The following is a 72089-nucleotide window of genomic DNA, read 5'->3' on the forward strand; positions in this document are numbered from 1 at the left end:
TCCCGTGAAGGCTGGTGAGAATGTCCCTTAGTCCTATCGTGCTAAGGGACTGCAGGAATTGTTTTCTGCCCCCCTTTTCGAGCATCTTTCTTGGCCACTGGAATTGGCGTATCTTGTAATGGGAACGGTGGCTGCATGACGTTGTTCTGCATCATGAAATTGATAACTGTTTGTAGGTCCGCCAATTTGTTTGTCATTCCCTTCATCTCGCTATCCCTCCGCAGGCATCTATCTTTCCATACCTGGAGGTCGTCCTCGTTTTAATACCCGCTTTGGTCTGATTTCTTTGGTACGTCGCCCTCTTGGCCGGCGCCTTTCTCTCCGGGATTCTAATCCCGAGTTTCTTCATTGCAATTATCCTCATCTACGTTGGGATCAAAGTGCTTACCACTCCCAGTAGGGATGTCGTCCCCAACTTTCTCTTTCTGTCCGTCGTTGGCATCTATTCTTCTTTCTTTCCCACAGACGACGCCAAATTGTGTGTGTCAATTTCTAACCACACTGTCAAACAGGTACTCAGCTGGAGAACACTGACAGAATAGATTAAGCCTGAATGACCTATCACAGAAAGAAGAGATTCCGACGGTGGTTCGTCCACCCGGGGGCACTCTGACGATGAAGTCAGTTATCTCTCAAAGTTAGAAAAAGTGCTTAACTCACTATTTAGAATACAAAAAGCGTACCTTACACCCACGATGGTGTCTCTCTTTTATAGCCAATATTGACCTTATCCTAATAGAAGCCTAGCCTCAATGGACTCTGGCTCAATGCTAATCCTGGACTCCCAGTTAGATTGGGATAAACTCTCTAAGAGTCTTATCTTTATCCAAACTGAAGCCCTCTTTTATTCTAGGACTCTTGTCCCTTATCTGCTTATCTCGAATTCCAGTATCGTCGCAAATGACCTCGACCTAGCCGAGATTATCTCGGCGTCATGACCAGAACACGTGGCACCTCGGCTTTGGTGCCACCTCGGCCACATGTTTTCATTCAAAAATTATGTCCCTACAGAAGGTAATGGTACCTCTGCCAAGTTCTCCAAGCGCTAACTGGAAGGTACTGGTACCTCTCATTCGAAGCTCAGCCAATTCTCCATGCACTAGCTGGAAGGCAATGGTACCTCTCATTCTCAGTGTGGTATTCGTTACCAACCGTCACAACATTTCACATGCACAAATAACACAAGTGTAATACATACACCTAATCTATGCAACACAACAGTGTCATCCTCCACCGATGACTAAGGACAAAACCTATAAACGTATGTACTTAACACACATAATATAATAATCCAATTCTCATGAGACTTTAAGTCCAACAACAACAATAGTAAAACAAAATATTCATAATACAACCACAAATTTATATTTGAATTTACAAAACGTTATGGTTTCTCTCTCTTTTCAAAAAAAAAAAAAAAAATCAATTCCCTTATTTCCCAAATTAACATACCCCAATCTTTATCTAAAATTCATTCTCTTCATTTCACAAAAACCAAATCCATGGATATTAAAGTCATAAGCCAACTCATCTTAACATGATTAATCCAAACCAATTCTATTATCGTGGTTAATTCTCCTTTTAGCTATTAACGCAATTACACAATCCATATTTGAAACAAAACATAACCATTAATCAACTTTATCCCTTTTTAATTCACTAAATCAATAATATTAAAACTAGGGTTTTTTCTCCCTCTCAACATAAACACATTAAACCACTCCTCAATTAATCAAACAACAACCAATTTAACAATTTGAACCCCAAATGATCAAACCCTAGATCCTTTTTCATGATTTTTAAAAAAAATCATAATCGATATGATTTTTATATAATAAAATTCACCATATGTCTATCTATAGAAATTATTGAAAAGGAGCAAGAAATCCCTACCTCTTGAAGTGAAGAGGAGAAAAGTTGAAAAAAATCCACGATGATGAAAACACGATCCGCACAGATTAAAATGAAGCTCTCGTCACCCTCTACGTTTTGGTATAAGGAACTAGGGGTAGGAAGTGAGTGGAAATAGATGAAAACCAAGCTAGAAATCTTAAGATGGTTTAACAATGGCAAACGGGAGAGAGAAAAGATCTGAAAAAGTGATTTTTCTACGCATTGGCACGTTATATAGTCCAACAGACTGTGGGCGCGAACCATAGACCACAGCCGCGACTAGGCCACCTAACATGGTCGTGACCACAATCGTGCACACCACAAGCAATGCACTCCCGGCCAGCCAACGAACCTGAGAGCCTCTTTTGGTTGCAGCCCATCATGGGCAGCACGACCACCTATGTCGCGAAAGCGACTAGCTACTAAGCTGCTCCCCAGCGACTAACCAGAGGCACTCTGGAGGTCCATACTTAATAGATAAGGTCTAAGTCACTCGAGACAACCCTATGTCCCAACGAAAAATAAAACGGGTCGGGTCAAACTGACCCCGAGCCACTGTACATGAGATTTGTAATTTGCATATGGAGACTTAAGATAATTTTTATTTTACCAACATGTTTTGCAGGTGATGATGCTGAGTGATGGGATACGTACAATATTTGGACTTCATTTTGATTTAGCAAGGGTAGAGGAATATCTTTCTAAGCTCCCACCAAATGAAACTTACTCTCAGTTTGAACATGTGTGGGTGACAATCTCTTTCTAAGTGCCCAAAAATCTCTCAAGACAACTCTTCTTGCTTGAATAGAAATAAGCTAAAAATATAGAGCTTCCTTATTTTCAAGAAAGGCAAAGTTGCTAGATAAACTAAGGGAGATGAGGGTGTTAGATTTTGACAGTGAGATCAATTGAGTAATTTTTTTGTCACGCCCTGGATTTACACAAGCTAAGAAGATGTGAGTTAGAAAATAATGCATGATTACTAACTATGTTAAGATGCCTAATGTAACACATGCAATATGCAATTAATAGGCTCGACTACTAATATGGCATATGAATGGATTTGATAACATGTGATTAAACACATATTCAAAGAAATATTAAAATAGCGATGTAGTTTGAATGATGCGCCGAGCCTCGGTGCATGCAAGGCAAGATGAATGGATGCAAGCATGCGATATGCTAATTGAAACGAGTCCCTAATCCAACCATCAAAAGTGATTAAATAAAGGGGAGAAAGACATGGGGTTAGAAGACATACACGCACGCACGCACACTTATTACAGCATTACACCCTCGCGAAGGAGGGTCCGAATGAATAAGAACTAACTAGCTACGCTAATTAAGCTAACTAATTATTACAAAACTCGAAACTAATTAACTATTCTAGTTAACTAATTATTACAAACTAAAATCGAATAACTAGTTAAATTAACTAATTATTTACAACACTTAATTAGCTACAACTAATTAATTAATTGCTAATTAAACTAATTAGCTAATCCTGGGAAGCGAGGGAGGCCCATGCATGCTCGGTTTCCACCCGAAAAGTCGTTGTTTTGCTGCTGCAAGCCTCTGTTTGCATATTTTAACACTGACAATGCTGCCCACTTCCAGAACACCTCTTCTCTACCTTACCAACACACTATGTAAATTTCACTGATGGCCGATAAGGGGTTGGTCAGCTACCAATGGTGGTCGGTCGGCTACTGGTGGTGGTCGGTCGGCCACTACTATCCTGAACTTTCTTGCTGTAACAGAGAGCAAAACAGTGTATTTCTCAAGGGTTATTTGCACACTTTGCCTCTCCTTTTCAAGGGGAAATTAAAGAAGGGACAAAATTTGGTTCACAAACCATCAATCAAGCAATTTCATTGCATGATGGCTTGTGAAACCAATTGTGCAAGTTCAATAAATGCACAACAAGACTAAAATGTCCATCACCCTATCATGCATGTTCAAGGGTAATGGAGACCTAGGAAAGTAGCACATTTCATTACTTTTGAGTATGAAATGTCCCATTTTCTTTGTGTTCAAATTAACGTCCAATTTGAACACATGCAATGCAACACAAAGAATGCTTATCTTGCCTCTTTTACTTGCCAATTTTGTTTACTTATTTTAATTACCAAATCATTCCTTAATCCATTAAGTCCATTGGTGAGTGTCCTCTAATGGAAAGAGGGCTCAAATCACAAGTTACTTTGGGTATGAAAGAGGCATTACACTGTTAGTAATGAACCCCCTAAGGGATTAAACCATTGGGTGTAGCACCTTCATTTCACACTTAGGCAAACAAGTGGTTTGAAACCACTTTCAAAGAAAAAATAAAATCAAGAAAGGAGGGAGGTTGCAAAGATGATTAAGTGCTAGAAATGAGTGATAAAAGCACTAAAACATGCAATCAACTCAAACCAATGGTGGTCAAAACCTTAAAACATTAAGCTAGTGAAGGAACTTACACTATAACCATGCCATACAAGGCTCAAATGGCATCAAACAGCCAAAAAAATGGCAAAACAGTTCAAAACAGAGTGTAAAACATGCAGGACTTGAGCCACTAAAAGCTAAAACATTAAGCTAATACATGGGGCTAACTAGGCATGCAAATAAGACACAAAAAGGGAAGGCTAACCCCTCCAATTTTGGACTTCAAAATGAGTTTTTTACCATTGAAAAACCTCTAACATTCATTGGTTAAAAGGCCCAAAAAAGTTGGTTGGTTTGAAAGTGATGAACACAGGTACAAAAATTTGACAAACTAAGAAGCAAGAAGGGTAAACCACCCCCTACTTAAAAAAGGGCTCAAACCACCACTTTTAAGCCACAAAAACAGAGCTTTTTACAGTTTAAAACCAGCCCCAAAATAGTAAGAAAATATGGTAAAACAAGTATATTGAAACAAAGTAAACAAGGCAAGTGTTGTACCTTTGAAGCAAAGCTCAAGTTTAGGCACCAAACCAAGCTAAAACCACTTGCTAGAGCTCAAAACAAGTCCCAAGGAACTTCAGCTCAAAGAGAAACAACTTTGATTAAGGTAATGTATGTCAAAGTGTAGAGAAAACAAGCAATTAAGCACAAAATTACAAGAGAGAGAGAGAGAGAGATTTTTTGTTTCAAAATTTCTAACCCTCAAAAATGGGGAAGGAGCCCCCACATATATAAAAAAAAAACAAGCCTTGAGCTTAGAAACATCCTACCATACACGTGTAGGGAGATGTAGCTCAGTGTGCTAACAGCTGTCAACAAATATCTGAAAAAAGACACTGGTGGCCGTCGGCCAACACTAGTAGCCGACTGGCCACACCAATGGCCGACAGCCTGTAGTGGTGGCCGACAGGTCACCAAGAGGTCCAGACACCAAGTTTTGATCCAAAACAAGGCATAGAAAAGACAAGGTTTCAAGGCTCACAGACAGGGCGTTCCGCTGAGGACTTCGGGCACTCAAAACGAACACATGCAATCACAATCATCATATACACAAGTGATGACATCCAAGTCTTGAGGACGGTCAAAAATGGGGTGTCTACAGCCTAATATAATGAAATGATGGTTTAATCTACATCTGTTGACTGTTACTTGTTTTAATATTTGTCACACCCTAAGAAAACTAAACCTTAATTTCAAATCTCGTAAAAAGATTACCTCTAGCTAAGAAATCTAGAAACCAACTTGCCCTGTACCGTGAACAGGATGGTGGATATGCGAGCTAATGACTATTGAGAAACTAGCAACAATGCAAGAAACGATTCTAGAAATCAGCATGGGCTCGTACTCGCAGGAGCCAATATCCCTAATAACCTTGGGCATCAAATTCAAGAAGAATTGGAACAGCTAAGGAACGATCGATAAAACGAGAGGACTCGACTCTTTTCAAAGTTCAGAAAACAAAGACCCCCAAAATTCACAGGAGTACCAGACCCGAGGGTGGTTGAGAATTGGTTTTGACAAATAAAGAAGATGGTAGACACTATGGGAATAACCGAAGATGCTGATAGAATAGCCTTGGCTACGTTCGAGCTTGATGATGAGGCTGATCATTGGTGGGAACTAATCAAGAATACGCGTGACGTTACAAACATGTCGTGGAACCAGTTTAAGGAATTGTTCCTGAATAAATACTTTCCAAGTACAGTTTGTCGAGAGTGAGTCAGGGAATTCCAGAACCTGGAGTAAGGGAATATGACCGTAACTCAATATGTTTCAAAATTTGAAGAGTTAACCCGTTATGCAACTAGATATGTAGCAAATGATGAAGAGAAAGCAAGGATGTTCGAGTGAGGGCTGGACCTTATATTCATGGGAAGAGTTCTCCCGCAACGACTTCACTCATATGCTGAGGTGTTAGAGACGACATTAGAATATGAAAGGGAAATAGCCGACGCTAGGAAGACTTGGAACAAGTGAAAAGGGGGCCAGACATCTGTAGGATCTCAGAGGAACCAAAAGGGAAACATGGCCCCGAAATCCTACTCCAGACCACAACCACAATAGCAACGACAACAATGCAGAAATAGATCCAGTAGGGAGGTTATCGACCAAGGCCGACAGAACAACTGCAGTACTGTCATTGCCAATAATTGGGGCACAAGAAGAGCGAATGACTCAAACTCCCTCCATCAGGATACTAAAGAGGAGGTTTCGGAGCAAATGCCCAGGCATTGGTTGGATAGAAGCCTTGGCAAACAAGACATGATCTACTGGGCAGCAGCACCAGAAGAGTTGAGGAACTCATAACACTAGGACAAGTGGCAACCAGAAGGCAATTGGCAGAGTCTTTGCCTTGCAAGAGGAAGAAGCAGGCCCGTCTGTAATTGAGGGTAATTTAGTGCTATATAATTCTTGGGTGCATCTTTTATTTGATACTGGTGCATCGTATTGTTTTATACCATCTGCTTGTGCTAAGTCATTAGAACTTGTATGTGAACCCTTAGAGACTACCTTAAGTGTAATATCACCTATGGGAGGGTGTGTTTGGATATGGTTGATCTGTAAGGATCGTAAAATAGGAGTGTTGAACCTACGCTTAACTTGCGACCTTCGTGTCATGAAAATGTCAGACTTTGAGCGGTGATCGATTGCTGTCAAAAGAAGGTAGTAGCTTACACGCCTGACAGAACACGCTTCTAGTTTAAGGAGGATAGACAAAACTCTATGACTTCAACAAAACGTAGGAAATAGTGGCGCGATCAACTTAAGGGTAAAATAGCAAGTTTGATTTTGAATGAAGGGGACCAAGCAGAATTAGAACTCCCGTGAGTAGTATGCGATACACAGATGTATTTCCTGAGGAATTGCCGGGATTGCCACCAACCTGAGTGGTAGATTGCAGTATTGAGCTGCAACCTGGAACTACCCCAATATCCATGGCCCCATATAGCATGGCACCAGCAGAACTACGAGAATTAAAAATATAACTACAGGAGTTGCTCAATTAGGCCAAGTACTTCACCGTGAGGAGCACCCATGCTGTTTGCTAAAAAGAAAGATGGGTCGTTAAGACTATGCATCGATTACCATCAACTTAACCGAGTCGCAATCAAGAATCAATACACACTTCCAAGGATTGATGATCTTTTTGATCAACTTAGAGGCTTAAAGTGCTATTTAAAGATCGATCTCAGGTTGGGTTACCATCAATTACGAGTCAAGGAGGTGGATATACCAAAAACTGCCTTTCAAACCAGATATGGTCACTACGAGTTTGTAGTAATGCCTTTCAGACTAACCAATGCTCTGGCAGTATTTATGAGCCTAATATACTTGATCTTCACACCATATCTTGACTAATTCTGTAGTAGTGTTCATTGATGACATCTTGGTATATTCAAAGTCTAAAGAAGAGCATGAGTAACACTTAAGGATTGTCCTTCAAGTTCTTAGAGACAATTGGTTGTATGCCAAGGCAAGCAAATGTGAGTTATGGTTAAATGAAGTGAAATTCTTAGGGCATGTAGTGTCTGAGAATGGGATTGTAGTGGATCCAACCAAGGTAGAAGCAGTCTTAGATTGGAGACAACCGAAAACCGTGTCAGAAATCCGTAGTTTCTTAGGATTGGCCAGTTACTAATGAAGGTTCATCCAAGATTTTTCCAAACTAGCCAGACCAATGACTCGTTTGACGCAAAAATGAGTGAAGTATGAGTGAGACGAGGCTTGCGAAAAATCCTTCCAAGAGCTAAAGAAGAGATTAACCAGTGCACTAATTTTGACTATCCCGAAACGGGAAGTAGGGTACACTGTGTATTACAATGCATCTAAGAAAGGGTTAAGCTGCGTGCTCATGCAAAATATAAAGGTAGTCGCGTACGGACCCAGGCAATTAAAACCACATGAGCGTAACTACCCAACACATAACTTGGAATTGGCGGCAGTAGTTTTTGCCCTAAAGCAATGGCGACATTACCTGTATGGGGAACAATTTGAGATTTTCACAGATAACAAGAGTTTGAAGTATCTATTTACACAGAAGGACCTTAACTTGAGACATAGACAATGAATGGAGTATCTTGAGAATTTCCAGTTCACTCTTTTATATCATTTCGATAAAACCAATGTAGTGGCAGACGCTCTGAGTCGCAAAAGCAAAGGGATGATAGCTAAAATAGCTGTCAAGGAATGGGATATGGTTAAGACACTCAATGAATTTAGAATCCAAGTTGAATTTTATTATACTAAGGTATACCTTGGTGCACAGAAGGTGATGCCTAAGTTGATAAGTGAGATCATATAGGCCCATAAGCACGATCAAGAAGTAGCCTATATCAAGGGACGTCTAGAATCAAGAGAACCAATGCTCGATTGGGCAATTCACCCCAATGGGAGTTTAAGATATCAAGGTAGATTGTTTGTGCCAAGTAACGAGTTGCTTAGAGAAAGGTAACTTAAGTATGCCATCACTCTGTATTTGTAGTACATCCAAGAGAGACTAAAATGTACCAAGATTTGAAGAGGCAGTATTGGTGGAGTGGAATGAAGAAAGATGTGGCTAGATTTGTAGCAAAATTTCTAACATGCCAATAAGTGAAGGCGGAACATCAAAAATCAGGAGGAATGTTGCAACCCCTACCAATAGCAGAATGAAAGTGGGAGTACGTAACAATGGACTTTGTGATAGGGTTGCCCAGGACACCTAGAGGGCGCGATGTTATATGGGTAATAGTGGATCACCTCACTAAGTCAGCACATTTCTTATCCTAGAAGATAACCGACACTTTAGAGTCTATGTGTAGCCTCTACATTGGAGAGATCATTCGACTACACAGAATTCTGTTATCTATTGTGTCAGATCATGATCCACGATTCACCCCCGATTTTGGAGAAGTCTACAAGAAGCTTTGGGTACTGAGTTATGTTTCAGTATCGCTTTTCACCCACAAACAGATAGACAATATGAGCGCACCATCCAAATACTCGAAGATATGCTGAAAGCTTGTGCAATGGATTTTCAAGGAAGTTGGGAATGACACCTACCCTTAATTGAATTTGCCTATAATAACAGCTTTCAAGCTAGCATTGGTATAGCGCCTTTTGAAGTATTATATGGGTGACCTTGTAGATCGCCAATTTGTTAGATTGAAATAGGTGAAGCGAACCTAATAGGACCCAAACTTGTCCTAGAGACCATTGAGAAGGTCAAATTGATCCAACAACGGTTGAAGACTGCTTAAGACCGTCAAAAGAATTACGCAGATAAGAAGAGAAGGCCATTGATGTTTGAAGTATGCGACCACGTGTTCTCAAAGGTACAACCTAGGCGTAGGATCGTATGTTTTGGAAGAAATGGGAAATTATCACCACGATTTATTGGACCTTTTGAAATATTTGAGAAGGTGGGTGAAGTGGCATATCGATTAGCTCTACCCTCGCAGTTAGCAGGAATACACAACGTCTTTCATGTATCTATGTTACGAAAGTACATTGCCGATCCATCACATGTCATCAACTGGGAAGAAATCAGTCTCAGCAAAGGATGTTACCTTTGAAAAAGGACCTATAGCAATACAAGATAGTCAAGAGAAGAATCTTAGGGCAAGATAGTTCATCTAGTAAAGGTGCTTTGGTGACATCGTGAAATTGAAGAATCAACCTGGGAACGTGAAGACGGGATGCAAACAAGCTATCCCCAACTTTTTGAGCCTAGTGTATGATTGTAATTTCGAGGAAAAAATTGTTTAAGGGGGATAGGTTGTGAGGCCTTAACTTTTTGTAATTTCCCCAAACTCTTATAGTTGAAGAATTTCAATAAGAAACCCTGTTTCTCCATTTCTTGCAAATTAAGTCCTAAAAATCAAGAACAACTGCCCAAGCTAACCGGCAAACCCTAATCAACTTTAAGAACTTAGGAAACATTTTAAAACCCTAAATTAATAATTTAGAAACCCTAGAATGAAAATTTATAAGAGAAAACCCTAGTTTCCGGTAATCGCCGTTTTAGCTCGGTATCTCGCCTTTTGTTGCGAATCGGCATCACGTGACTCGAATTACTTTTCCTATCATTATTTTATTAAATATATGACTTAAATATATGTTTTACTTCAAAATTTCAAATTTGTACCCTCTTCTTTCCTTATTATTGCATTTTGGCCCCCAAAACCCCAATATTTTAATCAGATAAGGTACAATTATTATTATATTGATTTGTACATTATATGTACTATATTATAATAATAATAATAATTGATTTCCCACATGTGTAGAAGACCAGCCAACTGTGAATAGTAGTAAGGACAAGAAAAATTAATTTTTTATTTATAATATCTTGAATATTATATTGGCATATCTTTGAATAAACAAAAGGAAATGACAAGCATTTATTGCTATGTACTTGTGTCTCCCAAATAGCAACTAAGTAGGGTTACTTTTTTCTAATCAAGATTAATTAACACAAATCCTAATTGGATTCAATTAGATTACAACCAAACTTGAATAGTTTCCATTAAAACTAACCTAACCAAACCAAACCAACCCAACCCTTCTCTCTCCTCCTTGGCCTATAAATACAAGGCTCTAGCAACTCATATTCCTCACACTTCACACACATAGCAACCTGCTGAAGAGGAAAAGAGAGAGAGAGAGCTAGTAAGTTTGAGAGAAAGAGAGAGAAAAAAAAGAAAGAACGAAAGTAAGATGAAATTATAAGCAATTAAGGTAAATTTCATACACCTCTTCTCTCCATGAATCGTCATGTTTTTCCCCTTCATAATACATGCTAAAAATCTATTTCATATGATACTAAGAGTTACTACTTTGCTAGATGATGTATGGTTTGAAAATGAAATGTTCTTCTTCTTCTTCCTTGTAATTTCTAGCAAGCTTTTCTCAAGGTTTTTGATTTTATTTCCATAGAAAACCTTCACGAACTCAAAATCTATTTTAAAGGGGTATTAATTGACATATATAGAGTATGTGAGAATTTTGGCTAAGACCATGGATGTGTTTTTATGACTCTTTTTAATTTTCTAAATACTTGGTGCAAAGAACCTATTTAAAATAGAGAACTTTAGAAAATTCTATAAAATTATAGAAAAATGATCTCACCTTCATTTTTATATCAAAATCTTCCTTTGAAGGTTAGCTTTCAAACAAAATTTATTTCAATGAAAATGAATGAGTATTTTAAGAGAAATACCAAATTTTGTAACAGTTGTCAAATCTGGACTAAGTTTGTGTATTTCTTAAATATTTAAAAATCAAAAAGGGCCACCCTACTTCTATGAAATGATTCTGAAACTAGACTTGATTCTCTACAAATCCTCAAGAAGCCACGTTCCTGAAACCCTTAAAAATATCTTTTCTATATTTATTTTTGAACCGGTGCAGCGTTGGAAATCTGAACTGTGTGGTTCTTGTTGTAGTTAATGCTTTTGTGCTATCACGACATAATTGTTATAATATATGTTATACTTACATGCTTAAGTTTCACTTCGAATGGCCTTATTATGCTCATACTTGTGCTAATCACTAATGTGTATTGAACTTAATGTAAAAGAGAAAAACTCAATGGGTTGGTAAAAAGGGATGATGACCACACTAGTTATATATAATAAATGATGAGAATGTCAAGTTGATATTAGTAGTGGATTAAAATGAGCAAGTCTTGCATAAGTGGCTGTTTCATAACCCTTGAATGGAGCGGTTGTATTCGGACCCTAGGTAGTTCAGTGTAAGGAGGAATTTAGGCAAGGCCCATCAGTATCGTCTCTTTTGAGGCCTTGAGGGTGGCGCTACGGGGTATATAACCATTGGTAGGCATCCAAGGTAAGGTCAGCAACAAAGTAGCAAAAGAGAGGGCATACCGAATAATCCGCGTCCAATTCTTGGAGTTGGGAGGACGAAATCTCTTTGGGGGATTTCTAGACTACTAACAACTAACCATATAATCTGTTCTATGAACTTAAATGCCATGACCCCTTTCCTCTGTTTTTTGTAAATGCTGTTGCGTATTGGACTGGGAAAAAGGGATGGGGTGTGTGCACATTTACGGGGCATTCAAAACTCACGGCGTATCATGCCATGTGCCGAAGAGGAGCTTAGAGCAGGAGACGACGAGCCGGAAACCTTCGAAGACATTTGGCTATCTTAGAAAAGTTAGAAATTTTCCTTTTTGATGTTTTGAAAAGTTCATATGAATTTTTAAATTTTCTTTTGGGTTGTAATGTTGATGGAACGAGCTTTTATAATTAAGGATATTTGTAATTATTCTATTATTATGTACTTATATTCTAACACTAATATAATTCCTGACGTTGCTTATGAGACCTTGTGTCAATGTCTCTTAATATCTGTCAAAAGGGTAGTGCGCTACCTAAGAAAGCTGGACTTATAAAAGAGGCTAATTTGACTCCTCCGACGATTTGAAATTTTATTTGGTTATTGGCCATAGGACTCATTAGTGACTTTCCCTTGACTACAACCTTTAGTGTAGATTTGGGGTGTCACACTAGTAGTATTTCTTGAAAAACCTTGATATTGAGGTCCCAAACCTCCGTGAATTATTTTTAAATATCTGGGACATTCACTAATAGTAAAATGTTGCTATTGTTTAATAATATAATTAACTACAAAATCTTGTGTACATATAAGATCATACCAGTTGATTAACCCCTAATTGTATTTGAGTTCTAATATCAGGTTGTTGACTTTGTAAATGTTTTTGAGCATGCCTTTTTAGATGGCTAGTACCCCCGCTGATGCAACACTACGTAAAAATTTACAATATTTACATTTTGCTTTAAACACAGTTATACCATCATGATTAGTTACAGATATTCCTTCAAAATGCTCCCAAACAGTACTAGACATGCCCCTAGATGATGATGCTACTGGTTGGAAGAGGGATATTAGGTACAGTAAAAAGAGAATCAACATATTCATATTGTGTATATTGATTAATATCGACATAAACATTGAGAAAATCAGAATTATAGTAATTTAAGTAAAATAATATATATTAACTAACAATTAATTAAAATAAAGAGTAAATAATAAATGTAAATAACAACAAGTAATATATGTTAATAAACAATTAATGTAACAAAAAATGAGTAGCTAATATATATTAATTGAAACAGTTAGTGTTACCGACTGACGAATGTGATACAAAAATTAACTTTTTCTAGTAAAAGTTTCTTCTTGTACAACTACAATTACCACTTAAAAATGAGACTTGAAAATTAAATGAGAGAGTTGAGAGTTGAGAGAGAATGAGAGTTTGAGAGAGAGATTTGGTTGTGATTGTGTTTGTGTTTGTGTTTGTGTTTGTGAGAAATAAAATGGGAGAGGGGTGATATTTATAAAAGTTAGGATATGGGTCAAATCAAAAATAAAAAAATAAAATGAGTAATGTTAGGGATTCCAAATGTTTTACTAATATATTTATTAAATGTCTCACATGAGTGTGATATTCATATAAGACCCACATAGTGTAGGTCTCACATTTATGTGAGATATTTAGTAAAAATATTAACAAAATATTTGAAATCCTTAACATTTTTCAAAAACAATTTGTCTGTTGTTGTATCAACGATCAAATGGCTTTTTTTTTCAAAAAAAAGAAATTCGAATGGGTTCGGCCAAGAAGGAATTTTTTTTTTTGAGTCTAACGGGATAGGCCTCGCAGACCGAGCTCACAGGCCGAATCGAGCCTCAAAACAGACGGCTTAGATCTAAGGTCTCGAGCCAAGCCACATTGGGCTGCAGGCGAATTTCAGATGGATCGCAAATCAATGGGGCTGAATTTACGCTTCTACTCTTTTTCCTACTTGGATGTGGGTCCATGGGTGTCTCTCTTTGAATAATATTAGGGATCATGAAAAAAATATCATGAAATGCTTCATGAAGATTTTTTATGATTTGATTAGTGTGTGGTGTTTTCTCGTATGTATAATCTAACGGTGGAGAATCTTTCATGATCATTTTTATGATATTTTTTTCATGATACCTAACATTACTCTCACTCTTTAGAGAAAACTTCCATACGATCTCCACAGGGGTGATTAGTGAATCGTCTGATCCGACCTGAATAAATGATTTTGGGCGGACAAATGTGGATGTAACACTGAGGTCTCGTTTGGGAACATGTTAATTTAGTAAGTTTTTGGCTATTTGGTTAAAATATGAACTAAAAAAAATTAGTATGTTTGGGATGATTTTTTGACTTTTTACGACAAAATATGTAAAAAGTAAAGAAAAAAGAATCTTTAACTTTTTAATATGAATTATTAATTTTTTGACTAATTTAATAATTTTTTAATTTTTTAACTAAAATGGAGGATTTGCATAGGAGGCTTGAGTTTTGCGGATGCGGGTCAAGGGCGGATCGCCCACCTCTGATCCTCACCAACCCGCCCTGCCCGTACTAAATTAAATTATTATTTTTTTTATTCCAGCCTTGGAAGTTTGTTCGCAGCAGCCCCAAACAAAAAGAACTTTGCAAACCCCTCTCCCTCTCCCTCTCTCAATCTCAATCTCAAATCCCTAATCCCTACTACACAAAGCTTCATCATCTCCTCCATCAGTCGACGATCGAGGAGCAGCAACGGGCGACAGTCGACGGCGAGCTGCGAGCGACGGTAATTTTTCCCGTCTTCTCTTCTTCTTCTTCCATTCTCCTCTTTTGTATGTTTCAAATATACAATTTCAGAAACTAATTTCTAAATCTATTTTTGTTGATTTTCAGATCTAATTCTTATCATTGATTTGGAGTTTTTTTTTTGTGTGCAAAAGAAGGTAATATTTATTGAATTGTTCCATTTAAGATATATTGTGTTGAATTTTTGGTATTCAGGATTGTTTGTTTATTAAGTCAGATTAAATTTTATTAGACTTAAGATTTGGGGGAATTTCTGTTTTGGGGGACATCCTGTGGTTTAAATTGCTAAGAGGTATTGGCAGGATGATCCCTTGTGCTGCTTCTGCTGCTGCTGTTGTTTTTTTGTTTGGTTTTTGGTTTTTTTGTGTTTGTGGTGTATTAAAATATAGGGCTTCATTTTTATTATTTTAAAAAAAATGAAGCATAACAAATTTTGGGCCTAAATAAGGCCTAAAAACTAGTGAATTATGAGTTGAAAAAATGTTGAAAATATAGAATGTCTAAACTGCCAAACCGATTGCATCGATTCGCCAATCCCCATCCGCCAACTAAGCGGACAGATGCGGATTGATTTTTTTCAATCTGCCTATTTTTGGGCAGATGGCGGACGGGATGCCAGCCGACCCAACCCGAACTGCGAGCACCCTCCACACCCAAAAATGAACACCACCATGTACAAAAAGGAAGGAAAGTTCCTAGCGCTCTGTATCTCTTGTCTTCTACACAAAATGGGTCGTGTAGTGATTTCACTCGTTCCGTACCTTCAAATATCGATCAAAACCCTGAAAGAAGATTGATGATCTGACATTGAAACTTCCATTATCTCAATCACAATCAGGTAAAAGAGCAACATGATAAATTTAGCTTCTTCTTCTTCCTTTTTTTTTTCCTTCTTAAGATTCAGATTTAGTGTTATTCGGTTGATGTGCGCTTGTGTTGCAGCAAATTGGATGATTATGGTTTTAGTTAGTAATTTGAGGGTTTGATTTCGGTCTACGTGTCGTTAATTAGAAAATGTGAATTGGGTTTCTTGACATGTTAGGGTTTGAGTATTATGACAGCAATCTTGATTTGGGGTTCGTATTTTATGGGTAGAGCTTAAATTGTTTTTTTGAACTCAACCGGAGACACTACCGGCCATCTATTAAGCGCTCTTGAGTCTGATCATAATACAAAATGATTTGGATTTGAGGGACTCAAATTATTGGTGGGGGGTAGTTGTTATTATCGTTTTGTTTGGACCCGAGTGGCTTTTAAGGTTATAATTTTATGTTGATTAGTGTTTTTTTTCTTTTCAAAAACAAATTGGTTGAGCTGATTTCAGAATAACCACCACATCCACACTACCACAAGAGATTTCCCTGGCTGGGGATTTGAGTTAGGTGTAGTAGGTTAGTGTGATCATTGTGTTGGGATTTTAGTTGTTTTAACTTGATTTGCTTTGATGATGATTTATGAATGAATATGGTGAAGCTTGTCCCAACTGAGTAATAAAATTCCCAGGTTAAATTTCTGAGGAACCCTTACTATTTTGTTATTTTGGTTTCCTGGAAAATGAGAAATTTGACTCACCCAACCCCAACATAGCTTCCTGGCTAATATATAAGTTGAAACCTCAGTCTCTTAAGATTTAAAAATAGCAAATATTTTTCCGGAAATTGACCATATCAACTTTAATCATTGTTGTCACTTTTATCACGCATAATATCCTATTTCATGCTTTTGAGTTGTCTGCAATTCTAATTTGAATTTTGTGAATGCTGCCTATACACAATTTGCTGACCTGAGTTCTTGTCAGATTTCTTCTTGACTTCTTTTAAAAAAAAATATATATGAGGATGCTGTTTATTCACATTCCAATGATCAGACCTGTTCCATTTCATTCTCTAAATAGCTTGTGAGCTTGCTTGTCAAGCAGTGGATTCTTGTAAACAGCTAGAAAAATACTTGGCTCTTTGCCAATGGAGAAAGGAAAAGCTTCTAGCCTATTTGTTAATGATGGTTCATTCATGGAGAAATTCAAACAGCTCGAACAAGAGAAGGGTCCTGCATTAGGGGAGTCTAAACCGGGCCAAACTGTATCAGGGACTTCAATTCCTAAGCCTATCGTTAGTAAAACCAGCTTTGAATCTAAGGCTAATGATTTTCGCAAAACCACCCCAGTTGCTTCAAGTGGCAAACTTGCATTCAGCTTGAAACAGAAGTCAAAGCTTGTGGCACCCTCTGTTAAGTTAAGTGAAGATGAGGATGAAGAAGAAAGTGTTGCTGGAAATGCATTGGGTAATGAGCCAGCAAAACGGCAGAAGTTGGGTCAGCCTGATGCCTCTGAGCAATCATCTAAACAAGTTGATGTTGGTAATTACTTCTTGTACAAGTATTTACTTATTTGGTTGAATTGGGATTGAAGTTTTGGTTGGATCTTGTGATTATTTCTCTTTCTGAATGTCAAGCAAGGCGTAAGAGGCCCAAATTGTGCATATATCTTAGTTAATTAAATGTCTTTCCACTTCTTATTATAACATATGTTTCTGGTTTGCCTTATTACCTCGTGCACATGCAAGCTGAAGTAATTTCTGTTGCACACATGTGGAAGTACATGGTAGATAAACTGATCTTTTTCTTGCCTTTTCTAGTCAAAGTTAGATATGCATGCAATGGCTATTATAATTTAGATGTTATACCACTTTTCTTATGTTGTATAGTGTCCTTACTTAATTTCACAATGGTGTAATGCATGACAAAGTTGGATTTACCATTTTTATATATGATTTAGGTTAATTAGATGATAACTGTTGTTGGGTAATAGCATATTTTTTCTAATTTGCTACATGATACAAGTTTGGATGGAAGGATGTTGCCTTGCATTATCTGCCCCGTTCTTGGCATTTTTCAACCCATTACCATGTTTTCTTGAGCTGATTATTAGCTCAAATTTGCAAGGAATTCATGTTATGTTAAAGACCTCTAAATCAGTATGGGGTCTAGTGGTGGTTGTCTTCTTTGTGTGTGTGTTTTTTTTTCCCTCTTAAGACATACACGGGCTCTAGTCACTTTTCAAATTTTTTTGGACCGTCTTCTTTACTTTGCTTGATTAGTCTTGGTTTTAAACCACCTGTCATCCATGCACTGTTCACTGTTAACACCTTTCTTTGACCTATCATCATTTTGTACTAGTTTTGATGGTCTAAGGAAACCCCTTGAGAATTCTTTTCACTCTTCAGTATTATGTAAAACCAAGATTTGTCCCCCCTCATTAGTGCACTGATTTTGCGGAAATTATCTCGGGGTGCCGCTTCTCTACTCTTCAATTGGTGGATGAAGAGGACAAAACATTCTTGAATTGTTCTTGTCTCATGAATGCAGCTTATAACTTAAGTCATTATCAACATTGGTGGAAAGAGATGTTCAATGAAAGATTTGGAAAATGTGGACGCCTGCTACAAGAGTAATTTTCATTCCCTTGTTCATGCTCTTGGTATTAATCAGTTCTTTAAGTGACATGCAGCACCACCTCCCCCGAGCGACCCTACAGTGAAGAAAGTTGCTGACAAGTTAGCAAGTTTTGTGGCAAAAACTGGAAGGCAGTTTGAGCATATTACACGGAAAAAGAATCCTGGAGATACTCCTTTTAAGTATGTACCCTCTTAAATGTCAATATTTTGTCAGTGCTATATATCCTTAGAACCTTAGTTGCATGACCTTTTTTTGTGCATTTGTTTTGTTTTTAGTTTATAATTATTTGTAATTGTATGATTAATGGGGGAGTCTTCTGTTGTTTGTAACTTTATAATTACTTCGGGCTAATAATGTTATTGTGATAGATGTGCACATCAAAGCTTTTGTTGGGAGAGTATCCCATTATCTGTATTTGTATGGTTAATTAGGGTGTTAGAGATCTCTGTTGGTCTTTTCATGTTAATATGTTTTGCTGTTTGTAATATCCACTAGTCCACATGATAATTTGAAAGTATCCAATTATTGTGTGTTTTAAACTCATTGAAATCTCTATGAAATTAAATTGATAAATTGAGTTTCACTATATTATTGTATCTTATTAATTGAAATTTAGGCTACAAATTGTATATGGGAGTGATTTCTATTGTAAAGTACATTAGGATACTGTTGAAATCGTGCTTGTTGATTCTGCTGGTTGTATCCCCTAATTGGAGTCACCATAGTGATGGTTCTGATTCATTTTTACAATGCTGTTACAATGCAGAAGAACATATGCCTCTGGTTTGCAAGTGGTGTATCTTTGTGCATGTGTGCCTTTCTTTCTCACTACAAATGAGCTGATTGTGATGCTGTTCAATTATTGAATTTTCCTTGAATCCATGTGAAAAATTAATAAATTATCAGTTGATGATCTTTCTTTCTTTTTTTTTTCTTTTCTTTTTTTTGTTTAAAATCTTTAAAGCTCTTATAGTTATTTCCGTTTCTTTTCCCTTACTTCATAATCTTAGCCATTGAAATTTTGTTTCGATGCTTCTTTTTATACTTGTTTCTAAACTCCTCCACGAACACAACAAAGGCAGTAAACAGGTTTCTTGGCTTTTTTTCTCAACATTGGAATGAATCTCCTTGTCCCGCTCAAGTTTCTTAGCAAGTCTTCTTTATTATCCCCCTTTCGTCAGAATCCCCCAATAACATCATAGCTTTCTTGTCATTAACTTTGAAGAGATCATTCCTGACATCTCCCTTTTCATCATCACATGGAGGAATCACAGCCAAAGGAAAAAGCAATTGCATCTCAGAATTATCATCATTTTGTACCATTCCCCCTTCAGTCCTTCTTCAATTTCATCCAGATTTGACCTATAACCCACATCTGCTTCACTCTTGATCCCTTCTAGACCAGCCTCTTCCAAATAAAGACCATTTGGATCCATCATGTTCATTGGATTATAGACCAGAGGCTCTTTGGCATTGCAAACCCAACTCCATAGGATGCAAGCGATTCTTCTGTGTCCTTCTCCGAACCAACGACTAGCAGCCATAGAAGACCCTCCTTTTAGCTCCCCCTTCACTTGGTTCAATGAAGGTAAGCCCTCCCTATCTATCTTCTATTTTCTAACAACTAAAGCCATCTGATTTCCAATCCCAGAACCAACACCCAAAGCATGCTTTGTGATACCACCAAAATCTCCTCCCATCATTCTCCATTTTTACAAAACCCTCCTCCTCACCATGGTAGAAGAAGGTGGCTCTCGGTTCAACATAAGAGAAGAAGTGCTGGATTGGGCCAAAAAAGAGAACAAGGAAGGGGAAAGAGTTAAAACATCACCTCGTCTATTGGGCTTAGAAGAATTGGGCTGCCCTTATTTCCCTTTGTCATCAAAAGAGGCCTTATCAAAGAAGCACTAATACAGATACAAACACAAGACATAACAATTAAAAAAAAAATTAGGACATGGACACGGCAGTAATATGATAACAAAATATATTTTTTACATATTTTTGTTAACTATGTATAGGAATATAAATTTAGAATACATAGATATGATGGCGGTGTCGGCTACGGGTGTGGGCCTTAGTGCCTTTTTGTTTGATGTGGTTGGTTTGGTTGGAAAGAAATAGGAGAATTTCCAAGAAATTGAGCATTCGGTGGCGTGGTTGGAGGATCGGTTTTTAGTTACCTTGTATAGTTGGTTGGAGTGTAAAGTTGAGCCGGATCTGTTTTTCTTTCTTAGATTTTTTGGATGATGTAATTGGTTAGGCGAGCTTTCTTTCTTTCTCTTGGTCATTTTGTATTAGTTGCATCTTCTTGATGCTTTTCAATAAAACTCATTATTTATCCAAAAAGAAAAAGGAAAAAGAACACAAATATGAAAGGCATCGATATATACACATGGTTATCAATATCGTGATCCAGATCGTAGGTTCATACGATCCTAAATTGTCAAAACGTTCCAAATCGTTGTAGGATTTGTGTTATAGTAGGATCGCAGGTAGGATCGTATAGACTTGCAGTAGGATCATAGGTAGGACCATAAGTAGGATCGTTTGATTTATGATTTTCCACCTTATTTTTAATATGTATCATTCTAATTTGTATTTTTAATAGAAAGTAGAATCTTGCGATCCTCGATTTGATCCACGAGCCCCTCTCACTGATATCCTATGTAGGATCCCAATTTTAACAACCTTGTATATCCATGGTTGTTCTATTATTTTATTTTTTTTTTCTATTTTTGCCCTCTTTATTTTCATATATTTTAACTTTGACCCCAAATCAACTTTCTAAAATTAAAAAAATTTTGGTCCTTAGGCATGTCCAAACATAGGACACATGTGTCCATGAAGTGTCACCGTGTCTTGCAAAAAACCAAAAAAAAAAAAATTGACACATGGACACGAGTGTCCCCTTCGTGTCAGTGTCCTTACTATGTTAGACACGGACATGCCACCCATCTTTGGGGTGTTTGTGCTGCTTAGGGCCTTATTAACTTGTCACAGTCCCAAGTCTGTTCCCTTTGAACGGGCCCAAATTTTCCCACCTACTTTTGTGTTGCACTCCTCATCCATCTTATAAACCCTATAAGTAGGCCCCCCCATTTCACCCAATTTCTTAGCATGTCCATCCACATTCCCTACCAGCCCACCTGCTGACTAGGCCTTCTATCATCATCCACCATAGCCCCCTAGAAACCACATGTGAACCCTTAAGGGGCCTAACCCAAGATTGTCACAAATTTGACCTGAATCATGAACCAACCCTAAATAAGACGTAGCTTTTCAAAATATTTAATTGGAAAAACCTTTATGCCATAGCCGTGACCTGTTTGATTACATGAGAACATGGATTTCAATGAAGTAGTGGAATTTGAAATTTATTTTTGAAGTGAAAATTAGGGCATCAAATTAGGAAATTGCATTCTTTTTTCTGTTTGAAGACTTGAGAAATCTCACGTGAGAAACATTTCAGACTCTACATTTGTACGGTGGACTTGATACGATGACTACGTAGTTTTTGATATTCTGAGGCTAGCTCTAGTTGATTTTCCCTAACGCTACAAAACTCGCTTTCTTTATCATTTCATATCATCCCCTTTCTTGGTTTATGATGTAATTATAAGTCATGTTATGGCCATTAAAAAGGAAAAAAAAATGATGAGATAGCTCATTTATTAACCATTTTTAATGAGTTTCTATCAGTTTGTTTTGACTCTGCTTCAGATTTTGACATGGACATTATTGTGCTTCTTGTACGCTTGGTGTTTAACGATTTTATCTTATTTCAGATTCTAATAAAATTTTAACTTTCAGGTTTCTATTTGATGAAAACTGTGCTGATTACAAATATTATTATTACCGGCTTAGTGAAGAGGAAAAGGCTCTGTTATGGGCCAGGGATTCCCAAACATCACAAAGTGGTTGGTACACAAATTTTTATATTTTATTCACTATATACATGCTGTTGGGCATCACTTATCCATGGAACTTGGGAATATTGGTTTGTGCAATTTGGTGGAAGGACTGGAAGCAACTTTTGTACTGCAAATGGTTCCTTTTAATATGGGCTGAAATTTTTAGCTGTGGTCTTGTTAGAATGTAGATGCACTAGGCTAGACTAGGATTTTCTTCGATCTGCTGCATTTTGATAATTTTTTTTATGGACTAGAATCTTAGTTTGGAAAATCAGTAACAGGTTGATTATAATTTTCTTCTCGAACCTGGTGCATCACTTGGATTCTGTACTTAGGCTCACTCATTCTTATCGTTTTTCATTTTGTTTTATGCATAACCTTTTTGATTTTCCATTGTTATAGTACATGTTGATCACGGGCACTTTGTCTCTGTAGGTGGCATAAGCACTGCAGCTCTTAGTCCGACAAGTGGGCCTCAGAGGTCACTTCAGCAGCATTCGAATTATCAAACTCCTGCTTCAGCTTTATATGAAGCTATTGAGGATACAACAGCTTCTATGACATCAGTTCAAACTACATCAGCAGGACGATCTGGTTATGGTACTCCCTTTTTCTTTCCTGTTGTTGTTCATCTTCGTTTTTCTTTTGAAGTTTTGAATTTGATGGATTGGGTGCTGTTCAGTTACACTCAGTTTCAGCAATCTTGACTGGCCTTGATAGCAGTCAAGATGTGATGACACTCATAATGCTTTTGAAGCTTAGTTTTCTGTCAAATTATTTTGGGTTTGAAAAATGCTCTTTTGTCCTGGTGTTTGGCCTTTTGCCGTAGATTTGAAGATCATTTATATCTGGTTTGTATTTACATCCGATAGATGACATGTAAGGGGTGTTTGATAATCGAATTCAATAATTAATACTAAATTTATTTAGTGAAAATAAATTAAGTGTATTTGATAACCACAACTAATATTACTAAAATGTTGAGAGGTATCTTAAAAACAGATTAAAATTTTAAGTAATATATGTTCAATGCTAAGGGGTTGTTTGAGATGTTCTAAATAAGTATACTTTTTTACTTTTTATGAAATATGGGTTGAGTTTGACGTGATGTGTTAGAGAGGTGATGTGATTTAAATAAGATGATGTGACTTAAATAGGATAGTAATTTTTTGACTTTTTGGCTTTTTTATGAGATGCCAAACCTAGCCTAAATTTTCAACCAGTTATACTTGTGTCTCTGTTGAGGTACCGTAATCACCCTCCACTACCATCACCATTATCACCACCACCATCAACATTGCTACCAGCCCACTTTCACTGTCACTATTGCCAAAGTTTTTAAAGGCGAATGCGTACCTTGAGGCGTTTACCCCTCATGAGGCGGGGCGTAAGCCTCAGGACGTTGAGGCGCAAGCATTTCAAATTTCAAATTTTAATATTAACTGAATAAATTAAATATTTTTAAATAGTTAAAAAAAATAAAAACAAAATTAAATATAAATGTGTAAATACTTTTCGCTTTAATGCGTTGAACATTTTACTGCATAGAAGGAAGTTTTCCTTCATTGAAAGAGAAATCGATATTCTTAACTTCAGTGATTGAGTTTCTCACTTGACCATTAACTGTGTTTTTCTTGATTGATCATTTACTTAATTTTTCCTGTAGAATATAGTTGTAAAAATGGATTCTTTTTAATTTTTTATGTTTAAACAATCTAATAAGTTTAACAAATGTTCAGGGCAACTTCTGCATGTGCATACTCCTCACATGCTTATGCGCAAAAAGCGTAAAAAGTGCACTTAAGGCGCATGTCTCAAACTATGATGCGCAAGCCTTTGGGGAGTAATGCCTAAAAATCAAAGCTTTGATGCGTTTTACCTTAGCCTCAATGCGAGGCGAGCATCGAGGCGAGCCTCAAGAAAGCCTTTTAAAACTCTGACTATTGCTATCACTATTGCTACCACTACATCACCACCACCACACAATCACAAGTACTGCTACCGCTACCGCTACCGCTACCGCAACCACCATCTCCGTCACCACTACAACACCACCTTTGTTGTCACCACCGTTGCCCTATTGTTACGACCGTTACCTCTTCCCTACCTCCACCATGTTGTTGCCAACTTGCCACCACTATCCCATCTCCACTCAACCACCGCCATTGCTACTGCTAGCACTCCACTTCCACCACCACTCGCTTCTCCCACCGCCCCTACCACTACCATTCTCACCATCTTGCAACCACCATTATTATCGACAACCCCACCACAACCACAATCACAACCATCATCAATACTACCACAATTGCCGCTGCCGCCGCCACCACCGCCGCCACCACCACCAATGTCATCATCACCTCCGTCCTTCCAACCCAGTGTTTAAAAAGCTTTAGGAGCATCGGGACGCCAAGGTCACCTGGAGCCTAAGCGTCGAGGCGTTCCACCTCACCAAAGCGAGGTGCAAGTTATAAAAGTTAAACAAAATATCAATATAGCACAATTTTCACCATAAACAAATATTTATAGAATTCTAAAATGAACAAAACAATATTCGACATTCCAAAAACTGTGAAAGTAACATCAAATAACAAACATAACAACTTAATAATACACAAAGTTGAAAACTACTAAACATCTAGTGACTAGTCTCATGGATGCATTATCCAAGAACTTAATAAGAAGCGTCATCTCCATCATCTTCTTCATCATCATTGGATTTATATCCCTCCACATCCTCCTCTTCTTCCTCATCTGAATCTACATCTTCCCATTCCTCTTCATCTACAAGTCGACGTGAGCTTGAACCAATTGGAGTTGTCCTAGTTGTGGTTGGTCTAGTTCTTTGGCTACTTTCCTCAACTCCAGCAGCTCCAGCAACATCATTCCACCCCAAAGAATCATCATCATCATCATCAAACACAGGCTCATTCTCCATTCTCCCAATCAGCCATTTATTGCTTTCATCAATATCTTTCAAAGAGATGGGATCAAATTTGCCACGTGAAATGTATCGACATTTCAATGCTCTATTATACTTGATAAACACCAAATCATTGAGACGTTTTTGAGCTAGCCTATTTCTTTTTTTACTGTGAAGCTGCAACAATAAATAAAAAACATTTAAATTCATATATAACTAAAAAAAATTTGGAAGAAAATTTTAGAGTTTCCCAAATTTGACAACGGATACTCACATGTTCAAACACACTCCAATTCTTCTCGCAACCAGATGAACTACAAGTAAGATTAAGAACTTTGATGGCAAATTGCTGCAACTCAGGAGCATCATGACCATAAGAACTCCACCAATCAGCTGTAAATGATTATTACTTAACACTTCACAAATAATTAAACTATAAGGAATTGACTACTAACTTAATTTTGTGGATGAACATAGATCATCTGGTACCCTTGTAGTTCTTTGTCTAATTGCCATAGGTATTCTAAAAAGTCCTTTAGCATTTTCATATTGTTTTAAGTCTGTAGTAACTTTATCTTGGACCTCTAGTGCTGGGATCAACCTTGATATACATTGATATAGGCCTGATACGATTTCTTTGTCCTTTGCAGCCCTTGGATCTTTGTAAAAAAATTCTGGATTTAAATAAAACCCAGTTGCATGTAAAGGGCTATGCAATTGAACATTCCACCTTTGTTCAATGATTTGAAACACATCTTTGTACTTCTCTTCATTTCCACTGAAGCTATTTGCAATAGCTTCCTTAGCCCTATCCATAGCCTCGTAAATGTAACCCATTGGAGGCTTTCCTTCACCATCAACCTTTCTTAGTACACGAACAATAGGACATGAAAATTGGAGGGCAAGGTGACAATGGTTCCAAAATGAAGGCATTAGTAGTATTTGAGCTGTCTTCTTACCTTGTGGCTCCTTCGTCCATTTGCTTTTGATCCACTCCTCTGAAGTGAACATCTTTTTCAAATTGTTCCTTTGTTGACAAACCCTTTGTAAAGTTGAGAAAGCCGTTGCAAATCTAGTTTTGGCAGGCTTAACTAACTCCTTCAATTGAGTAAAACGCCTCATCATATTCAACAAAGATGGTCGGTTATAAATGTAATCATGTATCCCAATTGCCCTTTCAAAGGTCTTCTTAAAATAGGGTAATTTGAAGATATCTTCCAACATCAAATCCAAACAATGGGTTGCACAAGGCGTCTAATACAAGTGGGGTCTCTTTGCTTCCAAAAGTTTCCCTATTAGAAGTAACAACCAAAACACAAAATTAATGATATGAAACAAAATGATTTATGTTGCAAACTAATAACATAATAAGTTTTTCTAAAGATTTTTACCTGCCAAGACATTTGCCCGCACTATCCGTGGCAACTTGGATCACATTAGCTTCTCCAATTTTCTCCACAAACTTATCAAGCAAATTAAATATCTTATTTCCATCCTTTGAGTAACTAGATGCAGCAAATGGATTCAATAAACATGGTGACTCTCGGACAATTCACTAAGAAATTAAGCAAAGTCCTATTTCTCTGATCTGTCCAACCATCGCACATTATAGAACATCCATACTTTACCCAATCGTCTCTATGTTCCTTCATCAATTTGTTGACGTGATTCACTTCTTTTTTGAGGTAAGGAACTCGTATCATGTGGAAAGTTGGTGGGTTTCAAACCAGGGCCAAATTGCCCGATAGCTTCCATCATTGGCCCAAAGCTGTCATAATTCACTGCATTGAAAGGAATCCCAATGTCATACATCCATCTTGCAATTCTAACATACACCCGTTGCATTAACTCTTTCCTATAGGGTTCATTTTCATCAATTTTATTTTGCTTCCCTTTGCCTTTTTGTTTTTGCGCCACCACATCTGGATTAAGTGTGAAGAAACAATCCATAGGCCCTATCTTTCTAGGCTTTTTAAGTTTGGATTGAACAGAACCAGACTTGGTTCTTTGAGTAGAACCTTGAGTAGGAATGGGCTTTTTACCATGCTGAGGGAGTTCTACAAGATCATCCTCATCCTCAAAATCTTCTTCATCAACCATATCATCAAAATCGCGCATCAAGTTGATTTGCTCCTTAACTTGCTTTTTTTTTTAGCCATAAACTCAAAAATCTCATCTCTAACCTCAGTTGGGCATCTAACACATTTAGTCACATTCCTATACCCTCCAACAAGATGTTGCTTAACTCGACAGATATCCCCATTCATCTCTTTTCCACAAAAATTGCATTTGAACTTAATTAGGTTTCCGGGATTTATCATCGTTGAATACTTCCATGTTGGATCGTTCTTTCCACTTTCAGCACTCGGCATTTGACTCGTCAAGTTACAAAGGATTGAGAACCAAAGAAGAACAAGCAATTGAAAATATCAAATATGCAATTATTGGTTTAGGGTTTTTTTTTTTTTTACTGGACAAGGAAAGGCAAGAAAAAGACAGAGACTAGAGAAGAGAAGAATAAAAAAATGAAGAAGAAAGAATAAAAAAAAATTGAATAAGAAACCATCGAAGAGAAGAGAAGACAGACGAAAGAAGAGGAGGAGAAAAAATGAAAAACAGAGAAGAAGAAGAAGAAACGAAAAACAGAGAGAGAAGAGATGAGAGAAGAAGAAACGAAAAACAGAGACGGAGATGACGAAGAAGAAGAAGAAGAGAAGAGAGAAGAAGAAACGAAAGAGACGAACCTGAAGACAACGTCGATGTCGAAGCTCACATCGATGCTGAAGCTCAAATTTTGATTGCAATAGATTTAGGGCTTCGTCTCACAAACAGATTTGTATTTTATAAGAGTTTTAATCTTACGTGGCTAGTACACAAACACAAAACAGGTCAGTCCGAGCCGAAGCGCACGAAGCGTGCGCTTTTAGCCTAGGCGAAAGGCGCACACCTCAGCGCCTTACGTGCGTTTCTCGCAATGCGCCTCGCTTCGTCTACTTCAAGTGCCAACACTGCGCCTCGCCTCGCTTCGTTTAGCACCTAGGCTCGCTTTTTAAAAAAACTGTTCCAACCACTACAGCCACTATTGACATGCTACTACCACTACAACTATCCTGCCACCACAAAACCACCGTTGTAGTCATGCCACCACAATCACTTAATTACCATTGCCATGACGACCCTACAACTATCACTACCACAACCACTGTCAACAACACACTGCCAACACCGCTGCCACTTCACCAACATACCACCATCATAACATAAAATTTGGGAGGAAAAAAATTTATAAATTTTAAATTTCAACTTGTATGTGTCAAACAACTTGATTAAATTTAATGCTTAAATTTCAGTACATAGCGAGCATGATTTTAGAATAAAAAATTCAACATTCACGTTTCGGTACTTGATTTTCAGTTTTCAGTTTATCAAACAATACCTAATTTTGCGTTTGAAAAACACATTGTTTTTGGTCTTTTGTCTTCAAGATCATTTGTACCTCGTGTGTGTATTTACATATGGTTGATCACATGAAAATGATGGTCTAAAAATTAGACTACTAATCAAGGTATTGTCTCGACTATTAGGGCCAGTTACATGAATTTTTCTTTGCCATTCCACTTGAGCAATGGCTGTAAACTACATGCCAACATATATTTTCTTATTATCTCAAGCCCTGTTAAGCTCAATTGTCTGTTCCCTAGTATTACTGTCGGTGTGGATGCGGACTGCGTGACTCTTCCTATATGTGCTATTATTGGTCTCCATTGTATGACCAGACGATGTTAATCGATTTTCCTCAGTTGTGTTAAAGTTAAAACACCCAAAATAAAACATTGCTCAGAACAAGTATATCAAAATGTTATTCTTGCAAAATTAAATAAAAGTAGATTGGAAACTACTTTTTTTTGCCTACAGAAATCTAGTTCCATTTTGGATATCATTGTAGGCAGCATCTCCATTACATGAGAAAATCAACTTCACGAGCTACCATGCTGCAGAGGATAACAGAACTGAGATTGGATGATAGTTATATTCCAACATGAAGTATTAGTAATTAAAATCTTAACTGTCAAACTCAAGCAGTTTGAAATGGACGCATCTGGTCAATTGAACTTGCGTCACATATCTTGCAAGTGTCGGGACATTTTACGTGGCACAGATCTTGTCACAATTTATTTGAGACTCTAGAATGCACTATATGATGTTGCATGTTTCATGCTCCATTTTCATTCATTTGGGATGGTCGAATTTGTTCTAATTTGTCACTATACACCTGTGTTACCAAAAAATGTTAATACCCTAGTGAATTATGTATTGTTATGCACATTCCGAAACATGATACACTTCCATTCCAAAACGGTAAATTAAGTGATCCAAAGCGATTGCAAAAGTTTTTTTTAAAATATATTTCCTTAAATGTTACCTTAGGAGAAAAAAAATAAAATATAACAAACTAAAATCTAAGGTGAATTAAGTTTTGACAATACAAAAAATAAAAAATGGGTCATAATGCTAAAAAATGTTTTACTACATGGAAAAAAGAAGAAAAACCTACATTTTATTGGATGCCTAATTGTTAAAAAAAAAAATTAGAGCATGTGGCGTACCACATTTCCATTTCTGTTCCACATACTTGAATGATCTAGTTCCAAGTAACATAGCTATGCACTGACTTTGGGAACTTGCTTTCTATTGCTATTGCGATTCTGCTCTCATTCAGCCAATTTCTTCCAGTCTTACTCATTTAGGGGGTGAGGCTTGTGTCATGCGACAGATGCAAGCTGGATTTTGAAGCAAAAAGATCCCTTTGAAATCTTTATTCTTATTCTTATTCTTATTATTATTATTATTAATGTGCGATCACTCAGTACCTGTCCTCGACCCACCCAGAAATGCAGAGTCCTGATTAAAAATCTTTCTAATACCTGATCCCTTTGTCTTTAGTTGTTTTTACTATAGTGTATCTGACTTCCTATTAACTGTATCTGTTGAGTGGATCGTAAAGCAACATTGTTTCTAGAATGTAGTGGGACAGCAAAGCCTGGTAAATTAATGTGTCAGGCTTTTAGACTTGCAATCATGGGTAGGATTTTCCAAATTCATTGCTTTGTAGTTTTGATATGGATTATGAAAAAGACTTGGTTTTTGGCGCTTCACATTATGGTCATCATCTACCAATGCTATTTCTGTACAGATCTTCTTTATGCCCTGGGGCCCTTGATTTTTATGACCCTCAAGGCTTTTATGCCAAAGAAAATCTTGTCTTATGGTTCGCATTATGTTTTATTATCATATGGGAAGGGGCAGGTTTGTATTTGACATGTCATGAGCATCTCATGAAAGCTTATTTTTATCTTGCATGTCATTAGCCCACTTGTCTTGACACACACCATTCAAATCACAAATTTCTAGAGATTGGAAAGTGGTTTGTGATGTATGGATATTGTCTTTTAGTTTTGGTTCTTTTGGTGTTATGGTTGTTTTCACTAAAGAGGACGTCTTGTCCTCTTTTTGTTTTCCCTTTACCTTTTACTAATAAAATCTATGTTTGTTGCTGATTAAAAAAAAAAAAAAAAAAAAAAATCACATTATTTACTTTGTCTAATACTTATATTGGAATTATACTCATGTTTTTAACTAACAGGTGAATCTAGTGCCCCAGCTGGTGCAGATCGTATAGCAATGATGGAGTTTTATATGAAGAAGGCTGCACAGGAGGAGAAGAGGAAACAACCTAAACAGTCAAAAGATGAAATGCCTCCACCTGCTTCCCTTCAAGGTTCATATCTTTATCTTGATTGGAGTCAGATGCATCCTTGTTTCTGGAAAGCATGTTTGTGTTTGTGCCTAACTACTCTGCTGATTGCTTCTCTGAAAGATTCTACTCAATGTTTATGTTGTCTGTAATTTATGCATCACATTTTCTTGCTTTTTTGGTATTATAGCTGCTCCTTCGAAAAAAGGTCATCACATGGGTGATTATATCCCACAAGAAGAGCTCGAGAAGTTCTTGGCTACCTGTAATGATGCAGCTGCTCGGAAAGCTGCCAGAGAGTCTGCAGAAAGGGCAAAAATCCAGTCTGACAATGTTGGTCACAAACTTCTGTCTAAAATGGGCTGGAAAGAAGGTGCTCTGCCCCACTCTCTCTCATCATATATGACTTCAATAAAACATAAGTTGATTTTTCTCTGCATTTTGTTTGCAATATGTTTTGAATGTTATGCAAACAATTTCCTATTCATATTTCTATTACAATTCTTAGTATAATTGCCGACAAAATTGTTCTGTGTACAGTGTTCTTGCTCTAAATTTTTGAGACTTGAAATCTCACATACTTCTAGAAGGGAATCATACATGTTTTGGATACTTGTACTCCGTATCCGATGCTTCTTAAAAGTAATTTAAAATAAAGTTTTGAATGCCAACTTGCCAAGTTGTATCCAATATTTCCAATGCTTCTTGAGTGTTTAGGGACACAAAGCCAGCTTAAATGGCTGCTTACGGATTTTTTAAATTATTTTTTGCAATTCTATGCTAGACTGTTTGCTATAGTTTCCGCGGTAAAATTAACTTAAATAAGTTGCAAAAAGCCGATTATCCTGGATAGGGCTACAAATAAACAAAGCCGTTCGTGAATAAGTTCGAGTTCGGTTTGGTAAGGGCTCATTTGAACTCGGTTCGTCAAATTTTTATTGTGTTCAAGTTCGAGTTTGAGTTCAAGTTTGTTAAAATCTTAATAAACAAGCCCAAACATATTGACGATCGGCTTGTTAGCTCGGCATGCTAGCTGTTCGTTTAATATTTATTTAAATAATGTAAAAATATGTATAGAAAATAGGATAATATGTTATTTATATATTTAAATAATGTAAATAATAGGCAACTATAGATAATACATGTATATAGTGATGGTAGATATTATTATTTTGGTAAGATATTGACTTTTTTTTAGAATGTTTTATATATTGTATATATAATTGTATAATTAAAGTTTCAATTGTAACTTTAGTCTCATACGCAAGTATGAATTTATAATTTCTTTGGCTCGTTAAGGCTCGTGAACATACTTGAGTTTGAGTCAAGCCTAAGCCAACTCGGCTCGAGGTTGGTTCATTAAATTTTTATTGAGCTCAAGTTTGAGCTCAAATTCGAACTCGTTAAAATCTTAATAAATAAGCCCAAATATACTAAAGCTTGGTTTGGCTCGGCTCGGCTCGGCTCGGCTCGGCTCGGCTCGGCTCGGCATGTTTGCAGTCCTAATCCTGAAGCTGGGCAGGGGTGCTTACAATTTCTTGAACATTGGTATGCAATATCCTTATTACTGTGACAGTGTTAGGAATTAACCCTTCTTAACTAAGATCGGTGAGACACGGAATAACAAACAAGGAAGAAAAAGCGAATCAAACAAATCACACAAACAAGAATACAAGGATTTACATGGTTCACCTTAGAATAGGGTTACGTTCACGGCTGTTGCGGTTTTCACTATGATAAGAAAAATACAACTCTCTCTTAACCTAAAAGAAGTGCTCCCTCATCTATTTATAAGTATAAAATTAGGGTTACACGAAGCAATATGGGAATTATAAAAGTATCCAAAAAAATTTCGTACTTATTGGACCCCCATCTCCCTTGGGGGGAGGCCTCCCCAAACCCTCCATCGGACGTAGTGTTTGAGTGAACAGTAAGATTGAGTGAATAGCACTTATCAGAGTCTACCGACCCAACAGATAATAGGATTATTGTTAAAAACATAGCTACAGTTCTTTAAACTTGGACAATATGCATCTCCTAAAGAACTATTTAAGCTAAATCATGTTGATTTTGGATGAAATTATATCAATGCAGTAGAGTTCTCAATAGTATGCCTAATATGGGTTTGTATACTACCCTTCCTAATTGAGCCTTTCTTTCCCCCCCGAAATTATAGCTTCATATTTTAATTGATTTACATTGCCCTAGATACTCCGTTGATAGAGTTAAATAGAGAAGAATGATTTATGTAGCTGAACCCATTTGATGGGACTTAAGGCTTGGTTTGGTTGGTTGGTACATTACCCTGAATACTGATGGAGTTTGTCATGAGAAGCTTGATAAAGTCCTTTGCTTTGGTCTGGGCCGCAGGTGAGGGTTTGGGGAGCTCGAAAAGTGGTATTGCAGATCCAATTATGGCGGGTAATGTGAAACTCAACAACTTGGGGGTTGGCGCTCATCAGCCCGGAGAGGTGACTCCTGAGGATGATATATATGAGCAGTATAAGAAGCGCATGATGCTTGGTTATCGATACAGACCAAACCCACTGGTACAACTTTATTTTTTCGTTTTTATTTTTTATGGTGATTGCTAAATTGACTGATCATGGAACCTTTCTTTTTTAATTGGATATATCACTACATATGCTTGACTTACCAAAATATGAAGTGATGTGTTTGGTTCAGATCAATTGTAACTGATTCGATGAATCAAATTCTGAATATTGATCTTATTGATTTCTCCTTACAGAACAATCCTCGGAAATCATACTACTGAGGAACTTTCTAATGCAACAAGCCGCCTGCTGGTTGGGTTGGGGGTGCCTTGAAGAAATAATTTCTTTTTTATTTGTTTATGGGTCAGTTGAATTTCTTATTTCATTGGATTCGATGGAGAACTGATTTTACTGTGTCATAACAAAATCTACTTGAATGATCTTTTATGAGTTTCAATTGTTATTGCCAAACTATTGTCCGTTTAATTTTTGCTATGTTGGTGTCAGTAACAATAGTTTAATACTTTCATATCTATTTGCTTAGCACGTTTAGGAGTGGGGTCCCCAAGCCGGAAATGTACTCCATCATGTCAATTTTTACTTTGAGATTTTAAATATACCAAAAATGCCAGCTAAACGAGACAAAACTACTGGGCTTGGCTTAGCTTAGCTTGAAAGAATAACTGACTTTCAAAATGTGTGACAGTTTAGTTTGCTATTTTGTTTTGAGCGAGTTTCAATCAAGTTTGAGTTTGATTTTCTATGTAGAGTTAAAGAGTGCATATAAGTTTCTTGAACCAAGTGTATATTGTTTTAAAATGTGTTCAAGTTGATATTAACGTTCCGTTTTGGAAATAAGTTATTTTAGTTGTTTTTTTTGACTTTTTAATTTTTTTAGCTTAATTTAAAAAGTTATATTTGGGATGGTAGGTTTTTGTTCTTCTTTTTAATATATATATATATATATATATATATAATTAACTTGATAATTGTCAGAGAAAAAGTAAAATGATTATAAATTAGATGTGCTATTTTATTTTATTGACATGTTGCCGGGAAATTATTATAATATTATGTGGTTGCAATTATTTCTACATGACACCAGCTTCATCTATAAATTCAATCATTTCACAAATTAAAAGTTGACACTTATTATTTTACATCATTATGAGTGAAATTATGGGAGGCTTTATTAGGGTTTCAAACATTTTTTAGTTTTTAATAATGTCAGAAATATATTTTGATTAGCAATTTGGGTAATTTTATTATTGTGTATGAGAATAGTTAGAATTTTTTTCTGTTAATTTTGTTAAATACAAAATTCTGACAAAGGGGGGCATTTGTAATTTTTATAATTATAGAAGACAATTTGTATTTTAAACAAATTTGAAAGAGTTTATTTGTAATTTACCTTATATAATACTTCATCCGTTTCAAAATATTTGTCCCTTTTGGAAACTGTCTCAAAATATTTGTTCCTTTTGAAAACTATTTTTGATAGTATAATTATTATTATTATTTTATTTTATTTTTTATTTTATTTTTTTTTTGTTACAGGGAAATCCTCCCACCCTTCTGCAGGTCCAAGGCAGCGCCCCATGAGGAGATCACCAGGGTGTCCTGTTGTCCGTTCCGAGTAAGAGACTATAACCTGGAAGCTTGTCCCGACCTCCCAAGGCAAGCTCCGATTAAGTCAGGACTCGCACAGCGGGGGAGCATTAAACCCACACCAAGTAGCTGATTAGGCATCCTTGAGGTCCAACCTCCTAACCAACAGCGGGGGAGCATTAAACCCACACCAAGTAGCTGATTAGGCATCCTTGAGGTCCAACCTCCTAACCAACAGTGCTTCGCCCAGGAGATTGGCTCAAGGGGGAGAATTGAACTTGTGACCTTGGGGCTTAAACCCCAAGGCTTTACCACAATGCCCAGGAGATAGTATAATTATTATATTTGAAAAATATTATAGTATAATTATTATATTTGAAAAATATTAACTTTCTAAAATTATCCTTTAGTAGTACAATTATTATACTTCTAAAATATTAATGTTAATGAATTTAATAGAATTAAAAAATAAAAAATTTATGTTATTCTAATCTTTTATTTTTGAAAAAAAATTAATATTTTAAAATAATAAAAAATTAATATTTTAAAACGGAGAAAGTAATTACAAAATTTGGATTGATTTGAGTTGTGAAAATTTATGCACAAGATGACAAATTTTGGCTGAGACTTTGATCAAATTTAAAATTTTACAGTTTTAAAGTGATAAAAATTTTGGGGTTGCACTCAAGTTTTACGTATCGGGTATGGCTGCAAGCAATCATAAAAATCAGGGGGGTTCATTTATACAGCGCCAATCATGGACATCCACCCAGCATCTCCATCAAAATAATTAAATTTGTAGTTAAATGTTAAATAAAAATTTATTTTTCTATTTTAATTAATTATTTTTTCAAATATATTCTCCAAAAATTCTCTATTTTTTACTTTATTCTATTTTTATTTTATTATTTTCTAATTTAATATTTAATATTTAAAAGAGAATTAAAATAATAAATGATCACATTTGTTTAGAGTAGTGATATATAAATAAAATAATAAATTACATTCATATCTCTTAAAATTTAAAGAAATTTAAGGTTTTAATTTACATAACACTTAATCAATTTTTTTTCCATAATTTGTTAGTTTTATGGATAAAAAAGTAATTGTAGTCATCTTTTTTACATTAAAATATATATTTTATTTTATTTATCTTTAAGTCTCGAAACTACCTATATTGGTTCAGATCCGTTTAAGCTTACTAATAAAGAGGTTGATTTAATTATCTCAAAACATATGATTTGTTGTATCCATTCATCTCAATTTGTGCTCTGTTCATCTCAATTTAAAATACAAAATGATATGACACTTTATACTCCGTTCATTTCAATTTAAAATATCTATTATTCTAACTTACATTTTAAAAAATAACACAATTATATCATTTTGATTCAGGTTTTTTTATACAAATTTTGTTTGTAAATAAATTTTCTTAATTTATCAAATGGTGTGTCTGTTTTTTTTTTTTTTTTTTTTAATTTATTCTCATGTATTACAATTGTATTAGTTAAATGATTTCACCACTCGTGTTTATTATTAATATATAGTAATAATTGATTAAATGATAAATAAAATATAATAAATAAATATAATATATTAAATATTTTATTACTTAAAATCAGTTGCTGAATCCTCTTTCCCTAATTACATATAGGTAGTAGAACTAAAGTAGTTAGTCAAGAATTCAATTTGATAAAGTTTATTTCTATGATTTTGTGTTACAAAATAGCTAAGGAATAATGATGTTCTTAGCAAATATTTTTTAAAATGTTTATTCAAATTATGTACTCCCTCCGTCCCAAAATAATGGTCCCTTTTGGGGAATTCAACTTTTTTTGGTAGTACAATTATTGTACTTTTAAAAAGTTGGTTTTCCAAAATTACCCTTTGATAGTACACTTTTTTGAGAATATCAATGTCATAATTGTACTTTTTATATTATTTATGAATTTAAAAGAAGGGCAAAATAGGAAATTTATATTATTTTTGTACTTGATTTTTGAAGAGGGACTAATATTTTGGGATAATAAAAAATAGAATAAGGGACTAATATTATAGGACGGAGGGAGTATATTATAGCTATGGCTCGGACAATTCCGAAAGGTTCTCTCTCTCTCTCTCTGTTTGATGATAGCAACTAATGAGAGAGTCACCTTAATTTTTTTGGGATTTGGGTATATATGAATTAGCATATCACTCGTGTTATGCACGGGTTGTGTTTCACCACTTTGTCTTTTTTTTTTATACTATATTAAAATTTAATATTTTGATACTAATCATATGTGCTGGACTTTTCAAAAAATTCATATGTGATGGACTTTTCAAGGAATTGTTTTCATGCTTGTTCTTAATGTATTAAAATGTTATTATGAGAGATAATAATCCTGTGTTGGATTTTTCAAGGAATTCATATGTACTTCACAATTATTTCTATATATGTGAATTGTGATTTTTAAATATCTTTTTTTTATATTATATTAAAGTGTAATATTTTGATAATAATCATATGTGTTGGACTTTCAAGAAATTCATATGTGTTGAACTTTTTAAGGAATTTTTTTTTTATGATTGTTGTTAATGTATTAAAGTGTTATTATGAGGGATAATAATCGTATGCGTTGGGACTTTTTAAGGAATTCATATGTGTTGGACTTTTCAAAGAATTTTTTTTATACTTGGGGGTTATGAGAAGTTAATAAATGCTAAGGTTTTTTTTTTTAAATAAAAAATTAAAAAATTTAGATTGGGATATTGGAGCTCCAACAAGACTTGAGGGGTTAGAAACCCCACTTTTCTTAATATATACTAGCATATCACCCGTGCTATGCACGGATTGTGTTTACAATTATCTATATATGTGAATTGTGATTTTAAAATTTATTTATTTATTTTTAAATGTCTTCTTTTTTTCCTTTTTATATTATATTAAAGTTAAATATTTTGATAATAATCATATGTGTTGGACTTTTCAAGGAATTAAATGTCTTTTTTTTTAATTATATTATATTAAAGTTTAATATTTTGATAATAATTATATGTGTTGAACTTTTCAAATTTTTTTTTATACTTGTTCTTAATACATTAAAGTGTTATTATGAGAGATAATAATCATATGTGTTGGGACTTTTCAAAGAATTTATATGTGTTGGATTTCAAAAAAAAAAATTTATGCTTGTTCTTAATGCATTAAAGTGTTATTACGAGGGTAAGACTTGGGAGTTCGGAGAAATTAATAAATGTTAATATTTTTTTTAAAATAAAAAAATCAAGAAATTTAGATTGAGAGATTGGAGCTCCCACAAAGTTTAGGGTTAAAAACCCATTTTTGCTTAATATATAGTACTAGCATATCACCCGACTATGCATAGATTGTATTTACAATTATCTATATATGTGAATTGTGAATTGTGATTTTTATTTTTATTTTTTTAAATCTCTTCTCTTTTTTTTTTCCTTTTTTATATTATATTAAACTTTAATATTTTGATAATAATCATATGTGTTGGACTTTTCAATGAATTAAATGTCTTTTTTTTATTATATTATATTAAAGTTTATTATTTTGATAATAATCATATGTGTTGGACTTTTCAATGAATTAAATGTCTTTTTTTTATTATATTATATTAAAGTTTATTATTTTGATAATAATCATATGTATTGAACTTTTCAAGAATTTTTTTTTATGCTTGTTCTTAATGCATTAAAGTGTTATGATGAGGGATAATAATCGTATGTGTTGGGACTTTTTAAGGAATTCATATGTGTTGGACTTTTCAAAGAATTTTTTTTATAATTGAGGGTTGGGAGAAGTTAATAAATGCTAAGGTTTTTTTTTTTAAAATAAAAAATCAGAAAATTTAGATTGGGATATTGGAGCTCCAACAAGACTTGGGGGGTTAGAAACCTCATTTTTCTTAATATATACTAGCATATCACCTGTGTTATGCACGGATTGTGTTTACAATTATCTATGAGAGGGAGATTTATGATCTAGTTTCGACCAAACAAGATTTGGCCGAGGTATTTGGCTTCAAGATTGTGCCGTGGTTTTGCTCAATAATGGCAAAGGGCCTGCGGAGCCGAGCTACTTAGGCTCTTTGGTATGAAGGCCGGTCAAGTGAGAGCTCGGCTGAGACGTCCGCTGCCTAGAAGGGCTTCATGGTTCGTGCGTTGCTCGGTCGGAAGGCGCGCACCCATAGCTCGGCATGAAGATTCATGCCTGAAGCTCGGCAGGAAGGCCTTTGGTTGACCGGAATGACCAATCCCGTGCTCGGCGTCGTTGGAATGTGGTCGAGCACGGCTGAAACGAAGCTCGGTTATTGGAAGCACTTGGTCTTGAAGTGCAGTATGGCTGTTGGCAGCCGAGAAGCTGCAGCCCGGCTGCCGAGCTCCCAGTAGAGTGGGCTGGCAGTTGGGTTAGGTGGTGTTCAGCGAGATTTGTGCTGACAGATGGGATAGCGGAGCCACGCGTCAGGAGTTGACTGGGAGTGGATATGGGGCGCAGAGGGTATATAAGCAGGTCTACGCCCCCCATACGACACACGGACATCTCTGTAAGGGATTCTTACACTCAAACACTCTCTCCCTTCTCTCTATCCATCTTAAGGTGTGTGCTAACTTGATCGTCGGAGGGTTTTTCCGGCCACACACCGCCGGGTAGCTCACCGTTACTTGCTCGCAGGTGATCGGACATCGACGGAGCTCGGAAGAAAAGAGTACGGGCTTGCCGGAATATTTGCTCCCCGTACAATTGGCGCCGTCTGTGGGAAGCTTGACAGACAAAACCTTGTCTTCCAGGCTCATCTGATCGCCGTCCATGGCGAACAACAATGAGTTTCCGTTGTCCGCCATAGACGGAGCCACCCCGGAGTATACCCGAAGGAGAGAGGGACCTCCCGCCATCCATCCAATGGCGGACTTGGAGACGCCCACCGGAGGACAGTCAGGAGACGCGCGGGATAAGCGCGGAAGAAGTTATGGTCATTCACGAAGTCCGGACGGTCATCGGCGGCGGAGGGAATCACATGCCCGACGTCTGGAACACAAGTTGAGGGACCAAGACGCTGTCATCCGGCGAATGGCAGCGGAGATGGAGGAGCTCAAACGGCATGTCAAAGAGAAGGGTATAGCTGGAGTGGGAGACCACAGTGAGCGCACCCAACCCCGCCGTTCAGGTAGTCAGAGTCAGCGGCACATACCGTCCATCTCTATTACCAGAAGTTACAAGGTTGGTGATTCCGATGTGCGCGCAGAGAAGTCCAGCGCGCAAGATAGCACTTATCAACCCTCACATCCGGCGACGACGTCGAGGTACACCTATTCCGCTCGATCAGAAGATTTGCGGGCAGTCTTGGAGGAACGGGCTCGCCGACGGGAGGCACAGAGGATACCGGCTTTCCAGCGGTTATCCTACAGGGTTCACGCCAGCCAGGAGGTCGGAATGCCTCCACCCCGCCTAGCGGCGCCACTCCTTATGGATTCCGACTTGGCAAGGTTGAGCGCCACCCCTTTCTCCGTGGAGATAGAAACAACAGCGCTTCCCGCGGGCTTCCACCAACCTAAGTTCACGCTCTACGACGGAAAAACCGATCCCTATATGCATGTAAGCCACTTCCTACAGGTCATGGCCGGACATAGGCAGAATGACGCTCTTATGTGCCTTATCTTCCCGTCAAGTTTGGGCGAGCTGGGCTTGAAATGGTTTGAGAGGATGCCGGAGGAGAGCATAGAAAGGTGGCAGCAGTTGGCCGAAGCCTTTGTGACGCGCTTCAAAACCAACACCAAAACGCCAAAGGAAGTTGACCACCTTTTCAGTGTCAAGATGGAGCCGGGCGACACACTGAAGGCATACAACTCGAGGTATTGGGAAACCTTCAACGAGATCTTGGATTGCCCGGTCAACCTTGCGATCACGCAATACAAGCGCGGTCTCCCGCTCGGACATAGGCTGAGGGATTCGCTTACAATGAACCAGCAGACATCCATGTGGCACCTAATGCAGCGCATCAATGAGCACATCCGAGTAGAGGATGATGCGGCGACGTCCACCGCGGAGACAACCTCGATGGCAACGGGCAAGTGGGCGACTGGGTTTTAAGGAAGGTCATGGGCAACGCACTAGTGTCGGGTGAAGGCAAGCTAGGGGCAAACTAGGAAGAGCCTTACAAGATAACCGGGCAAGGGGGCATACCACTTAGAAGATTTGGATGGCAAAGGCGTACCCCGGCCATGGAATGCGGCCTTATGTAATTTTTTGAGGGACTTGTTTCCCCTACACTTCTGAATGCAAATACTCTTTTTGTCAATGTAATAGAAGTGAATTACTTTTGCTGAAGAGCTTTGTTGTGTCCGAAATAATAGTGGATGAGGGGCCTACTCTTCTGTTCCAGCCGAGATGATCTACTCCGGATGAAGAGTTGATGATTTGTTCAACTACGAGGTTCCAGCCGAGATGATTTACTCCGGCTGAAGAGTTGATGATTTGCTCAACTCTGAGGTTCCAGCCGAGATGTTTTACTCCGGCTGAAGAGTTGATGATTTGTTCAACTACGAGGTTCCAGCCGAGATGATTTACTCCGGCTGAAGAGTTGATGATTTGCTCAACTCTGAGGTTCCAGCCGAGATGTTTTACTCCGGCTGAAGAGTTGATGATTTGTTCAACTGCGAGGTTCCAGCCGAGATGTTTTACTCCAGCTGAAGAGTTGATGATTTGCTCAACTGCGAGATTCCAGCCGAGATGATTTACTCCGGCTGAAGAGTTGATGATTTGCTCAACTCTGAGGTTCCAGCCGAGATGTTTTACTCCGGCTGAAGAGTTGATGATTTGCTCAACTCCGAGGGTCCAGCCGAGATTATTTACTCCGGCTGAAGAGTTGATGATTTGCTCAACTCCGAGGTTCCAGCCGAGATGATTTACTCCGGCTGACAGGTTGATGATTTTCTCAACTCCGAGGGTCCAGCCGAGATGTTTTACTCCGGCTGACGGGTTGATGATTTGCTCAACTCCGAGGGTCCAGCCGAGATGTTTTACTCCAGCTGAAGAGTTGATGATTTGCTCAACTGCGAGGTTCCAACCGAGTTGATTTGCTCCCGCTGACGGGTTGATGATTTGTTCAACTCCAAAGTTTCAGCCGAGCTAATGTTGCTCGCCTAAGTCGCGGAGCGGACCTAGCTCGCCTTCTTTGGAGTTCCTTGGCCGAGCTGATCTTGTCCGCCAAGAAAGAAGAGGCGGAGCAGACCTTGCTCGCCTTCTTTGGAGTTTCTTGGCCGAGCTGATCTTGTCCGCCAAGAAGGAATTCGCGGAGCAGACCTTGCTCCCCTTCCTTGGAGTTCCTTGGCCGAGCTGATCTTGTCCGCCAAGAAAGAAGAGGCGGAGCGGACCTTGCTCGCCTTCTTTGGAGTTCCTTGGCCGAGCTGATCTCGTCCGTCGCCTTCTTTGGAGTTCCTTGGCCGAGCTGATCTCGTCCGCCAAGAAGGAAGAAGCGGAGCAGACCTTGCTCGCCTTCTTTGGAGTTCCTTGGCCAAACTGATCTTGTCCGCCAAGAAAGAAGTCGCGGAGCGGACCTAGCTCGCCTTCTTTGGAGTTCCTTGGCCGAGCTGATCTTGTCCGCCAAGAAGGAAGTGGCGGAGTGGACCTTGCTCACCTTCTTTGGAGTTCCTTGGCCGAGCTGATCTTGCTCGCCAAGAGGGAAGTCGCCGAGCGGACTTTGCTCACCTTCCTTGGAGTTCCTTGCCGAAGAAAGTGGATCACCAAGCAAAAAGCCTAGCCCGGCCTTGAAATGTAATCCCAGTCACGCTAGCGCGGACGGAATTAAGGGGCAATTGAGAGGGAGATTTATGATCTAGTTTCGACCAAACAAGATTTGGCCGAGGTATTTGGCTTCAAGATTGTGCCGTGGTTTTGCTCAATAATGGCAAAGGGCCTGCGGAGCCGAGCTACTTAGGCTCTTTGGTATGAAGGCCGGTCAAGTGAGAGCTCGGCTGAGACGTCCGCTGCCTAGAAGGGCTTCATGGTTCGTGCGTTGCTCGGTCGGAAGGCGCGCACCCATAGCTCGGCATGAAGATTCATGCCTGAAGCTCGGCAGGAAGGCCTTTGGTTGACCGGAATGACCAATCCCGTGCTCGGCGTCGTTGGAATGTGGTCGAGCACGGCTGAAACGAAGCTCGGTTATTGGAAGCACTTGGTCTTGAAGTGCAGTATGGCTGTTGGCAGCCGAGAAGCTGCAGCCCGGCTGCCGAGCTCCCAGTAGAGTGGGCTGGCAGTTGGGTTAGGTGGTGTTCAGCGAGATTTGTGCTGACAGATGGGATAGCGGAGCCACGCGTCAGGAGTTGACTGGGAGTGGATATGGGGCGCAGAGGGTATATAAGCAGGTCTACGCCCCCCATACGACACACGGACATCTCTGTAAGGGATTCTTACACTCAAACACTCTCTCCCTTCTCTCTATCCATCTTAAGGTGTGTGCTAACTTGATCGTCGGAGGGTTTTTCCGGCCACACACCGCCGGGTAGCTCACCGTTACTTGCTCGCAGGTGATCGGACATCGACGGAGCTCGGAAGAAAGGAGTACGGGCTTGCCGGAATATTTGCTCCCCGTACAATCTATATATGAGAATTGTGATTTTAAAATTTATTTATTTATTTTTTTTAAATGTCTTCTTTTTTTCCTTTTTTATATTATATTAAAGTTAAATATTTTGATAATAATCATATGTGTTGGACTTTTCAAGGAATTAAATGTCTTTTTTTTATTATATTATATTAAAGTTTAATATTTTGATAATAATTATATGTGTTGAACTTTTCAAAATTTTTTTTTTATACTTGTTCTTAATGCATTAAAGTGTTATTATGAGAGATAATAATCATATGTGTTGGGACTTTTCAAGGAATTTATATGTGTTGGATTTCAAAAAAAAAATTATGCTTGTTCTTAATGCATTAAAGTGTTATTACGAGGGTAAGATTTGGGAGTTCGGAGAAGTTAATAAATGCTAATATTTTTTTTTAAATCAAAAAATCAAGAAATTTAGACTGAGAGATTGGAACTCCCACAAAGTTTAGGGTTAAAAATCCATTTTTGCTTAATATATAGTACTAGCATATCACCCGTACTATGCATGGATTGTATTTACAATTATCTATATATGTGAATTGTGATTTTTAATTTTTTTTTTTAAATCTCTTCTCTTTTTTTTTTTTCCTTTTTTATATTATATTAAAGTTTAATATTTTGATAATAATCATATGTGTTGGACTTTTCAATGAATTAAATGTCTTTTTTTTTATTATATTAGATTAAAGTTTAATATTTTGATAATAATCATATGTATTGAACTTTTCAAGAAATTTTTTTTATACTTGTTCTTAATGCATTAAAGTGTTATGATGAGGGATAATAATCATATGTGTTGGGACTTTTCAAAGAATTCATATGTGTTAGATTTCAAATAATTTTTTTTATGCTTGTTCTTAATACATTAAAGTGTTATTATGAGGGTAAGACTTGGGAGTTGGGAGAAGTTAATAAATGCTAAGATTTTTTTTTTAAATAAAAAAATCAGGAAATTTAGATTAGGAGATTGGAGCTCTCACAAGGCTTGGGTTAAAAATCCTATTTTGCTTAATATATAGTACTACCATATCACCCGTACTATGCGCGGATTGTGTTTACAATTATCTATATATGTGAATTGTGATTTTTAAATGTTTTTTTTTTTAAATGTCTTCTTTTTTTTTTCCTTTTTTATATTATATTAAAGTTTAATATTTTGATAATAATCATATGTATTGAACTTTTCAAGGAATTAAATTTCTTTTTTTTATTATTATATTATATTAAAGTTTAATATTTTGATAATAATCATATGTGTTGAACTTTTCAAGAAATCTTTTTTATGCTTGTTCTTAATGCATTAAAATGCTATTATGAGGGATAATAATCATATGTGTTGAGACTTTTCAAAGAATTCATATGTGTTGGATTTCAAATAATTGTTTTTATACTTGTTTTTAATGCATTAAAGTGTTATTATGATGATAAGACTTGGGAGTTGGGAGAAGTTAATAAATATTAAGATTTTTTTTTAAAAAAAATAAAAAAATCAAGAAATTTAGATTGAGAGATTGGAGCTCCCACAAGACTTGGGATTAAAAACCCCCTTTTGCTTAATATATAGTATAGATATAGATAGATAGACATAGCTTTTTATTTTTATTTTTATTTTTAATTTTATTTTTGTGTGGTTTCTATTCGGGTATTTTTTTTTTCAATTTATTTAAGATGAAGTTGTGGGTATCTTTTTTTTTTTTTAATTTAATTTATCTGTGGTTTTCATTTGTTTTTAATTATTATTATTTAGGTAAGTTATGATGTGAGTTAGATATGTGATAGACATGTGAGTTTTATTGATTTAAAGTTTATTTAGATAAACTTTAAAGATTTTTTTTTAGTTTTATAGTTTTTTTTTTTGTTATGTTATAATATAATATATAAAATATAGGTAGATATCTACAATTTAAAAAAAAAAATTATTATCTGATTTTTTGGAGAAGAGAAAATGAATGCAAGTTTTAATATTTTTTTTTGAAAATTTGTGAGAGAGATTAGGAGGGAGAGATTATTAAATATTTTTGTTATTAATTAAATAAATCAGTCAATAGTTTTTTTTAATCTATTTTGTAAATTAAAAATCAATAATTTTGAAAAATTGATTAATTTGTCTCATTAAGTGATTTAAAATTTTGATAGATATACATAAAAAAAATACATAATTATATTATTAAATCATAATTCAAATTTATATGTTATATCTTTTTGAGATCTATAGCTAAATTCTTATATATATATATATATATATATATATTTATTTTTGTGTGTAACTATAGTGTATGAGAGAAATTGAAAAGGGTGTTGCAATAATTATGAGAGAAGTCAAAAGAGATTGTGGGTTGGGAGAAGTCAATAAATGCTGAGGTTGGGTTGGGAGAATTCAATAAATGCTGAGGTTTTTTTTTTTAAAATCAAAAAATTAGAAAATTAGGATTAGGAGATTGGAGTTCCCACAGGCCTTGGGGTTAAAAACCCTATTTTGCTTGATATATAGTACTAGCTTATCACCCGTGCTATGCACGGGATAATTATAGATATTTATATTTGTTTTAGATTTTTTTTAATATATAAATTATGTTTTTTTAAGATTTTTTATAAAAATAATTTAACAATTTTATCACTAACCATAATGTATGAGAGAAGTTAAAAATGGTGCTGCAGTAACTATACACAGATTGTATCTATAATTATTTGTATGAGGGGATTTTAAATATTGATTATGAGATTTTGACCAAATCAATAAATGCAGGCATGTGGATTGAAAGAAATTAATAAATGCTGATCAGGCGATTTTGACCAACTCAATAAATGCTGAGTTTTTTTTTTATAATAAAAAATTTAGAAAATTCAGATTTGGATATTGAAACTCCCACAGGCCTTGAGGTTAAAAACCCACATTTGCTTAAAAAGAGTCATTGAACAAACTACAATCTCATTACATTTTTCCCATAATAAAATAAATAAATGAAAAAAAGAACTATTAAACTAACTACAATCACATTAAAAAAAAAAAGAATCATTCAACTAATTATAATTACATTTTTCTCTTTGTGAGCGTTTATATTTATCTAACTTCAATCGTATTAAAAAATCAAATTATAATTTTTTATTCGCTAGACAAATCACAAATATTTTTATGTGTTATCTAATTACAATATTAAAACAGTAAACAAAGGAAAAGTCAAGAAGGAGAAAACAAAAAGAAGACTTTGCATACGTGGTCACTAAAGTTGAAAGTATAAAAGTGAGAAGTCAAGAAGGAAAAAATAAAAAGGAGACTCATTGTTTGCAATAGGTATGTGAAAAATTAAAAAGAATGTGTGTATTGGAGAAGTTAAAAAGACTTGGATGAATTTAATAAGTGTTAAGTTTTTTTTTTCAAAAAAAATAAAAAAAGTTAAGAAATTAAGATTCAGATATTGGAACTCCCACAAAACTTGTGGGTTAGAGATATATATAAATAAATAGATAGATATAGATATAGATATAGATATTTATATTTATTTTAAATTTTTTTTAATATACAAATTATTTGTTTTGGAAAAGGTACTGCAGTAATTATGAGAGAAGTCAAAAAGTCTTGTGGGTTGAGAGAAGTTAATAAATACTGAGGTTAATTTTTTTTTTAAAAAAACAAAAAATTAGAAAATTAGGATTGACATATTGGAGCTCCCACAGGCCTTGGGGGTTAGAAATCCCCTTTTGCTTAATATATAGTACTAGCATATCACCCGTACTATGCACAGATTGTGTTTACAATTATCTATATATGTGAATTGCAATTTTTAAATGTCTTTTTTTTTTTTTTAAATGTCTTCTTTTTTTTCCTTTTTTATATTATATTAAAGTTTAATATTTTGATAATAATCATATGTGTTAGACTTTTCAAGGAATTAAATGTCTTTTTTTTATTATATTATATTAAAGTTTAATATTTTGATAATAATCATATGTGTTGGACTTTTCAAAATTTTTTTTTATGCTTGTTCTGAATGCATTAAAGTGTTATTATGAGGGATAATAATCATATGTGTTGGGACTTTTCAAGGAATTCATGTGTTGGATTTCAAAGAATTTTTTTTATGCTTGTTCTTAATGCATTAAAGTGTTATTATGAGGGTAAGACTTTGGGGTTGGGAGAAGTTAATAAATGCTAAGGTTTTTTTTTTTTTCTAAATCAAAAAATTAAGAAATTTAAATTGGGAGATTGGAACTCCCACAAGGCTTAGGGTTAAAAACCCCTTTTGCTTATGCACGAATTGTGTTTATAATTATTTATATATGTGAATTGTGATTTTTAAATATTTTTTTTTTCAAATATCTTATTTTTCCCTTTTTTATATTATATTAAAGTTTAATATTTTGATAATAATTATATGTGTTGGACTTTTCAAAGAATTAATATTTTTTTTATTATATTATATTAAAGTTTAATATTTTGATAATAATCATATGTGTTGGACTTTTCAAGAATTTTTTGTATGCTTGTTCTTAATGCATTAAAATGTTATTATGAGGGATAATAATCATATGTGTTGAGACTTTTTAAGGAATTCATATATGTTGAATTTCAAAGAATTTTTTTTATGCTTGTTCTTAATGCATTAAAGTGTTATTATGAGGGTAAGACTTGAGAGTTGAGAGAAGTTAATAAATGCTAAGTTTTTTTTTTTTTTTAAATTAAAAAATCTAAAAATTTAGATTGAGAGATTGGAGCTTCTATAAAACTTGGGGTTAAAAATTCCATATTACTTAATATATAGTATAGTATAGATAGATGAATGTATTATTAGTATTATATTATTATGTGGCTGCAATTATTTCTATATGATATTTTTGGAAGAGATGAGATGAGAACCCACACCTCAACTTTTGGATTTGGATGAGTGGTTGCTATTATTTCTATTGACATTTTTAGTGGTGTCCAATTTGAGGGTAAAGCATCTCTTATGGAAAAATATTACGGATGATGAAAAAAATATTATAAAATATTTTATGAAAATTTTTTATCTTTTAATTAGTGTGTGGTGCTTTATTATATGTGTAATCTAACGGTGGAGAATATTTTATAATCATCTTCATGAACCCTAGCATTACTCGATTACTAGTCCAGTTTCCATTATATAGAAAGATTATATATGGGGAAATTTAGCTCCATTTCACATGAGAGTTAATTTATTCATGTTAAACTCCATTTAAAAAAAACAAAATTAAATTTAATTTGTACACTTGATTCAATATATGTATGAATTATTAAATATATGAATTTAGGAGGACTATTACATGAGGACTATTTAAATTTAATAACAAAATCCAAATGAATATATATTTTGGAAAAATTACAAAAAAGCCTCAGGTTTTGACTCTAGTAACAAATCAAATCTCGACTTTTTCATTGTTTCAATTTAAACACCTAACTTTTGAAATGATAGCAATTCTAACTATTTGTCTATATCCGTAGTTAATACTAACGGAGAATGGACAATTTTGATAATTTAACAACATTTTTTCCTTCTATTTTATTTGTACAATAATTTTCTCATTACACTAACTTTGTACAAAACTTTATTCTCAATGTACAAGTGTTACAATGCATAATAGTGTCATAAGAAATTAGTATTTGAAAAATATCCTCCCTGTTTATAGCCACTCTCTCTCCTTTTCCTTAAATGAGTGAATTTTCAAACGCCATGTATACAACAAAATTTTTCTGCAATTAAAAAAACTATCGAATACATATGAATGGTTAGAATTGACACTATTTCAAAAGTTGAGGGCTTAAATTAAAATAATTAAAAAGTCAGGGTTTGATTTATTACTAAGATCAAATCCTCAGACTTTTTTCATAATTTTTCCATATATATGTTTTTATATTTTTATAAATGTTCGTATTTAAACTATCAAAGAAAACATATTATACATATATCATCTCTTTTTAGTTGATGAGAATAGGTTTTTTTAGTAACTTTTTGACTTTTTGGTTAAAATATGATGTAAAAAAACTAGTATGTTTGGGATAACATTTTAATTTTTTACGAAAAGATGTGCAAAAATTAAACAGAAAAGGAAATCTTTGACTTTTTGTATAGGTTGTTGGCTTTTTAATTTTTTTAATGACTTTTGAATTTTTTGACTAAAAAAATCACTTGTCAAACGAGACCTTAAATAGTATAATATTTTAAATTAATAATTTATAATTGGGAAGGCTAGTCGGTATGACTAGAATTTCTCATCTATCCAATCCAAATATTAAGCAGACTCAATTTTTTTTTTTGGTTGGGTTGGTGAGCCATCCGGCTCGTGGTATAGTTCAAATAATAGTTATTAAAATTAGATTACCACCACACTTTTCTTTTTTTTTTTTTTTCTTTTTTTTTTTTGTTTATGGATATATTTATCTGGGACAAAACTTGAACCCTATAATTTCTTAATGAGATGTAAGTGTTATGACTAACTAAAGTAGCCTCTATTTGGTTGATTACCACTGATAATGAGCCGATTTTAAAAAAAAAAAGTGCTGGATACCTCAAATTTTCTATAAAAATTTCTATTAAGTAGTCAAATGGGTCTAAGACCCACACTCGTATGGAACCTACACTTATATGAGTATTTTTGATAGAAAGTTTTTGTATCCATGACATTGTTCTTTTTAAAAAGGAAATCTAGGCTTATTTTTGTGGGTAATGCTACAGTACACATTGTGGTTTTGATTCTGATAAATGTTATAACTTAATTCTATGGGAGTTATAACTAAAAAAAAGAGAGTTATAACCAAACACCATATAAGGTATAATTACATAACTTTTGAATTATAACCAACATAATGTTATAACCAATATTTCAATGAGTCATAACTAACGTCACAATAAGTCATCACCAAAGGTGCATATGGTACACAACCCCATAGAATTTTCTTATATTTTGTAAGTATGTTAACAAAATAGTTTTAGTGGAAAATTTAAGAAAAAATTATAAATTACACATGATAAAAAAATAATTACAAATATATGGGGCACAATTCTTTTGGTGTAAAAAAATACAACAAAAATTACACTTCGAGAAGATTCTCAACATTTAGTACATATTTATCTCATTTTCTCACTAAATGATAGTTTCTTTTGTAAAATATTTAGCCAATTTTAGGCTCAGTTTGGCTAGATAGAACATATAGAAAGAGAAAGAAAAAAGATTTTTGTTATTATTATTATTATTATTATTATTATTATTATTATTATTATTATATGTGTTTGTCTGTTCTTGGAAAATAATAAAAATTAAAATTTCACATACTATTCAAAGTAACTTGTTATCCTCTTTGTCCATGCTTCTCTCCACAATTTCTTATTATGCTGTTTTTACATTTCTTTCGATAATTTTTTTTTCAAATCTTTTTTATTTTTACTTTTTATATTTTATTTTTTTATTCATTCAAATATATGTAAAAAAATACTTTACTTTCTTCTATCATTTTTACTTTCTATTACTTATTTCTTTCTAAACAAGCGGAGCGTTAATGGTAATTTCTTCAAAATCAAATGAATCAATCCTTTTTTTGAGAAGACAATGAATCAATCCTTTTCACATCACTCAGATGGACAATTATAAAAATCTGAAGAACAAGATTCCACCATATCCATTAGATAATCTTAAAAAAGCAAAAATAATAGATCTAATTGAAAGAGAAGGGTAAAGTGGTCAAATAATAAAAAAGTGCAAATAACAATTCAGAAAAAGTTAAAAAAAAATTCAAAATAATGATAAAAATTTATAAAATTAAAATGTTAAATTTTTTCATGAAACTGTAATTATTTTGAGGTTTCACTAATGTATAATTTTTCCAAATAAAAATAAGAAAATCCAATGAATTAGTCTCTCCCTCTCTCACATATGCATGATAGATGAACAATGGAGCAAAAATCACATTTTGGTAGAGTAGGGAGAAATAATTTTATTTTCATAGTAATACAAGTCTTTTGTGTGTATAGTGTAAGTCCAATTCTGTATTTAATGCAAATATTTCTTATACGATAAAATTACACTAAAAATGATTCTTCTATGTATTATAATTATTTTATAATTATCATACCTGTTTATAATTTGCGCACCAATGAATATCGATATTCTCAAAAGCCCATTTTAGCTATTCTCTAGGTAGGTATTTGTACTTGTGAAGTTGCTTAAAGCCTAGTTTTAGACCAAACCATTGAAGCAAATGCAACATCACATGTTCTTGTTTCCCTCCACACAAACAAAAGTACTAACTTTTGTTGGAATTTTAACGCCAAAGCTTTGTTTTGTTCTATTCGTACTCCTCTTTTGCCACAAGACAGTTTTCCTTGGAAGACTTAGCTTGTCATTTTTCTAATCAAGCTGTTTTAAATGTGAAGATTACCAAAGTGGAAAAAGCAAATGCAAGGAAAACAAATGAAAAGGTTTAAGGGCATATTTGACAATTTGAACTTTGCTCATTGGTTTTTCTTAGGAGGAGGTTCTATTTACAAGCAATACATTTTTATTTAATTAGATCCATTAATTATTTTAATTTTTTTTTCTTTAAAGACAAAATTGTAAAATTCAAAAAAACCAAACTTCTTTATACACCCACCCACTCACCCCTTCTTTGCCCCTAAACTTCTTCTATCTTCCATCCCTCACTTGCAAACCACCACCGCCACCCCTATCCTTTTCCTCAGGTCTCCACGTCACCCTATAGCATTTTCTCACCACAATTGTTGAAAATTTTTAGAAGTGAATAGGAATTGACTTCATTCATATGAAAAGGACCTTTCATGACGACTCTTCAGATGAAAGGGTGTGACCTAATGTTGTTTTTTCATATGAAAGGGTGTGACCCAAGTGTCATGACCCTTTTCTATTCGAATGAAAATGTAAAACCCTTCATGGTGTCTTTTCATATGAAACAGTATGACCCAAGAGTCTTGATCCTTCTAAATGGCCACGAATACTTCTATAAATAGCGGTCACCATTTGCTCAAATCTTCATTCATTCGATCTTAGATTTCTTTCATTCTCATTTCTTCCTTTTGTGTACTTTGTCCTCCTTTGTTTCTGCATATTTTCTGCAAATAGTTTTAGGAAGAGTCTATGAGAAAGAAAGAGTTACAACATTGGTTTGGTTCGCTAGGCTTCGAATTGTAGAGCTGCATTTCCAAGATTTAGTTGTTATATCCTGAGAAGTAAACGCCAATAAATCTCGAAATGTCGAAGCGCAGGCAAAATTTACCTTAAGGAGATTGTGTCCAACATAAGTCTCAACTTAAAATTTTCGTGTATTAAGCACTGTAACTATTAAATTTGGCATTTAATTTTCATAATTATTTTTACTTTGTTATTTGTTTATTTATATATTTAACTACTAGGTTCTAACAATCTTAAATTATATTTATATTTATTTGTGTTTTATATAGAAGTAATATTTTGCTTCGAAAAAATTAAATAGTAGTAATATATTGTTTAATTTTAATTTTTGATTAAATAATAGTAATATACTATTCATTATTGGGTTTTGTTACAAATTTTATTCTGTTTATTTTGTGTGTACAATTTATTTGTATAATTTTAATTTGTGATTGTTGCAATTTTATTTCATTAGAAATAATGACAACTGAGAAGGATAGTGCTGAGACTATTCCTACTGCGACCTCAAACCTGGTCACTACATCCATGATACCAGTATTGTTAGCGGTACCTCCATCAGTACCAGTAAATCATGGAGAAAAGTTAGAAAAATTCAATGGAACTGAATTCAAAAGGTGGCAATAGAAAAATGATTTTCTATCTGATCACATTGAACTTGGCTCGCTTCATCCATGAAACTGACTGCTCCAGCATTGAATGAAGGATAAATCGATTGGCAAGTTGTTGCTGCCGTGGAAGCATGGAAACATGGGGATTTCCTGTGTCGGAACTACATTCTCAATGGATTGGACACTATATAATGTGTATAGTGTTAAAAAAACCGCAAAAGAACTGTGGGAATCCTTGGAATTAAAGTACAAGACAGGGGTCGTCGGTGCAAAGAAATTTGTCATCAGTCGATTTCTTGATTAAAATGGTGGATTCCAAGATTGTCATATCAAGTTCAAGATCTCCAATTGATTTTGCATGACATAGATGCAGAATGAATGATTCTCGGTGAATCCTTCCAAGTTACAGCGATGATTGAAAAATTACCACTGACATGGAAAGATTTCAAGAACTACCTAAAGCACACAAGCAAGGAGATGAATTTGGAGAAACTAATTGTGCGGCTCCATATTAAGAAAGACAACTGTGGATCCAAGAAGAAATCCGATGGTCACATCATGCAAGCAAAAGCTAATGTTGTGGAACAAGGACAACGGTCTCATTCTAACAACAAAAAGAGAAAGCATGATGACTAATATCCCAAACAAGGCTTCCAAAGTGGGGACACCAAGAAATTCAAAGGCAAGTGCTTTGTGTACGGCAAAGACGGGCATCGAGCTAAGGATTGTCATAATCAAAGCGGAAGCTTGCGCAAGAAGCCAGCACAAACTCATATGACTGAAGTCGACTACATCTATGATTGAGTGGGAGACATTAGTCTCTCTGCTGTGGTTTCTAAAGCAAACTTAGTGAGCAACACTAAGGAATGGTGGGTGGACACTAGGGCTACTTGTCATATCTGCGCCGACAAGAAAATGTTCACGACCTACAAAATGGTGGAGAGTGAAGAGCAACTCTTTGTGGGAAGCTCCTCAACCTTTACAATCGAAGGATAAGGAAAGGTCATGCTCAAGATGACTTCGGCCAAAGAACTCATTCTCAACAATGTACTCCATGTGCTGGACATTCACAAGAATTTGATTTCTAGGTCATTGCTAATCAAGAACGAGTTTAAGTTAGTTCTTGAATCTGACAAAGTTGTACTCACAAATAGTGGGATGTATGTGGGGCAAGTATAGGAGTGATGGGCTTTTCAAGCTTAATGTATTAACTGTTGTACCAAATTTGGCTATTAATAATAAGAACATATCTTCTATTTATATTGTTGAATCTTCTATTTTATGACATTGCAAATTATGACATATTAATTTTAATTCTTTGCATTGACTTGTTTCTTTGGAATGTTACCTAATTTAGAATTTGATCCTGATCACAAGTGTGAGATTTGTGTTGAGGCAAAACTCATTAAGGCATCATTTAATAAAGTAGAAAGAAATACAGAACCTCTAAGTTTAATTCACACAGATATTTATGATTTTAATTGAAACGCCCCACTTTTATTTACTTGGATAACATTACCAAATCATTGTTATGTTACAATTTCAGAGATAGCAGACAAAAGTTCCAATATCTTAATAAAGATAAGTAAAAGAAGATTCTCTCAATCGTACACAAAATAAATGCAACATATGACATAATTAAATAAATTGCCCATAGGCTTACTTCATTACATAAAAGAGCAAGGGTTCAACCCTTTTTCAACAATGCCATTTAGCCTGCATATAAAAGGCCCCGTGGTTAACAGATAATGAAGATCCTCGATCTTGAATCATTTCTTGACATACACCTGAAAAAGGATTAACAACGTGGGATGACCATAATGTCTAGTAGGGATCCTAACATGATCCTAAACAATAACAACATACAGATAGCTATGGTCATGAATCCTTTAAGTCATATCATATACATATGTGTCGATTTATACATGCAAATACACTTACATAGATACTTTTCTCAAAATCATTCAATTTATCCAATAACCAAAACCATTCGCTTCTCTTTCTTTTTGTTACCCTTTTGTTTTAACTTGCCAAACAATAACAGGTATTTGAAAACAAATCCACGAAATCCAATTACTTTTCCCCCAATTACCGAACTTACACCTAATTCTAAATTACAATTTCCAAATAGCAACATCCCAAACGAACACGATGACGATATATATAAAATGCTCCTTACATAACCATATAAGACAACTGACATTCTCCACAAAATAATTATCACTATGCATGATACACACAAATAGAACCGAGATGATAATGAGAGACCCAACAACGCTATGCTTGCCTCAAGCATGATAAGCCAAGGATACACATTTCCAATACTTACGCCAATTTACCAGACACTTGCTGGAAGGTAATGGTACCTTTGCCAAGTTCTCTAGGCGCTAGCTAGAAGGTACTAGTAACTCACATTCTCAGGGCAACTAATTCTCCAAGCGCTAGCCAGAAGGTAATGGTATCCCTTATTCTCAGTGCATGCACATTTCCAACCATCATATAATTTAACAAACACAAATAGTTAGAGTATACTGCATACACATAATCTATTCAACATCCCAATGTCATCCTCCACCGATGACTAAGGACAAAAGCTCTAAGCAAAAATATTTAAACACACGCAATACGATAATCCAATGCTCACTTGACCTTAAGTCCTACAACAATGATAATAACACAATATTCAACAGTTTCAAAATCCAACCTCAAGTTTATTTCTAAATTTACAATACATAATGGTTTCTTTCTCTTTTCAAAATCAACTCTTTTATTTTCCAAGTTAACATGCCCAAATCCTTTGCTTTCTAAAAACTAATTTCCACATTTCAATAAAACCACATCCATGGATTCCAAGCCATAACCTATCCCAACTTAACATGATTATCCAAATAAATTCCAATACTAAAATTAATTCTCCCTTTATGCTAACAACACAATAACACAACTCAAATTATCAAAACACAAACATTATTTAACTTTACTGCTTTTTAATTCATTAGGTCAAATTATTAAATCAGGGCTTTCTCTTCCTCTCAACATAAACATGTCAAATTACTCCTCAATTAACCCAACCAACCATCAATTTTACTATTTTAACCCAAACATTCAAACCTTAGATCTCCTTTACATGCTTTTCGAAAATCCACGATGAACATACTTTTTATGCAATAAAATCTACCACATGTCTCTTCATAGACGAGGTATTGAAGAGGAACAAAGAAATCCCTATTTCTTGAAGCGACGGGGAGAAAGTCAAAAAACCCATAGTGACGAAAACATAATCTGCTCAGATTAAAATAAAGCCCTTGCGACCCTCTATGTTTTGGTCTAAAGGATTACGGGTCAAAGATAAGTAGAAGTAAATGAAAACCAAGCATGAAGAGCTTGGGAGCTCAACAATGGAGGAAGGAGAACGAAGAGAGAGAGAGAGAGAGAGAGAGAGAGAGAGAGAGAGGAAAGTAATCCAAAAGTGACTTTTATAGAAGTTGAATTTGGACAGACCGCTCAAGCGACCAAACCTGAGCTCGAACGAAGAATATGAACTTTCAGAAGTTCAGGCCATGCAAGGCAGACCGCTCGAGCTACCAAACCTGCGCTCGAGTGAAGATCAACAACCCTCAGAATCACATGCCTGCAAAAGTATTGAAAGACTCGCGAGACTACTCAAACGACCAATCCATCGCTTGAGTGATGAAGGAAAACTCAGAGTGTTACAACCTCCCCACCTTAGGAACTTTCGTCCCTGAAATTAAAGATAAGGCCAAAACAAGGCAATTCCCGAATCCTGATTTAACCTTTCGGGGCCTCAAAGATGCCTGAACAACGAAACTCAAGGAGCAAAACACAAATGCCTCCTCACTCATACAATTCATTTGGCCTGCGAGACAAAATAGAAACAACAACCACACATATACTAGAAGCATCAACCAAGCAACAACCATCACAACACGACAACACACATTTGAGTTCTCAGCACTAGAATACGGAAGAAATCTCCACAACAAAAGTCTCGATGAACTCACATAGGATAAGAGAACTCCCAACTTAATAAGGTTTGAGACAACATCCTGGTATACAAACCTCACTAACACCAAAGCACTCCTCAAACCAACACCCAGGCAAAAATTAGCAATTCAAGCCAAGTCACTATACGACATCCATTATTCTAGGTAAAACAAATGACAATAGAACTTTGTACATATAATTTTTTATTTTATTTTTTATACTAATTCCTCGATTCTTTGAAAATCATCCTCTTGAATGTAAAACATTTCCCATAAGTGCCAAAACTCACATCGATCAAAAGTCAAAATATATTTTTTGTTTTTCAAGCAAAACTCAAAAGTTTTATAAACATTCTCTAAAAACAAAGATGTAAATCGAAATACATAATCATCCACAAGTTTGTTGCACAGAACTGTACAGTGAAATTCCTCAGTACAATTTAGATTAACTCCACAATATTTCTATTAAACAAGACCATTCAAGGCTATAAGACCAGGAAAAATTCATTTTCCAAATCAAGCTCAACAATTGTCATCTCATAACATCCATCACCATTACCGTGATGCCACAACAAACACATATGCCAAATTTATATAACAACCTTTAATAGAAATAACAACCGCGTTATCAACGCAACAAAACACAAGAAAGCTCATTATCTTAAAATTCTCTTTTATCATAAACATCATCATAAGTTATCACCCACACGAGGTGTAATGCACACGTAAAACAATAACCCTACACACACTGCTCCAACCCGAGGAGTTTCACCATTCAAGCAAGCTCCACACAAGCTTATACAACCGCAAACATGAGACTTCACTCTCGCCAAACCATTCTAAGGCACTTATAAGGTTACAATCTTCTTTACCAAACTCCAAGCTAGACCTAGCGTGACTATTTGTCAACCATATTCCAACATCCACTAACCGCTTAACCAATCCGATAAAACTGGTACCAAACACCGACACACCACCTAGCACCACTACTCCCAATGGAGTTTCGCACACAAATCCCCAATATCTCTTGAATCACCTCAGATTCCTCCAGACTAGACCATACCCACATGGTTCCTAAAGAATGTCAACACTCCTATATCCATATGGTAAGCATATCTAACATCTCAAACATTAGACAAATATGGTCAACAACAATCACTTAATTTCGAACACAAAAGAATCTTCACCAATGCTGTCACAATCCGAACCCGCCCCCATGGGTTAAGGACGTAACCGGCCAGTAATCATGAGATTACCTACGGCCTCAAACCAAACCAAATGTATTTTAACAGAGTTAATGGGGGCCAAACGGAAGCAATTTAAAACTTTGTCCATAGAGCCGTGCTTATATGCACTTTAAAACAAACCATACGCATATACGTTAATAACCCACAACGAAATACAGTACCAGAAAATCCTTTACAGACAGGATTATCTAAACTGAGTCAACCCATATCACAACTACATACCGATATACACAAGATCCTTGCCAACAAGACAAAATGGAAATACATAACAGAATGGCAAGGTTGAGTCTCGTGTGTGAGACACAAGGCTGACTCTCCAAACTCATGCTGTTCCTGGCAGACTTCACTGGGGCTGGGTTTGGACTTCTCTTGGCTCACCTACAAACACATGAATGAGTGTGAGCGATAGCCCAGTGAATAATGTCAAATACAGAAGTCATATAAACAATATGTAGAACAACATACTCCAAACGGCCTTGGGCCCAATTCATTTTCCTACTTAACAGATATATAGCTAAATATAAATCAAGTGACTGTAACTCCAAACATTCTGGCCTTTGGCCCATTCAGATCTCCATTCTTGTCAAAACGGCCTTCGGCCCATTCGATTATGTCAAAACGGCCTTTGGCCCAATCATTTATGTCAAAACGGCCTTTGGCCCAATTATGTACGTCAAGACGGCCTTCGGCCCATTCGATTATGAAAAAACGGCCTTCAGCCCAATCATTTATGTCAAAACGGCCTTCGGTCCATACATTCGTATCAAAACGGCCTTCGGCCCATACATTTATGTCAAACGGCCTTTGGCCCATTCATTTATGTCAGAACGGCCTTCGGCCCACTCATTCATTTCAAAACAGCCTTCGGCCCACTCGATTATGACAAAACGGCTTTCAGCCCAATCATTTAAGTCAAAACGGCCTTCGGCCCATACATTCGTATCAAAACGGCCTTCGGCCCATACATTCGTGTCAAAACGGCCTTTGGCCCATTCATTTATGTCAGAACGGCCTTTGGCCCACTCATTCATTTCAAAACGGCCTTCGGCCCACTCGATTATGACAAAACGGCTTTCAGCCCAATCATTTATGTCAAAACGACCTTCGGCCCATACATTCGTATCAAAACGGCCTTCGGCCCATACATTCGTGTCAAAACGGCCTTTGGCCCATTCATTTATGTCAGAACGGCCTTCGGCCCACTCATTCATTTCAAAACGGCCTTCGGCCCACTCATTCATGTCAAAACGACCTTGGGTCTATTTATGTTTATTCATATCAGACTTACGTCCATAATCCCAATTAGCAATTCATAAAGCTTATAAGGGAATAGACAATTGGACATTCACAAGCATTCAAATATCGATATTACTCACAGTGATCGGCTTGTGGATTTGCCCTGGAGCTTGACCCTACACGTTTCATGAACACAAAAGGGTCATTAACAGTTCAATCCGTTCTTTAATTCACATATTCCTCTTTAGGCTTTATTATTATCTCATTAACTCATTTACAATGCTTAACATATGCCTAAGAGTGCTTACAAGTGAAAGAGAACGGAAAACAAAACACAGAACGAGCATACAAAATTTCAGAGAACAGGGTCCTCGCTCGAGCGTCAATTTACCCGCTCGAGCGGACCCTTAAGGCCTGCAAAAGTACTGGTTGCATGAAAAATACGCTTGAGCGTGGAATAGAGAGCTCGAGCGGAAGGCCTGTCTACAAAACTCCCCGCTCGAGCGTGAGATATCTCGCTCGAGCGGAAATCCAATTCTACAAAAGTGCTGGGAGCACGATTTTCCCGCTCGAGCGGCAATCACCCCACTCGAGCGGACATCAAAAATCTGGGTTTTCCAGATTGAGTTCTTGAGCTCCCTTCAACATTCAAACCATCATTTCATGCTTTTGGTGGCTCCAATTTCACATATACTTGTACTAACATGGTATAAACACCAAAACACATCCTCATGGAGCCCAATTTCATAAATCAAATACATGCATGGCTCAATTTAATTCAAGCTCAATTCCATCTTACACATTCATGCATTCAAAGCTCCTATCTTTAATTATTCAATATGCATGCTAATCTTGACTTCATTTCCACTCCAAATAATGCAAATGGTGTTCATTCTCATGGAGCTCAACAAAAACATGCTGGCATGTAAGATTTAACACCTTTATTTCCATGTTTAACTCAATACATGCTAAATTATGCATTTCCACAACAATTATATACATGCATGTCTTCAATGACCTTCAATTGAACACAAACAACTCAATTTCCTTATAATCAAGGTAACTCATGTTCTTGGCCATTAACCACACTTGAATTTACAAATTTGCAACCAAAAATCCATGAGTTTACTTACCTAAGAGTTCAATCTCCCAAACAATAACAAAATCTTGGGTTTGATCTTCAAGTTCCCCAAACTTTGAGCCAAAACCACACAACTCTCTCTCCCTTCTCTCTCTAAGGCCGACCCCCATCTCTCTCTCTATTCTTGAGTTCAAAATCAGCCAAAGTGTTAAAAAGAAGAGGAATTAAAGTGTAATGGCCCTTATGTATAAGCCCACTAATCAAGTTTAATAATAATAGATAATATGACACTAATTCATTAATTGAATCAGTGTAATCCAGCCTAAATCAGTTTTTCAATTAAATTTCACCGTAGGCTCTAAAACTTATGCCAATCACAATGGCGTAATCAATTTCGGGTTCTGTGGCCGATAAGGCCTCCAATTTAATTTTCGAAGCGGTAAAATCAAACAGATGTTCCTACGGTGAACAGATAGAAATTCAAAATCACATATTTTCACATAATGGCATACAAAACCATAACAAACACATAATCGTATACACATTAAGGACCAATTAGCATAATACGGAACATGGGTATCACAGTCTTCCCCCCTTTAGGAAGTTTGGTCCTCCAAACTTAATTTACCTTTAGCCAAAACAATTCAGAATACCTTCTCATTCAATGGATCCAATCCTTTTGATAGTTATCTGCTTAGTCTCAAAATCAAGCAACATTCTATTCTCAATCAGTCAAAGACTCAACTTTTTCCTCCATACGTGACTTGTATGGTGCCACACTGAAACTAGAGTGTGAGCGGTTATTGTAAGCAAAGTCTACCAATGGTGGATAGATCTTTCCAACTTCCTTGAAAAATCTAACAAGTTCTTTCTGATCATACATCAATTTGCGGATGGAAAACAGCGCCGAATCATAATTCAGTTTCGTATCAAATTCATAATTTGTCCAGATCAGATCAAAAGTTTAAATATTAAACTAATACTACTGTGATGACTGAAAAGTCGACCCTCAGGAAGCTCTCAAAGCCTGGCCTACACGGGTTTGGTATCGGTATCACCTCCGACTAGACTGAAGAGGCTGAGTCCAACTAGGTTCTGAAACACCCAAAGAATTCACATACGAAGGGCATAAACGTCTAACATGGCTCAAATGACCACAATTAAAACAAACAGTAGACCCTCTACTTTGAGACTGGCTTGAAGCTTGAACTCCACTAGGCCTTTCAACTAAAGAGTTCGAAACCTCCAATGAAGACAAAAACTGAGCCAGAGATTGAGCATGCGCTCACCTCCATCTCTTACTAAGCCTAGGAACCGTAGGAGTTGCTGAGGTGGCCTCCTCTCTAAATCGACCAACACTCATAACCATGGCCTCCACATGGGCCACTGCCTCAACTAGAGCATAGCAATTCTTCCACAGAGATCTAGCAACCTTCTCCCGGATATCATTGTGTAACCGCCTCTCAAACTTATAACAACAACGCTCCTCTATTGCCACTAACTCCGGAGCAAACCTCGACAAACTAGTAAATCGCATCTCAAACTGTGCCAAAGGAGTACCATCTTGGTGCAACTCAACAAACTATTCCTTCAACCTTTCTCGAGTAGAAGGAGGGAAGTATTTAGCCAAAAAGGTCTCAGTGAAACTAACCCACATGTTACCAACGGTGTTCTTAGCAAACTTCCACCAATACCCTATGTCACCCCTCAATTGAAAACTTGCCAAAGAAATCCTTAACTCCTCATCCTTGAGTTTGAGCATATCAAGAGTCTTGGTAACCTGCTCCAACCAATCCTCTGCCTCCAATGGTTTAGCCTCTCGCAAAAACTCGGGTGGATTAGAACAAAGAAACTTCTTAGTAAGCTTGAGGGTACGCCCGTTGTCACCCTTATTGCGAGCTAGAGCATCCTACACCTCTCTCACGATCTTGTATGTAACTTTCTCGCTGACAGCTAATGCTGCAACGACAGGTGCTAAAGGAACAGCAGTGCCCCTACTAGCACTCCTATTCCCAACTTGTCCTCTATTCCCTTGCGTAGACACCCAATAAAGTCAAAAAAAGACCAAACTTAGTGCACAACACAACAGCCTTCCCCGAGGCACACACTCATCACCTTTAGGCTACAATACACACTGACCCCCAAACACACAGTTGTACTACATATAAACAATTAAACACTTAATCACATAATCGAATCAAGTCCACAAGGATAGCCACTCGTCCTGGAACTCTCAAGGAATTCTCATTAGGAACCACGTTGATCAGGTGTGTTTCTAATAAGACCTCAAAGCAAGTTCATAGGTTGCAAGTACTATCTAGAAACTTAACCCCGTGCTCACATAAATTCAACATATAAATCCTAACACTTATCCTTACTATATGCAACATCCTCACCAAGCATAGCAAACCCGATGTGGTAAAAATCACTTCCCACAAGCCAAAAGTATTCATACCCAGCTCGCTTTGATACCAAGTTGAAACACCCCACTTTTATTTATTTGGATAACATTAACGAATCATTATTATGTTACAATTTCAGAGATAGCAAACAAAAGTTTCAATATCTTAATAAAGATAAGTAAAAAAAGGTTCTCTCATTCGTATACAAAATAAATGCAGCATGTGACATAATTAAATAAATTACCCACAGGTTTATATCATTACATAAAAGAGCAACGGTTTAACCCTTTTTTAACAATGGCATTCAGTTTATATATAAAAGGTCCCATGGCCAACAGATAATGAAGATCCTTGGTCTTGAATCATTTCTCAACATACACCTGAAAAATGATTAACAATGTAGGATAAACATAAAGTCTAGTAGGGATCCTAAGATGATCATAAAAGTGCCTTGTGTGGTCTAAACGAATGTGACAAGTGTGTTTATGTTAAAAACACAAACAAATACTATGTCACAGTTTACCTTTATGTGGATGACATGCTTATTATTGGCAACAATAATGACATTATTAAATCCACGAAGAAAATGTTAAACAAGATGTTTGACATGAAAGATCTGGGAGTAGTAGATGCAATTCTAGGGATGAAAATCACTAGAACATCTGAAGGATATACTTTATCTCAGTCTCACTACGTTGAGAAAATGTTAGAGAAATTTAAGAAGTATGACGAATGTCTTGCAAAAACACCTGTTGACATTAGTCTTCATTTTTCAAAGAATACAGGTGTAGGCATATCACAATTAGAGTACTCTCAGATTATCAGAAGCTTGATGTAGCTAATGAATTGCACTAGGCCGGATATAGCCTATGTTGTGAGCAAATTGAGTAGGTACACAAGTAATCCAAAGACAAATCACTGGAAAGCAATAATTAGGATACTTAGGTATCTAAGGCATACCCGGAATTATGGCTTACGTTATATGAAATATCTAGTAGTACTAGAGGAGTACAACGACACTAATTGGATATCAAATACTAAAGACTCAAAATCTATGAGTGGATATGTCTTTACCCTAGGAGGTGCTGTAATCTCTTGGAAATCCACTAGGCAGACATGCATAGCGAGGTCTATAATGGAATATGAGTTTATCGCATCAAATAAAATGGGGAAAGAAGTAGAGTGCTACATAATTTCCTAGAAGACATTCCAATATGGCCTAAACCTATGCCAACTATATGCATTCACTGTGATAGTGAAGTAGCGATGAGACGGGCGTAGAGTCATATGTATAACGGTAAGTATCAATACATTCATCGAACACATAGTATCGTTCGACATTTTCTCTTATATGGAATAATTTCCATAGAGTATGTAAGGTCAAGAGAGGACATTGTGGATCTGTTGGCCAAAGGGCTAGCCAGAGAGCAAGTGTACCGTTTATTGAAAGGAATGAGATTAAAACCAAATACCCATAATGGAAATCCAATCTATTTGACTGGAGATCCCAAGATCTAGGTTCAAAGGGAAAACCAAATTATGGATGACTTCATGTATCACTAAGGAGATTCACTCCTATTTATTTTTATGATAAGAAGAGTGATACCTGCAGCGTTGGAGATAAGCTTTGCTTTTAATGATTTTTATATCATGGACATCCAAGTGGGATATGGCAGGATACTCTTAATAAGAAGTTAGCTATATGAGTGTGAACTGGGCCGGTTCTATGAGAATTGAGAAGGCTAAATTCCCTAGAGCACTCATGAATTACCAAGCGTTGTTCAGGGCCAAAATGAACACAATCTTGAGAATCAAACTGTGTTGGGGATAAATTGTGTGTAGTCTATTGTCTTAGCTTACATAAACAGTTGAACAGTTCAAGGCATCGTGTCCACTGATTAGCTAGTAAGTCCGATAGGAGAGGTTTAAAGCCAAAAACTACCTATCTCGATGTAGTGTATCTTCTTAGTATACTCTTTCTTTGTCTTCATTTTGTTACATGTTCGTTATTGTGAATTCCATTCATGTCGCGGATTGTTGAAAAATTTTAGAAGTGAATAGGAATTGACTCCATTCGTATAAAAGGGTGTAATCTTTCATGGTGACTCTTCATATGAAAGGGTGTGACCCAATAGTGTCTTTTCATATGAAAGCAAATGACTCAAGAGTCATGACCTTTCTTCATTCGAATGAAAAGGTGTAACCTTTCACAATGTCTTTTTATATGAAAGGATATGACCCAAGAGTCATGACCTTTCTGAATGGCCATGAATTGTTCTATAAATAGCCTTCACGATTTCCTCAAATCTTCATTCATTCGATCACAGATTTCTTTCATTCTCATTTCTTTCTTTCGTGTTCTTCGTCCTCCTTTGCTTCTGCATATTTTTTACAAATAGTTTTAGGAAGAGTTTTTGAGAAAGAGAGAGTTATAACGCTGGTTTGGTGCGCCATGCTTGGAATTTTAGTGCTATATTTCCAAGGTTAAGTCACTGCATCCTGGGAAGTAGACGCCGATTAATCTTGAAGCATGGAGAGAGGGCAAAATCTACTTTAAGGAGATTGTGTCCAACACGAATTTGGACTTAAAGTTTTCGCGTATTAAGCACTGTAAGCATTAAATTCAGAATTTAATTTTCATAATTATTTTCACGTTGTTATTTATTTCTTTATACATTTAAATTACACACACATTACATAGAGAATTGTTGGATTCTAACACTACCCCCAATCCCTCTCATTCTCTCTTGATGCCACCACCTTATTGCCTTCCTAAACTCTAAAGGTTTGTCGATTTTTGAGAGGTTTGAAAATGGGCCTTTAAGTGTCGATGTGGCTTTCCATTGTGCTTTGGCTGGAAAATGGGAGCCAATATTATGAGAGCCAATATTTGGATGGACCCCACATCATATATTGAGACATTTTGTATGTACCTTGTTTCTATTAACCACACAAACCATACCCAAAAAAAGTTAATAACACCATCAAAATGTTGGCTCTCATAAAACCATGTCAAAAAGCATATTTCTGATAAAATTTATGCATCGGGCCAATGCTCTTTTAAATAAACAAGCTGGCAAATGCTCTTACAAAAAACACACTGGAATCATAGTCAAAAAAGCAATCTTGATCTGCACCAACCAAATAAATAAATAAATTAAGTTAGCAAATTATAATCTTAGCCAATGATGAATGTGATGGGATATGTGAATGGGATCCCAACGTATTTTTTGAAAATTTAATTGAAGAACAAACACTCTGTTTTTTTATTTTTGAAATGAATTTGGATACATGTATTTCTTTTACAAATTGAATTTTTATTTAAATACAACAACTAATGTAATCTATTTATAGGCAAATCCTCAGGTGTGAGTACTTGATGGTGGTGAGATGTAACCAAGCTTAATTCCCACTTTTTTCTTCTTTGCTTCATGGTGCAACTTTTGATGGTCAACAACAGAGGGCTTCCATGAAGCTTCTCCTTCCTTCTTCTTCATGCTTCTTTATCATTCTTGATCATTCCAATAACTCCTGGTTTGTGAATTGGGGTTTGATTTTCAACATTCCCCCTTAAACCCAATTTGCTGAGTTTCTTCATTCCAAGTAGTATCTTTAGTCTTTTGAACACTTCATGTGTTAACAGCTTTGTGAAGATATCTGCTATTTGGTTTTGAGACTAGCAAGGGATTAATTTCACTTCTTTATTGTCACGACCCCACTCCGCCCCTAGTAGAATGTTGCCGTGATGGCCAGTAATCCGAGATTACCAAAGGCCAACTTACAAGGATTCACACACAATCAGAGTATATATATGGGGCTTACATATGCGGAAGCAATAAAATTCAATCTAATTAGTCCATAAGAGTTGTGCATAGATTAAATGAAATGTCATACATAACGTGGCTTTACAACTTGAATACAATTAAAATAAATACATAATACATCTTGATCAAAAGGCTTCTCAAGCCGACATAAACAAAAGAAATAAACTACAAGCCAAGAAGCATAATCTTCAAGATGCTAGCAAAAGTATGAGGCCAAAACAAGCTTGCAAAATACACCTAGGCGTTGCCGCCTTCCTGCTCAACACCTACATATATATAAGGAGAGGGTGAGCTTGGATACTCAGTGAATGGTATAAGTAATAAAGGTTTGAATGAATGATATCCGAGATCTTTTCCAAAACAATACAGGATTTTATGAATGCAATTTGACAAGACAAAATCATATAAATGCATGTGAGCATGACTAAGGCAAAGTGAGGGTTGTTACATCCTTCTCCCCATAAAGAAGTTTGGTCCCCAAACTTAACTTACTTTGTCCCCAAAACAACTCCGGATGTCGGGTTCTCATTTCTTCTTATCGTCTCTAGCCTTTACCTTGGGACAATCCTTAATACGATGACCCATCTCACCGCATTCAAAACATGCTCCAGATACCCGATAACAAACCCCAAAATGTTGCTTCCCGCAACTTAAACATGTCGGCCTGGTGCCACCTTCTTGATTCGCGTTGTTGGCACTGCCCACATTTACCTTCTTGTTGACATCGGACGGTGCTTGGCGATTGTCATAATCCTGCCTCTTTCTCTGATTCTCCCCTGAACTCTGGCTTCTGCCAGGATGGCTTTATCTAACACTCCGGCATACGTCGGCATGTTGAGCATATTAACTTGATCTTGTATTGGGCCCCGAAGTCCACTCCCAAACTTCCTAGCTTTCTTGTATTCATTGTTGACCATGTGGGGTGCATACCTTGTCAACTCGGTGAAAGCATGATCATATTCAGCCACTGTTTTGTTACCCTGCATCAACATCTGGAATTCTGTGGTCTTGCGATCTCGGACACTGAGGGAAAAGTGCTTGTCGTAGAAGAACTCCAAAAATCTGGCCCAAGTCAAACCTGGGTTGCCTTCTCGGATCATCATCCACCATCTACATGCGTCGTCATCCAATGTGAATGCTGCCAATGTCACCTTCTGAGTGTCGGTGCTGGGGAAAATCTTGAACAACTTCTCCATCTCAAGAACCCATGCTTCTGCCTTCATCGGCTCTATACCTCATTGGAATTTCGGCGGATTCATCTTTTTGAATTCTTTGATCAACGTCAACGTGCCATTACCATACAAAGCTGGCTGCAGAGGCACTTGTGGTACTGGGGGAGGTGGAGGTGGAACTGCATGTCGGCCATCTGCCTGCTCGGCCTGAGTAGATGTGGTACCGGTGTTCTGTTGCTTTGCTTGCCTCAACTCATGGGCCAAACCCTCTACCATCCTTTCCAATCTGTCCAACCTGTCCTCGGATTGATCTCGGCTAACTGGAGGTCTACCCCTTCTCATGATGCTAGGAGTATGCAAAAATGCGACTTTAAAACAAAATGAACAAATAGACATGTATGCAAGTAACCATCCTTTCCAATCTGTCCAACCTGTCCTCGGATTGATCTCGGCTAACTGGAGGTCTACCCCTTCTCATGATGCTAGGAGTATGCAAAAATGTGACTTTAAGTCAAAATGAACAAATAGACATGTATGCAAGTAACAAATGATCATGCCGAGATGATGCACACCTTGTCAAGTAGCAAGCAAAGGGAAAATACGATAAACTAATGTCTCTTTCCATCCTTTTTGACTTACACATTGGTATGATCAAAAGTTGATTTCCACAACTTTTATTTCTGGGCAATTCTAAAAATTGCTTTGTTCTTCTTCTCTTTTGCAGAAATTCTGCAATTTCAGGCCACATTAGCTCTTATGGCTTTGATACCACTGATGGGATATGGGAATGAGATCCTAATGTATTTTTTGAGAATTTAATTGAAGAACAAACACTCTACTCTTTTCTTTTTTTTTTTTTTGAAATGAATTTGGATACATGTAGTACCTCTTTTACAAATTGAATTTTTATTTAAATACAATAACTAATGTAATCTATTTATAGGCAAATCCTCAAGTGTGAATACTTGATGGTGGTGAGTTGTAACCGGCTCAATTCCCACGTTTTTCTTCTTTGATTCATGGTGAAGCTTTTGATAGTCAACAAGGAGGGCTTCCATGAAGCTTCTCCTTCCTTCTTCTTCATGCTTATTCATCATTCTTGATCATTCCAGTAACTCTTGGTTTGTGAATTGGGGTTTGATTTTCAATAGAATGACTTGTGAACAAAATTCACAAGCCAAAATTGAAATTCTCTATATGTAGAATAAAGTGATTCTATAATAAGATATTTCTTAGAAAGCATTTTTAAAAAAGCAACTACATCAAACCACATTTGGTGTGGTGTGAATAACATTTATAATAAACTCCACCCATTTTGTTTCTTGAATGCTTTTTTATATATTTTTTTTGTTTTTTTTTATGTGCATAACATTACTACAGAAAAAATTATACCTTTGAGCTTAGAGATAATTTTTTTATGTTTTGCAGCAATCCCTCGTAATCTAGGTTCTGAACTCTCACCTCCACCACTTGTTAACACCCACATTCTGAAAATCTCTCGTTCATCACATAAATACATACTCATAACACTAAATTCGAAGAGACAACTTATGGACGTAGGTCGAGTATGAATATCACTACCTAAACATCTAATCACAAATTGTAACACGATTCAGCCCAAAAAAGAATGCTACAATATGTTTATGCCAATGCGAACTCACACTATGAAGGACAACCTCTGGCATGAAAAGAAAATCACACCTTGAATTGTAACCACTCCTTAATGCACAATATATAGTTAATAAAGGCAAAATTAGTTCGAAAATAGATTTATATGAAACATGGAAATTGAAGCCTAATCCTGAAATTTAGGCTTACATTAATGGTGAAAATGGAGAATAACTAACTTACTATGCTTCAAATAAAAGCAATCAAATACCTGAGTTCTGAAGCTAACATGATTAAGGAAATTTCACGTTGGCCTTGCTTTACAGCTTGTATGAAACCTTAACCTTTTTTGTTCTTAGTAGATTTTCTTTATTCTCCGGAATCTAAATGAAACAGATTAAAACATCACTGTTTGCCAATTTTCCTTTCACTGAAGAAAAGCAAAATGGTTATCTTCTTAGTATGAGAAGGTTTCTATAACTTAACCTGTTAGGTTATTGTAGACACCCCATTTTTGACCGACCTTAAGACTCAGATGTTACCGATTGAGCGCTCGGTGATAGTGCATGTTGTGCTCGTTTCGAGTTTCCGGAGTTTCGGCTGAGAGCCTTGCCTCCGGGCCTCTGAACTCTTTGTGCTTTGACTCGGTTTGCAGACTAAGTCTTGTTTTCTCTTCCCGGAGGAAGGGAGAGGTCTTGTAGACCATCTCTCAGTGGTCGTAGGCTACTTTTCGTGGTTGTAGGCTACTGTTCCCATTTGGAGACTAGTTTCCAGTTTTCGGAGCCATCGGCCGTGTGCCTCGACTCAGGACCGATTAACGTTCTCCGTTTGGCTTGGTTCTTGAACCACACCTTGCTTCCTCTCCCTAGAGGGACATTGTGGTCCGGGAGACCACTTTTGTGGTCGTACGCCACTTTTGATGCTCGGCAGCTGGTTTTCCAGGCTCCCGGCCGCGCGTCTTGGCTCCCGAACCCTCGTCTTGCATCCGTTTTGGTTTGTCTTGGGTACAAACCTTACTTCCCATGCTTGGGAAGTGGTATGGGAGACCAGCCTTTATCCTTGGAGACCACTTTTCTCCCCGTCAACCGATTTTCTGGTCGGGAAACTGGTTTTCTTGGTCTTTGGGCCACATTTTTTGGTTTCTCACCCCACCATTGGCTTTCTTTCAGTGTGGAGACCACCATTTCCCCTGGCCGACCACTTTTGCCTGGGAAACCACTTTGGGCGGTCGGCCGACCACTAAAAGTAGCAGGCCGACCACCTGGGCTGGTCGGTAGCTTTCCCCCTGTTTTGGCAGACTGTATGGATGCCAGCTATGCCAGCTGGAGGGCACAGACTGTATCCTCCATACACGTGTATGGAGGGATTGCATCCAAGTTTAGCTTGTCCAAGAAGCTTGAACCCTTTGTTTTTCTATAAGAGAGGGTCTCCCTCTCCATTCCACAGGTTCAGAAAATTTCCTAAGGCACAAGCATATATCTCCCTCTATATCTCTATATTTGGGGCCTAAAAAGTGTGTTGTTCCTCACTTTTGCACCACAACTCCTAACAACACACCCCCATCATTGAGCTGAGGTTCTTTGAGGACATATTTGGGGGTTAGAAGGCTGGTTTTTGGCTAAGAAAGAAGCTGTTGTTGCAGTGCTTCAAGGGTAACCTCTTTTCTCCCCTTTTAAGTTTTGTCTTGATCATTCTCTTAGCCATACTTGCATGCTTATTTGAGCTTTGTTTTCAACTAAAAAAAGCTTCATTTTTTAGCACTTAACATGTTTGTCTAAGGCCTCTTGGGTGCTGAGGGTCTCCTACCCTCTTGCATGCCTTGTTTGGCCTTGTTTTGTGCCATGCCTTAGGGCCTTTGAGCTAGTCCTTGCTTGGTATTCTAGCCACTGAAATCCAATGGATTTTCAGTGGTAGGCATGTGGTTTTGAGGCCTAAAACCAGAGGGGGGTGACCCCCTCTCTTTTGGTTTTGTTTGCTTGCATTTTTGGCCTATCAAAGG

The 72089-nt window shown here is 36.2% G+C and overlaps 1 protein-coding gene and 1 long non-coding RNA gene across 5 annotated transcripts; both read left to right on the plus strand.

Annotated features, from left to right (window-relative positions):
- The first annotated feature begins 14754 nt into the window (after window positions 1–14754).
- On the plus strand, window positions 14755–33997 carry LOC114311312 (SWAP (Suppressor-of-White-APricot)/surp domain-containing protein / D111/G-patch domain-containing protein). Of its 4 annotated transcripts, none has more exons than XM_082869139.1 (11): window positions 14755–14966; window positions 15074–15123; window positions 15587–15824; window positions 16881–17341; window positions 18492–18618; window positions 22253–22359; window positions 22789–22953; window positions 30921–31055; window positions 31222–31404; window positions 33402–33580; window positions 33781–33997. In XM_082869139.1, exons 4-11 carry the CDS (start codon window positions 16948–16950, stop codon window positions 33805–33807), a joined length of 1317 nt encoding a protein of 438 aa, XP_082725265.1. In that variant the 5' UTR covers window positions 14755–14966; window positions 15074–15123; window positions 15587–15824; window positions 16881–16947; the 3' UTR covers window positions 33808–33997. The 4 variants fall into 4 exon arrangements, with proteins under 4 accessions (XP_082725265.1, XP_028113239.2, XP_028113240.2 ...); XM_028257438.2 differs by having other exon boundaries at window positions 16905–17341; XM_028257439.2 differs by lacking the exon at window positions 15587–15824.
- Window positions 33998–35161: 1164 nt separating this feature from the next.
- Window positions 35162–35533, plus strand: LOC145790703 (uncharacterized). Its single transcript, XR_014329694.1, has 2 exons — window positions 35162–35282; window positions 35352–35533. It is a non-coding gene; the product is annotated as an uncharacterized LOC145790703 (long non-coding RNA).
- The last annotated feature ends 36556 nt before the right edge of the window (window positions 35534–72089 follow it).

The sequence above is a fragment of the Camellia sinensis genome, chromosome 5, assembly GCF_055761805.1.
Source record: "Camellia sinensis isolate YWXY chromosome 5, ASM5576180v1, whole genome shotgun sequence".
In the NCBI taxonomy this organism is placed as follows: domain Eukaryota; kingdom Viridiplantae; phylum Streptophyta; class Magnoliopsida; order Ericales; family Theaceae; genus Camellia; species Camellia sinensis.

Bases quoted from the DNA above. Each gene is read 5' to 3' on its own strand.
- LOC114311312 (XM_082869139.1), top strand. From the start codon at position 16,948: ATGGAGAAAGGAAAAGCTTCTAGCCTATTTGTTAATGATGGTTCATTC. The intron at 22,954-30,920 runs GTACTCCCTTTT...TTTAACTAACAG, and splicing joins AGCAGGACGATCTGGTTATG to GTGAATCTAGTGCCCCAGCT. The intron at 31,405-33,401 runs GTGCTCTGCCCC...TCTGGGCCGCAG, and splicing joins TAAAATGGGCTGGAAAGAAG to GTGAGGGTTTGGGGAGCTCG.